Source organism: Ascaphus truei, chromosome 1 (assembly GCF_040206685.1).
Source record: "Ascaphus truei isolate aAscTru1 chromosome 1, aAscTru1.hap1, whole genome shotgun sequence".
Taxonomy (NCBI): Eukaryota; Metazoa; Chordata; class Amphibia; order Anura; family Ascaphidae; genus Ascaphus; species Ascaphus truei.
Genome location: NC_134483.1, coordinates 59,097,361 through 59,169,449, shown reverse-complemented (window position 1 = coordinate 59,169,449; position 72,089 = coordinate 59,097,361). Strand labels below are relative to the sequence as shown.

The following is a 72,089-nucleotide window of genomic DNA, read 5'->3' as shown; positions in this document are numbered from 1 at the left end:
ATACTGTAAATGTTTCCCCAAGATGGGAAAACAAAAATGTTTCCGTATAATTGCACTCATTCTGCTGAGTATAGAGAATATAAGGAAGAATCAGTGGTTTCCGAGTGTAATACTCAAGTAACCAAATGGAAACCACACTCCCAATGTACTCAAAAAAACAATAGCATTTTATTAACATATATACAAAAATTGGAGAAATATTTACAAGGTGTGTATAAAATCCCCTGTGGTGGGTATAGGGTCAAATTGGATGCAATCATTCCATGTTTACCTGGATAAATCAACCACCTACCGGATGTACAGTACAGTAGTGTGTTAGCAGTACTATAGAGATACAACCTAGCCAGTGATGATAATAACACATGGTTATTATATGCAGGATAGATGTATCAAGATATTTACTGTATGCATGAAATACACATAAATAGACCCTGTATTAGAGGATACATAGTACAATACCTGAGCAATTAGATATAAGTTGCTATATACAGTATATTGGTATAGTTAGAATCATCACAGATAGACATTTTTGAATCTATATCTCGGAGAAAGGCCTATCTATACATGTATTGAGATACAACACACAGATAGTGGTATGCAGATAGAGCCCAATACTGGGGAAACATTTACTGTATGTGTACAGTATCCCACCCTGGGAACATCCATCATTTAATGTCCAGTACTGTGTACACTGGCATCATGCCACACACAGTACACATACTGTACAGCGTCACACCCTCCTCATGCTGCTGCCATCATGTAACATACACTACAGTATATACTGTATAAGGTTGAGCCGCCTGTCACCTGTGCTGAAGCAGGGATAAGCCTGGGTGGCTCTTGCAGACTACAGTTGAGAACCTGTCATTAAAAGCCAGCGGGTCTGCGTTGTCTATCAAATTATATTTTTAAGACACAAAAACTCATGATTGCCAACTTAAGTTCCTGGGCGGTATTGCAGACAACGCCAAATTTCAATTTCTGTCTGCCTTCTGGCCACTGTTAACCCAGTTGAAATCGCGAAAAAATAACATAAAAAAATTGCTGAAATCACAGGAAAGGAACAGGCCTGGCTCAGTATGCCATGGCGAGCCGGAGAAACAAGCATGACATATCTGTACCAGCATAAGTACCTATATACATAATCTTAAACACCCACTGCTACCTTACCATCACTTTTAGACAGTGAAATAGGGATGGATATATATTCACATACAGTATGAGTGAAGGTTTAAGGTAGAGCACAATCAATAAAAACGTGTACACAACGGACTCTGTATCAACATGATGTTAGTCCCAACTTGATGTCTTCTCCTCTGTGGCACTCTCGTAGCTCACTTAAAAAAAAAAAAAGGCAGGACATACTGTAGTGGAGAGTGTAACGTGCAATATATTTAAAATTGATAGCATGTGGCAATCCCACTCAATCATTAAGGGCATATACACTGGCGACACAGTTTATTACACTGCGGCCAGATCCGCAAGCCGGGAGATTTCCCGGCTTGCTAGTGGCCGCCCCTCGGCGTGCCGCGCGTCATAGACGCGCGGTCACGCGTCTTCGGGAGCGTGCGCCCCCTGCACGCGCGTCCAGGGGCTCCCCGAGGGAGCCCTGGTGTCCCGCGATCGCGGGACAGCGGCAGGGGGTTCCGGGGGACCCGGCAGACCCGGCAGCGGTAGGGAGAGCACCCCGATCGGAGGGCGCTCTTCCGCTGCTTCGGCGCGCGCCCGTCACTCTCGGGCGCGCGCCAGGCTACTGCTGCGGCACAGAACGGGCAAATGCTCGAATAAACTGTGCCGCAGCAGTAGTGCAGATGCACAACAGGAATCGTGGTTGTAGCTGTCAGCAGTGGCATAGTCCAGACCTCGACCACCAGACTGTAGGTTTACTTTGACATTTAGGTGTCAGGGATAAGAAAATGGTAGGTGAGAAATTGCATTTAAGTTATTGTGTTTTGGGTATGAATACAGAACGTATTACGACTTTTCTCATTTCAGAATGTTCAAAATATTGATTATATCATTGTGGTTCTTGATAAAAGCTGCTGATTGTGTTTAGAACCGGGATTGTGATGTTTTGGATAAGACAGAACACTAACCATACACACAATCAAAGCAAAGTTTTCTCACTTGTCTCATAACACGTTGTAAAATATGGTATTTTTCTAGTATAGAAAGTACCGCGATCCAAATGAAGAACAGGTCTGGCCAAAAATATCTAATCTTTATTGAAGTGTCATAAAATCAAGGGATGCAACCCTTCTACGCGTTTCGTGCATAGCACTTTATCAAGAAGTGCTTCTACACGATATACAGAGCGTTTATGTAGCAATGGCCGCCAAATCTCGCGATATCTGTGACGTCACGTTTGTGTCATAACCAATCAAAAAACTCACTAGTCTCGCGCATGCGCATCGCGGCTCTGAACGGGGGAGTAACCAGCCCCACACAATCTCTCCACCACTGCAAGGGAACGCCCATCACCTTACATCACCCTAACCTAGTATAGAAAGTATATGATACTGTGGGGCTTAGTCTGTATCCGCCAAGGTGTTCTGATTGGGCCATTTACTGCCACAAAATATCTCTTTTGGAGCACCTAGATAATTTTGCCACAGATACCATACCTATTTCTGCCAGTTCTCCAATAGTTCTATGAACCCATCCTGGATTTTAGCAATCGCTGTTAGTTGCAGACTATAAACAAAAGCACTTAGGGCTAGATTGATTTGTCGATGGACCAACATCTATAATTTGTTGTTAATCATTGTATATTACTAAATATGTTCTCAAGCCTGGAACAGCATTGAAATGCAAAGTAAAAAATAAACCTATTACACATTAGCAAATCTTGCATGCTGAATATGGGACATTTGTGCATCCTTTCAAGTAGTGGTTACAATTTGACCATAAAGCAACATCAAATCTACTGAAAATACTCAAAACTCTTCTATTTCTGTTATAGAAACTATGGAGCTTATTCATTAAACTACAGGTGCGCCGACGAGTATTCTAAAACTTGCCTTGGAAAATCTGGGGCTATCACCAACAAGACCCAAGTACATGCTGGGTACATGCTGCAACATTTCAGTGACATTTCTGCAGAAAGACTAATGGCCCAATCGTATTAACACAGCAGGGGTCCCTGGCAGTCCCATTCAGTTTGATGTTAGTGCTCCAATTGGCACAATCCCAGTTTAACGAATATTCCCCTATGAGTAGTGCATAAGTGCGAAAGCACCATCTTAAATCCTTTCGTCTTAAATTCATATGATTTAAAGCAACTATTGCATATACTATATATGAATTTTTGAGAGATTTGGGAATCTTGAAGGCTTGTCTCATGAACTAAATAGCACCAATACATATCACTGATTTGTTCGTCTCTGAAGGATACAAATACTGTCAATATTTTAAGGTTGGAAGTAACACAGCCTTCCTTTCTAGTAATACATGCAGAAAGCAGATGTTTTTTTTTATTAACTATATTTTGGAGAGAAGCCTTTGAAATCAATTTTCTGAAATACTTGAAAACCTGCATTATTACACAGTGACCTTGAAAATACTAATTTAACCATTGTGCTACAGTACATTTATCATGCTGAATTCTGCGCACAGATTTCATTAGACGCACTACACCAGCACTATAAAATGAAATCACTTTGTTTAAAGGAACATTGCTTTCAATTTGATAAGTAAACACACTTGATTGATATTAAGTGCAATCATCTTAACTGGACCATTTCATTCAACTTTATCAGGAGCTGCAATTACATGCTAAATGGCAGGGCACAGAGTTGAAAAGAAAGAACACTGCTTAAGCTTTATAGAGGAGAACATAGCCTCATTGATTATATCCAGCATAAATGATTGACTAGTGTTTGTGGGTCTACTGAAATAAACACACTTCAAGCTGTTTATGATGTAACAAATGTAAGCATCGGACATATTTCAATTGGATACTTACATTTCTAGGGAAAGCTGTAGAAAACAGCAGGAAGGATTCAAATCATGTTTTGCCTGCTTGTTATTTATCCCCCCCCCCAGTGGCATTGTGTTGATTTCAACAAGTCAACAGTTATTGTTTAATGTACTTTAATTAGATATTGCAAATATGGCTATAAGTGTGAAACAGACTATATTTACCATAGTACGGTATATGATTGAACATTTTCGACCACTAACTTTTTCAACCATGATTTTCCTGACTAGCTTTAGTGGTTCTTCAGTAAAACGGAGTCTCCTATGACTACAGCGAGCCTCTGGACATGGACTGGATGTTTTATAACTCACTGGCTAAGTAGGGAAAGCCACCTACAAGTTGCCTCTTGGAAGTAATTTTGCCACGGATACCATAACTATTTCTGCCAGTTCTCTAATAGTAAGAGGCTATCTGTGAGCCCACCCTGGATTTTAGCATCTGCTGTAGTTTCCAGACTATAAAAAAAAAGCAGTTAGGGCTAGATTGTTTTGCAGATGGACCAACATCTATACTTTGTTGTCAATCATTGTATATTACTAAAGATGTTTATAATAAAGCAGGGAAATATACTGTTTAGTTACAATTTTCACACGTGTGATGTTTAATGAATCTTTTTGCTGATTAGTAGTTTATGATGGAATATTTTTTGCTAGTTAGTTTATTATGTTCGGCTGACAGAGGTTTAAACACACAGCACATTATACATTTCAACAGTAAGCAAATGAAGAAAATATGACATTTACTTAGCATCAGACATATTTTTCTGAAATGGCGCTGTAAGTTTTCAGCGTCTCACTGAGTGCACAGAACTGAAACTAATATGTAAATGCAACTTCTAAGAAGAGAATGTAATTACATAATTGACATACATGTGTTTTGGGGATGGACAAAAAAACTAAAGATAAATATGTGATGTGAGATATAGGTAGAGCATTCAGACATATACTGTAGGGGCCTTCATTAAAAAAATTGCTTTGCCGTTTAAGCCGCCAGTTTTTTTTAGCGTTGCTATCACAGTTTTCAGAAAGCCTCGATTACCTGTGATAGCAAAATTCCCAAAACTGGCGAGTAGCCGGCGGCGTGAGGATCGCATCTCTCTGCAAAGGGCTCACCCGGCGATTTGTTCCAGCTGCAGAGAGAGCTGCTCAGAGAGAGCCGCCTCTCCCTGCGCGTCTCGCCAGCGATCGCAGGCTTTTAATAACATTTTTAATACTAGTGTATGTGAGCAGGGGGTCTCCGGGGCAGAACCATGTTGATTTCAGGGCCAGGAAACCCCTGCTTCCTGAGATACAGGCCCCGTTATGGGGTGCCGTTATCTCATATGCATTTAAATGTCTCGAGTCACGTGACCAAGGGAAGAAAATGCATTGGAGATACCGGCACCGCCATAACGGGGCCTGTATCTCGGGAAGCAGGGGGTCCCCGGACCTGAAATCAATGTGGTTCTGCTCCGGAGACCCCCTGCTCACGTATGCTAGTATTAATTTTTTTTAGTAAAATAGCTTCATGCAATTCTCTACGAATGTACATGAAAACATCTTATTGTATATCACTCTGTTCAAATGTTCATGGATGTGGACTGTAATCCAATAACCCAATAAAAATCTTTGAAATAAAAAAAACAGCTTAATTACCTCAGCAGCTAGCCGCTAAGGCAATGAAAGGGTTAACCACCAGTGCCTGGTTTATTGTGGGTAGTGGGGGTTAGTGAAAGTGTTTTTTGGCCCAAAGTGGGTGTTTAGGCCTTGCAGGGGGGTTGCGGGTGGGGTTAACCCCTTCACAGTGGCCGTTATTCAAACAAATCTCGAAATGGATTTCGAGATTTGTCCGTGATCCTCACTAGTTTTGCTGGGGCAGACTATAATGGCCCATCGGATTAACACAGCGGGGTCCCTGCTGTGTGAGTCCTGCCGGGGTCTGCCTCTCTGTAATAGATGCGCAGTAAGAGATAGGCTGAATCAGTCACTCTAACTGCGCGCCTCTCACAGGCGATCGTGGGGGGGTTATTTCACTTTAAACATTACAGTAATGTACTGTAGCAGGGGGTCTCCAGAGCTGATCCGCATTGATTTCAAGTCTGCTGACCCCCTACTTCCCGAGATACTGGCCCCGTTATGGGATGCCGGTATCTCCTATGCATGGAAATGTCTCGCGTCACGTGATCGGGACATTTCCATGCATCAAGATACCGGCACCCCATAACAGGGTCTGTATCTCGGGAAGTAGGGGGTCCCCAGACCTGAAACCAATGTGGTTCTGCTCCGGAGACCCCCTGCTCACATACACTAGTCATATCATTTAAATTAAAATATGTAGTAAGCACCAATACACAACCCACTCAGTGCCCCCACATACTGTAAAACCAATATTTATTTTTATAGCCACAGGATTAATACCACAGGCCAGCAGGGGTCCCCAGGTGGTCCCCATGGGTGTCTGCAAGCCCCACAATGCACCCCGGGGGGTTTCGTGGTCTCCAGGTGGTCCCAGAGGGTGTCCATGGGCATCAACAGGGTCCACGGGTAGTCCCCACGGGTGTCTGGGAGTCCCCAGGTCATCCCCACGGGTGTCTGGGGGCCCTCAGATGGTTCCCATAGGTGTCTGGGGGCCATCGGTTGTCCCTGCAGGTCCCTAGGACCCCCACAGCTGCGGGGCCCCTGGTTCCTCCCCACAGGTATCCGTGGGTCCTCAGGTGTCCCCGTGGGTGTCCGAGGGTCCTCGGGTGGTCCCCATGGGTCCCCGCTGGCTTGCGGTACTATTCCTGTATTTAAAAAAAAAAAACACATGGCCTACATTTCAATAAATGTACCCCCCCCCCCCAACACATACAGTACAACAATGGGCAAAATAACTATTATCCAGATATGGATAATAGATTATTTGGCCATTATTAAACACAACATTAGCCATGCAGCATAAATAAAAACAATTCTACTTACCCCTGGCAATATGAAGGGCATCCTCGTCAGCATACTGCTGGTCTATGTCCTCCATTGCCAGAAAGCATACATACAGTAATAAATACAATCTAATGGCCCCTAACCCCTTTATCACTGTAGCGGTTAATAACCACTATAGTAATTAAGGAGTTAATCCACCCTGCCCGCTACCCACCCAGGAGGCCTAATCACCCACTCCGGACCCACTATACCCACCCTGTACCCATTGATTGTTATAGTAGTACATCATACCTATATAATATGGGCATGATAAGATACTATAGCAGTCAATGGTCACTCTAATACAAAAGCCTGAATCTCCAAAATACACAATAATAAAACCTATACAACAAGCACCTAAACCCCCAAACTGTAAAATTAAAAGCAATAAGCAATCAATCAATTACCTAAATAAATCTACTAGCCATCCAATCTATTAAATAAATAAAACAGCTAGCCACTCAATTAAATAAATTACACCACTAGCCAAAAGAATAAATGTAGTAGCTAAAAGCACTAACCAACACAACAATTAATTAATACAACCACTAGACAACACCAATTTAAACCATTAGCCAACAAAATACATCATTAAATGAAAATGCAAAACAATCCGAAAAAAAATAAATTCAAGCCATCACAATTCAAAACAATTTAATCTAAACAATAAAAATAAATAGAAAATATAACAGTCAAAAGAAGAAATGCATTTGCCAAAAAATGCATTGGCTATTACTGTATTCATCTGTACCCTAAACAGGCCCAGATTAATACATTAGCAGTCAATGGGCAATGAAAAACATAAAAAAATAAAAATCCAATCAAAAAACCTGTAAAAAAAAACAAACCAGTACATTCAATATTTATCTTACATTTAGGAGCGTTGGCCCTCCCGGGGAATCAGCAAGCTCTCGTCCAGTGACATCACGAAACATAATCCAACGCCATTCACGGTGAAGATCAGGAACAAGTAACCAAAATCTTCTTTCTTTAATCTTCCATCATCTTTTTCTTTCTTCATACAGTATGTGATTATTTCTTTAATTTCTTTATCTTCTGTCTTTATCTTCTTTCTTCATCTGCTAATCCAATAACCCCATGTTAAATCCACGATCTTGACCCGTCGGCTTCTTATTTATTTTTATTTATTTATAAAATGTTTTCACAGGAAGTAATACATTGAGAATTACCTCTCGTTTTCAAGTATATCCTGGGCATAAATTTAATATGACAAATAATACATGGATACAAATACAGTTACATAAGTGAACAAGGTATACATTATATACAAGACATTGCATGCACATGTAAGGATGTGGTAGGAACCTCATATGTGTGTTCAGTTGGTGTTTGACTCTGTTCAGTGAGAGGCCTGTGGAGTGTCTGCAACAGTGTGTCAGAGCAGAGTGAGACAGGCAGAGGCTGATGCAATAGCTGTGTGTCTGTGCAGATTAAGGCAGAGAGGCTCCGTGGACAAACTACAACTCCCATGAGCTCCTGGGCAGTCACCTGATGTAAAGAACCAATCAGAAGGCTAGGATGACGGGAGCAGGAAAGGGAAGCGTGGGGGAGAGACCACACTAGTCAGAGGAGATCTGGAAGGAGCTGAAGGAGGTAGTGTGAGTGCAGGGGGTCCGTGACCCGCCTGCATAGGCCAGCTATCCCCTCGGGCCCATAGGAGCATCCCCTGAGTCACAGTAGGCTGCTGTACTGCAGGGACGCCCTGTATTGGAAGTGATTGTCACCCTACTATACATTAGTCAGGGACAAAGCACAGAGTTGCGGCCGGTTGCAGTCATCTGGGATCAGACGGCTGGACACCGCGACATCTGGAGGTCAAGGGTCGGAGGCATCGGATCCTTTGTGAAGAGGTACCGGTCACCGCCGTGACCGGAAGGTATATTGTAACAACAAGTGCACCAACACCGGCCATCAGGTGCTGATCCCGCCTTAGGCTAAACTCTTTAGGGACACTAGCGAGTGGCTAGAGTGTACAGGACAATATTCCCTAGAGGTGTGGCCAAGCCACTATAGTATAAGGACCATAGCAGTTATAACGGTGTTAGGTATTGCTACCAAGACTAGCATTATAGTATAAGAACATGTTATGTGTGATGTTATATAGAGTATAAGGTATGATTGCGTAGTAAAACTTGGTTGCACGCACTGTGATGGTATGTTTCTTGCCCAGGGGAATCTTGCATAACGGGGATGTTGGGTAAGTGGAGGCGCTGCGCTAGAATAGTTACCCCAGGCTTCCAGCTAGCGGAGGCTCAGATCTCCTGGAGCCGCAGTTTGTGTACAGTGACCAGTAGTCCCTTTGGGAGGCGTCAGAAAAAGGGCTACACACAGTTATTGTATTGTATTGTATTGTATTGTATTGTATGTCTTTATTTATATAGCGCCATTAGTGTACATAGCGCTTCACAGTAGTAATACATGTTGTAATCAAATAAATAACAGATAATATAAATAACAGATCATGGGAATAAGTGCTTTAGACATAAAAGTAACATTTCGGAAGAGGAGTCCCTGCCCCGAGGAGCTTACAGTCTAATTGGTAGGTAGGGAGAACGTACAGAGACAGTAGGAGGGAGTTCTGGTAAGTGCGTCTGCAGGGGGCCAAGCATTATGTATCGTGTTTAGAATATCCACAGTGCTATTCATATGCTTCTTTAAGCAAGTGTGTCTTAAGGTGGGTCTTAAAGGTGGATAGAGAGGGTGCTAGTCGGGTACTGAGGGGAAGGGCATTCCAGAGGTGTGGGGCAGTCAGTGAAAAAGGTTTAAGGCGGGTGAGGGCTTTAGATACAAAGGGGGTAGAAAGAAGACATCCTTGAGAAGAACGCAAGAGTCTGGATGGTGCATACCGAGAAATTAGGGATGAGATGTAAGGAGGGGCAGAAGAATGTAAAGCTTTAAAAGTGAGGAGAAGAATGGAGTGTGAGATGCGGGATTTGATCGGAAGCCAGGAGAGGGATTTCATGAGGGGAGATGCTGAGACAGATCTAGGAAAGAGTAGAGTGATTCTGGCAGCAGCATTTAGGATAGATTGTAGGGGAGACAGGTGAGAGGCAGGAAGGCCGGACAGCAGGAGGTTACAGTAATCAAGACGGGAGAGAATGAGGGCCTGAGTCAGAGTTTTAGTAGTCGAAAAACAGAGGAAAGGGCGTATCTTAGTTATATTGCGGAGGAAAAAGCGACAAGTTTTAGAAATGTTTTGAATGTGAGGGGCGAATGTGAGAGAGGAGTCAAATGTGACCCCTAGGCAGCGTGCTTGGGCTACTGGGTGAATGATTGTAGTTCCAACAGTAATGTGGAAGGAGGTAGTAGGGCCAGGTTTGGGAGGAAGTATGAGGAGCTCTGTTTTAGCCATGTTGAGTTTAAGGCGTCGGAGGGCCATCCAGGATTATATAGCAGAGAGACATTCAGAAACTTTGGTTTGTACAGCAGGTGTAAGGTCGTGTGTTGAAAAGTATATTTGTGTGTCGTCAGCATAGAGGTGATAATTAAACCCAAAAGATGTTATTAGGTCACCTAGAGAGAGTGTGTACAGAGAAAAGAGAAGAGGTCCCAGGACAGAGCCCTGGGGTACCCCCACAGAGAGATCAATAGAGGAGGAGGAGGTGTTAGCAGAAGAGACACTAAAAGTACGATGGGAGAGGTAGGATGAGATCCAGGATAGAGCTTTGTTCCGAATACCTAGAGTATGGAGAATGTGGAGGAGAAGAGGGTGGTCCACGGTGTCAAATGCTGCAGAGAGGTCGAGTAATATGAGCAGAGTGTAATGACCTCTGTCTTTGGCAGCATGGAGGTCGTCAGTTATTTTAGTGAGGGCTGTTTCGGTGGAGTGAGCAGTGCGGAAGCCAGATTGTAGAGGGTCTAGGAGAGAATAGGTGTTGAGAAAATGGAGCAAGCGAGAGAATACAAGACGTTCAAGTAGTTTAGAGGCAAAAGGCAGGAGGGAGATAGGTCGATAGTTAGAAAGACAGGTAGGGTCAAGCTTGCTGTTTTTGAGTAATGGTATGACTGTTGCATGTTTGAAGGAGGATGGAAAGGTTCCAGAGCAGAGGGAGGAGTTAAAAATGTGTGTGAGCGTAGGGATTATAGTAGGAGCTAGAGGTTTTAGGAGATGGGAGGGAATGGGGTCAAGAGGGCAAGTGGTAGAGGGAGAAGAGGAGATCAACAGCGACACATCCTCCTCTGAGACAGTGGAAAAAGACTCAAGGAAGGCAGGAGGAGAGTTAGGAAGAGGTGTAGGATGGGGGGAAGAAACAGAGGGGATGTTCTGCCGTATGGATTCCACCTTTTCCTTAAAATAGTCAGCAAAGTCCTGAGCGGAGATGGAGGAAGGAGAGGCAGCTGAGGGTGGTTTGAGTAGAGTATCAAAGACAGAGAACAGTCGGCGTGGGTTAGACTTGTGTATGTTGATTAGTGCAGAAAAGTAGGCTTGTTTAGCTTGCGAGAGGGCAGAGTTGAAACAGGATAGCATAAATTTGTAGTGAAGGAAGTCTGCGAGAGTGTGAGACTTCCTCCAGAGGCGTTCAGAGGAACGAGTGGAGGAACGCAGCATGCGCGTGTGGGAATTTAGCCAGGGTCTAGGGTTAGAAGGGCGAGGGCGGCAGAGAGAAAGCGGGGCATGTAGATCAAGAGACGAGGACAAGACAGAGTTGTACTTTCTGACCAGGTTGTCAGGGTCTGTAGCAGAGCTGAGAGAGGAGAGGGAGGAGTGTAAAGTGGACTCAAAGTCAGGTAAGTGAATAGAGCGCAGGTTTCTGCAGAACCGGGGGGTAGATGGAGGTGGAGAAGGGGAGAAGCGAGATAAAGAGAATGAGACGAGATGATGGTCAGAGAGAGGAAAAGGGGAAATGGAGAAATCAGAGAGAGAGAAGTTTTTAGTGAAAACCAGGTCTAAGTAGTGGCCATCCTTGTGGGTGCTGGCTGCAGTCCACTGTTGAAGGCCAAAAGAAGAGGTAAGAGAAAGAAAGCGGGAAGCCCAAGAGAGAGAGGGGTCATCAATGTGGCAATTGAAGTCCCCAAGGAGAAGAACAGGGGAGTCTGAGGAGAGAAAGAAAGAGAGCCAGGATTCAAAGTGAGAGAGAAAGGCAGAAGGGGGATGAGTAGAGGTAGGTGGGCGATAGATGACCGCCACATGAACAAGGAGAGGAGAGAAGATCTGGACAGTGTGAGCCTCAAAGGAGGGAAAAGCAAGAGAGGGGGGAATAGGAAGGGTTCGGTAACGGCAGACAGAGGAGAGCAGGATATATAGCAGTTATAAATAATATATATTATAGACGTCTGTAACTGTTACATAAGCCTATAATATACATCTCCTCTAGCTGTGCATGCAATGTCTTGTATATAATGTATACCCTGCTCATTGATGTAACTGTATTTGTAACCATGTATGTATTTGTCATATTAACTATGCCCAGGACATACTTGAAAACGAAAGGTAATTCTCAATGTATTACTTCCTGGTAAAACATTTTATAAATAAATAAATAATGTGGGGAGAGCAACCCACATCAGCATGGGGGATACATGTGGAGTGTACTTATGTTAATTTAAAGGGTGAGGGATAATATGTACAGTATGTAAGAAGAGAGTGGCTGAGTGTGGGGGTTGTGGGTGGTGGGTGTTAGAAAAAAAAATAGCATCAGAAACGTTATACAGTATTACATTATTCCCTCCACTCACCTAATCGGGTGTGACGTGTCCCTTTCCTCTGTAACAGTTTTGTAAGAAAAGGTTTCATTACATGCATGTAATACACTAAAAACTGAAACATGCATTGTACAGGCCATTATCACCCTGTCATTACTCTACGTGTGGATTAGGGAATGTGCATTATACTTAATTCAAACACATTGTCACAAGCTTTACACTGTATTGCAAGCCCTTTTCACTGCTTAAAACATCACTGTTTCAACTGTAGATAGATATGTGGATTCTGGAAACTGATATGCAGAAAAATACACTTAGTGTATAGTGTCCCTTTTTAAATTTATTTTAAACAAGACATCTTACTGTAAGTTCTGCAACAAGGACCTTATGCAAAGAATCCTGAGAACACAAATTACAGAATCATGCAAATCTCAAATGACAGCTGGTTCATTAAGTGGTTCTGATGTAGAGTTTTGCTAGATTTGGAATTTTTGTAATTTATTTTGTTTATTTCAGTAAATTAAAACGGCTTTGGGAATGTCTTTCACCATGGTGTGCTACCTAGCCTATTAATATCATTATGCCAGAGTAAATTATAGCCATTTTAATTCAAGAATTAATTTTTCTTCATCCATTAGCCGTTTCAGAAGACACCTGAGTTTAATTAGAAGTGGGTTAACTATTAACCTGTAGCTTTAATTCTAAATAAAAGTGATTGTACAAGTGTTTATGTAAATACAGAATCTGGAGCATTTAGTGTAAACCAAACTCTGTATCAGAGTAGTAACACCAAATGTGGCATACAAACAGTATGTGAGTATACTTTGTGGGAGAACATCAATTTACTTCCCATTTCCTCTTGTTGATGGAATACAAAGGTCTCTCATCATTGCTCTCTCCGTGACGCTTTTTCCCCCTCAATAACCACTCATGATTCTGTCTCCTTTATTACTACAGCTAATGCAAACGTGAAAGCTTTCTCCATTTTCACTCACTCAGCATTCTTCTTACCTTCTCTATTACTCAGTACCACTTTCATACAAAGCTATAAACTATATAAAAAGAAAGGAGACATACAAGAAAATATTCTAACATGAACATATGGAAAATGTACAAAAAATGAATCATAGAATATCTCAAACAATATTTCTTATTTGCTCATGGAAAATTATATTCTTGTTCTTTCGCTTTTGACAGATGACAATAAAACTCCAGTAAATATTTCTGTTTTTTAATACAACAATTTCGGGACAGTGATGTACCGGACCTATAAATTCTAAGAGACAGAAAAATCTATTTACATCAAGATATAGTACGCTATTTCTCAACATACTGTATCCTTAGATTTACAGGGCACATAATGAAAAAGCCTACAAATAGTAGTAATAATAAAGAATAAATTTAAGAGGAAAACAAAGTGACTACAGCCTTTACTCGGAAAATGTACAGTATTAGGTAAAAAGCAATAAAACTGTGGATATTATTTATTTATAAAATATTTTACCAGGAAGTAATACATTGAGAGTTACCTCTCGTTTTCAAGTATGTCCTGGGCACAGAGTTAAGACAAATAATACATGGTTACAAATACAGTTACATAAATGAGCAGGGTATACATTATATACAAGACATTGCATGCACAGTTAAAGAAAATATATATTATGGGCGTATGAAACAGTTACAGACCAGATTAAAATGTGTGACAGCCTTAGATTTGAAAGAACTTAAACTGGTGGTGGATGTAAGAGTCTCTGGTAGGTTGTTCCAGTTTTAGGGTGCACGGTAAGAGAAGGAGGAGCGGCCGGATACTTTGTTGAGCCTTGGGACCATGAACAGTCTTTTGAAGTCTGATCTCAGGTGATAGGTGCTGCATGTGGTAGGGGTGAGGAGCTTGTTCAGGTAGCTGGGTAGCTTGCCCATAAAGAATTTGAAGACAAGACAGGAAAGGTGAACTTTGTGCCTAGACTCGAGTGATGACCAATCTAGTTCTTTGAGCATTTCGCAGTGATGTGTGTTATAGTTGCATTGGAGAACAAAATGACAATTTTGAATTGTAGAGGGTGTCAAGTTTGCCAAGGTGGGTTTGAGGTGCCGAGCCATATACTGTGGGGGCTATGCACTAAGCTCAATGGCTTTGCGTTCTGATTTGGCCAAAAAGCAGGTTCGTTAAAAAATGAAGCCGGGGACGCGATGCACTAAGGCCTTGAGGCCATTTTTTAACGTACCTGCTCAAAATAGCTCAAAACAGCCACAGGGTACGAGTTGCTTTTTTTCCCCCTTTCTGTACGCTAGCTGATAGAAAAAAAAAGCCGCCTGTAACATTTGCATGGAGATTTGCTATCTCCATGCAAGTCTGTTACAGGCGATCGTACACTAAATAAATACATTTTAATACTAGTGTACATGAGCAGGGGGTCTCCTGAGCTGAACCGCATTGGTTTCAGGTCCGAGGACCCCCTACTTCAGCCAATCAGAGCGTGGGAACTCCATCCCATCTCTGATTGGCTCTAGTAGACCATGTGACAGAGGCTTGGGGGAGAACGGATGTGATGTCTTTGAAAGCCTGTCACATGGTACTAGAGCCAATCAGAGTTGGGATGTATTTCCCATGCTCTGATTGGCTACCGTGCCATGTGAGACCGACCATGTTTCTTTTAATGACGTCATCTTAAAGGCAATTGAAGCAAAGCCATTTTGATTGGCTGTGCTTTCATTGCCTTTAAATGACGTCATCATTTTTTTTTCCATCGGCCAAATCACATGTTTTTCACGGCCCAATCAGGACCGTGGGAAACATTTGACCAAAATGTGACGTCATAGGCCTATAAAAGCCTATGTCGCCTCATTTTGAAGCTAGTCGCCGAGGAGGGAACATCTCCACTCCTAAGAAGAGAAGAAGGGCGTGGCCTAAGAAGAAGGAAGAAGACGGAAGAAGATGGAAGAAAATAGAAGAAGACCCCAGAAGACCCCAGAAGACCCCAAAGAAGACACAGACGTGGATTTGTTATGGTTTTTTATTTTATGGTTTACCTGTGGATTAGTTCTTGTGCTTCCGGGTCGCTTGGATTTTGGAGAGTGGACATCTAATGGTGAGTAAACAAAAGAAAAGTTTATTATTTTTACTTTTACAGGTTTTTATGATTTTTCATGCATGTCTTTTATTTTTTCACTCCCATTTAATGCCCGTGCATGAGACCTCTGGAGACCACCTGCGGTCTCCTCGGGTATCTCACGGGTATCAGGCTGGTGGTTCCACGGGTGACACCTGCGGGGATGAAGCGGTGGTCCCACATCTGTGGGGGCACCGCAGACCCGTAGGTGCGGGGATGAAGCGGTGGTCCCACATCCGTGGGGGCACCGCGGACCCGTAGTGAGCACTCGTGAGTTCCCCAGACCCCCGTGAGAACCACCCGAGGCCCCGCAGACACCTGTGGGTCTGACCCGGGGCTCCCAGACATCCGCGGGCCTACTGTGGGGACCCAATTGTGGCCCACGGTGACCCAAGGAGACCACCTGGGGGCCATGGCGCATGGCGGGACCCACCAACAGGCCTCCAGAACCTGTGTGAAACAAGTTGCTGGTACCCTGTAGGTCTGTCAGGTGCCCCGCCAGCCCGCCGGGGACTCGCGTGGGGCTGGGGTATGAACCCTGTATGTAAAAGAATAAATCATGTATTTATGGGGGGACACAGGGGGTGGGTTATGTATTTAATAAATAGAATGATGTTTAATGTGGGGCTGTGTATTGTTTTTATTGTGGGTACTGGGGGTGGGGGGAGGGGGTATTGGCCCCAAGGGTATGTGGGTAGGCCTCCCTTGTGGGTAGTGGGTGAGGGTGGTTAGGCTTCACGGGGTAGGGGGTTAGTGTGGGAGGGTATGTAGGCCTCCCGAGTGGTGGGTGAGGGTGGGTTAACACCTTAATGACTGTAGCGGTTAATAACCGGTATGGTGATTAAGGGGTTAGGGGACATTACATTGGCTATTGTAATTGTTGTGCATATTTTGCAGCACCGTAGGGGCATGGGCAGAATGAAGATGAGGATGAAGACGGCCTTCATCGTGGGTGTCTGTAAAAGGTAAGTGTAATATGTTTTGACTGTATTTATTGAATGTTATATGTATTTAAAATGGCCAAATGCATTATTATCCATATTTGGATAATAGTAATTTTGGCCATTACTGTATAGTATGTGTTAGGGGGTGTATTTAGTTAGAATTGTTGTTTTTTATTTTTGGAGGTGCAACATTGGTACCACAGGCCCGCGGGTATCCCGGGACTCCCGCGGGGACCCCCGGACTCCCACAGGGACCCCCGCACTCCAAAGGGGACTCCCGCTTGGTGAGCCGGGAACCCCCGGACCCCCACGGGGTCAGCTGGGGAAATCCGCGCGACCCCCGGGCTCCGTCGGGACCCCCGCGGGGTCAGCCGGGGACACCCGTCGGCCTGCTGTATGGGTTTTGCGCATGCAAAAATAAAAAGCCAGAATTTTTTCTAAGTCCAGATTTCTTTGCGTCTACTCTGACCTGACGTGTTCTAATCAATGGGACGTAGGGCGTCACAGCTGTGACGTCACTCGAGTGGCGACATCCTACTACTGGAATCACGAGCAGGCTTGTATCGATCAAAGCAGCATACATGGCGGCTTAAATGTCTCTCTGATAACTAGAATACTTGGTTATAAGATAGGTTATTCGTGTACCAACTGTTACAACTGCTACAGGTTGTGTTATTTCGCAGTGTTAACCATAGTCAATCGGTATAAGCGGTGGCTGTTATATTTTATCTAGGAGTATTGGCTACAATAGAGGACTATTATGTACTATATTGCTACAACTGCGATACATTGTGTTAGACTGCAGTGCGTTTGGTGAAAACCTGGATGCAATATTGCACATTTACTTACCATATGTGGCAGATGTGATATACTGCAACACACTGCACTATTAACCCGTTGTGAAGGCTAACTTGGCACAAACAGCGGATATAGGAATAAGGTTATTTTACTGTTGTGTTTTATATGACATACAGAGAGAGATAAAAACTTTTTGACCTATCAATTACCGATTCCACATATGAGTGATTTATACCATACTCATCGCTACTATGCTCCTAGAAACATAATTGCTGTATGACTACAGAGACCATGATAAATACTTAGATATACCATTACCCTATCAGGTCTGCTCTTTGATCGAACTATACAATATATGTACTTAACCTGACGGTTAGAGATATCATTACCAGCAGTGATTATTTTGGAAGTCATGATATGTTAATATACTTAATTGTCAATTATACTTACCCAATTTGACTTACACATATCAGCCACAATAGTATGGGGATTTTTAATAATGTATCTGTGTTTTTAATTATCTATGTAGAATTAAAAAAATGTTATTATCTTTGATATCCTCGGTGATTCTGGGAACTTGTCAGACTTGCAGCATATCATTGCAGGACGATTTGTGTCCACTAATATAATATGTATGACATCTGAGTGCTATACAGTATATAAGGGGATTCTTTTTGATCAATCTTTTGATCAACACTGGTACTAGTGTTCTAATCGACGCAACTTTCGCGTTTGCTAAGGTTGCGTTGTTTAGTGCATCCCGCTTATGGGCAGAATTTCACGCAAACAGGGCTGCGATCGTGCAAAGTTGGACTTACAAAAAATCCCCGAAAAAAGTCATTTTTAGACCGCAAAGTGCCTGTTTGCGTTGCTTAGTTCATCGGGTTGAACCAAAAAGCACGATCGAAGAGCACTTTGCAGTCTAAAAGTGACTTAACGGAGCTTAGTGCATAGCCCCCTATGTCTCCATAGTCAATAATTGGCATTAGCATCTGCAATGCAATACGCTTTCTGACCAGGAGACTTATGGAGGATTTGTTCCTGTAAAGTACCCCTAGTTTGGCATACAAGTAGGTCTTGGTTGTCAGGGTATCAATGTGCATCCCGAATGTTAAGTGGGAGTCAAACCATATGCCCAGGTATTTAAAACTAGTGACAGGGGTTAGGGTGGTGTTAGCGTTGGTTCTAATCTGGAGCTGAGTCGCTGGAAGCTTTAAAAATTTAGCCTTGGTCCCAAATACCATTGTTACAGTCTTGTCAGTGTTTAAAAACAGTTTGTTTTGGGAAATCCAGTTTTCGAGTCTCAAAAAGTCAGACTGAAGTATGTGTTGAAGGTCAGAGAGGCTATGGCTGTGTGCATATAGGATTGTGTCATCTGCATACATGTGTATTGAGGCTTCCTGACAAGCTGTGGGAAGATCATTGATGAACACTGAGAAGAGTAGGGGCCCCAGAACAGAGCCTTGCGGGACGTCACAGGTGATATTCAGGGGGTTAGAGTTAGAGCCAGAGATGGACACATGTTGGGATCTACCTGATAGGTAGGACTAAAACTAGTTTAAAGCATGCTTCCCTATTCCAGAGCTCTGGAGTTTGTTAAGCAGGATAGCATGATCAACAGTATCAAAAGCCTTTGCAAAATCTAAGAATACTGCACCAGTGAGTTGACCCCGTTCCATTCCACACTGGATTTCATTGCAAACTTTTAGCAGGGTAGTTATGGTAGAGTGTTTGGGGCGAAAGCCAGATTGGAATTGGCTAGGGAAATTTGTCTTGTTATAGTAATCGCTTAATTGGGAGTGGACACATTTTTCCATGACTTTGGATAGGATTGGGAGAAGGGAGATTGGCCTGTAGTTTGAGACAGTGTTTTTGTCCCCACTTTTGAAGATTGGGACAACTCTGGCAGCTTTCCAGGTCTTAGGGATATGGCCTGCAGACAGGATAGAGTTGACTATGGAAGCAATTGGTTTGGCAATTGCTGGGGCACCAAGTCTTAAGAACCTAGATTGTAGTAAGTCAGGTCCACATTGGCTGCTTAGTTTTAATTTGAGGAGCGCTTGTGTAATCTCCTCTTCGGATACTGGGCCAATCGGCTCCATAGTATAATACACATTGAATATTGCTACAGTATGTCAAGTGAAAGAATTTACAACCATCATTGCTCTCCAATTTGTATTCTCACTTTACGACCCAATGTACTTAAATTATTTAAAAATAACTTGGAAAAAGAAGGTATGGAGCTAGAGACAGAGTGGAAGACACAAATCCATACAGTATGCACAAACCTTTTCTGTTTACGGTTGCGGTTCATCGTAATTCAACATAAGACCACTGGGAAAACCATCCATTGTCTTGGGTTTATTTATTTATTTGTCAAATGTTTTACCAGGAAGTAATACATTGAGAGTTACCTTTTGTTTTGGAGTACTGCTGCGGCCGAGTTTATTCGAGCATTTGCCCGTTCTCGGCCGCAGCAGTTACCTGGCGCGCTCCGGAGGGTGCCGGGCGCACGCCGAAGCAGCGGAGGAGAGGCCCGCCGATCGCGGCTTCCCCCTCTCCTCTCCGGGTCCGCCGGGTCCCCCGGAACCCCCTGCCGCCGTCCCCCATATCGCGGGACACCAGGGCTCCCTCGGGGAGCCCTGGACGCGCGTGCAGGGGGTGCAGGCACCCGATGACGCGTGACCGCGCATCGGTGACGCGCGGCACGCCGAGGGGCTGCCACTTGCAAGCCGGGAAATCTCCCGGCTTGCGGAACTGGCCACACTTCAATAAAGTGTGTCGCCAGTGTATGTCCTGGGCATAGAGTTATGATGACAAATAATACATGGTACAAATACATAGTTACATAAGGGAACAGGTTATACATTATATACAAGACATTGCATGCACAGTTAAAGATAATATATATTATAGGCGTATGTACAGACCAGATTAAAATGTGTGACAGCTTTAGTTTTGAAAGAATTTAGACTGGTGGTGGCTGTGAGAGGTTTTGGGGTGCACGGTTAGAGAAGGAGGAGCGTCCGGATACTTTGCTGAACCTTGGGACCATGAACAGTGTTTTGGGGTTAGATCTCAGATGATAAGTGCTGCATGTGGTAGGGGTGAGGAACTTGTTCAGGTAGACGCCCCTGACGAAGCCGTTCCTGGCGAAATGCCACGTTGGGTGTCTTCGCAGACCGTCTCATTCATTACCTTTACTCCAGCATCCAGGTTTTTCAAGCCATCAGTGGTCAGAAGCCATTAGCAGTGAATTTTCCCATGGAGGATCCCGAGCTTACTTCTTCCAGCCGTCAGATGTCAGCAGCCGTTAGCAGTGAATTATTCCAAGGAGGATTCTGGGCTTAGAATCCAGTGGCCTAAGCCTCTAGCTGCTAATGCACTTTGGATGATTTAGTGCCAAAGATTTAAATCCTGTAGCCCTCAGGTCCCACACAGCTGTTTGCGGGCATCTTTGGGAATTCACTCTGCTATCTTACATGTCTCATGCATACTGTAGTTCTATGTACGTATTCATTCATTTACTATACTGGAAATGTTATATCTCTTGAGTGTATAGGCTACACATTGACATCAGTGTGTGCTTTTAACACTACCAGTGCTGTTGTTCCACCAGGGTTTACTTTATACTTCATGTTGCTGCTTGTGCTTTATACATGTTGTTACTTACATTTCTAATGAGGTATAGAATTTCTACAGCTTGCTGCACAGACATCTCCTTTTTTGGGAGAGGCACATTGTTTGCCCCCTCTGAAATCATTGGGATTACTGTGAGTATTGTTAGTACTGATAGTACCTTTCTTTGATACTATATTTGTCTATAGGCACCTTTTTCATTTTTGATATACAGTACATAGGAGCCTGTATAGTATTACTATATTGACATTAGTATGTAACTGAATTCAGTTGAAGAGGAGACGGTCCACTACATGTTTTTTTAGTGTTTTTATTATAGTATGTCTGGTTTGTATTTTTTTCAATTGCTTGTTTAATAAATACATATTTTTGTACCCACTCTGAGTGCCACATTTGGAGTTTCTGCGAGTCCTGTCTTTTGGGACGTGCTCTTTTCTCTTCATTGTTACAGTACACGGGTAGCTTGCCCAGAAAGTATTTAAGGGCAGGACAGGGAGATGTTCTTTGTGTCTCTGTGACCAATCTAGTTCTTTGAGCATTTCGCATTTATGTGTGTTGTAGTTGCATTGGAGGACTAAACGGCATATTGAATTGTAGAGGGTATCAAGTTTGCTAAGGTGGGTTTGGGGTGCAGAACCGTATACTATGTCTCCATACTCGATAATTGGCATTAGCATCTGCTGTGCGATACGCTTTCTGACCAGCAGACTTAGGGAGGATTTGTTCCTATAAAGTACACCTAGTTTGGAATAGGATTTGGATGTCAGGGTATCAATGTGCATCCCAAATGTTAAATGGGAGTCAAACCATATGCCCAAGTATTTAAAACTAATAACAGGCGTTAGGGTGGTATTAGCGTTTTAGGGGAGAGTGATGTTACGGGTTGTGGGTGGTAATGTTTTTTTTTTAATATGACCAATTGTTTATTTATTTTTTAGATATTTTCAATTTTATTCTATTTATATTTTTTGGCAATAAACAATTTTTGGAACATAATATTGTTTCAAGTGTTTACTTGAAAGTAATGAGTGTTTGTATTGTAATTTACCTTTGTGGGTGACTGGTAAAGGGAGAAAGAGGGAGATAAAGTAATATGGAGAATTAAGGGATGTACAGTACATACAGAGTTTAAGGCAAAAACGAATCATTGTGCAGTTAACAATATAACACCCAGTTTAGGGATTAAGCAAACAAAACCTGGGTTTTCTTCATTATTGCTTATTGCACACATCTTGCGTTGCATTCCGAGTTGCACACATCTTGCAGTACAGTCCCTTTGATTCACTGAAATCAGCAACCAGCGAAGGCGCTGTCTACAATGACACACCCAACACAAAAACAGAACAGCATGGCAGAGACAGCAGCCGTCCCACCCAAAGCTCAAGACATGCTTGTGGTACAGTACATCACTCCTATCCTGGCGACCGCCACAACAAATATGTCTACAAATCCAGCTTGGGCTTCCATGTATGCCACCTCTGGCTGGTAAATGTCCTCAGTAGGTTTAGTGTCAGTCTCAGACAGATAGGGGAAGAGAAAAGAAGAGAAGAGTAGAGGGGGGTATAAGAAGTTGTGCATTATAATTATGTTCCTTTCCATATTCTTTAGGCAGAGTCTGGAGTAGTGCATAGCACTTTTCTCAAGGAACATATCTTCATACATTGCAGTTTCAACCAAGTGCCAACCCTGAACGTAGTCGTAATGGACCCATTTTGTGGAGTATCGTGGGGGCCGCAATCTGTCCAATAATTTAATGTGGAAGATTAAGGTGTGTGATTTTAATAACTCTCAGTGGCCATGTACAGTAGTACCTGTAGGTTCATGTTTCTGTGATGTTTACAGGGTTTTGCCTATATTCACATTTGTAGATATTGTAGCAGCAGAGGAGGAATTGCAGTTGCGCTGGCAGAGGCTTCTGTAACCCCAAAACAGTAGAACTATTCAGGTAGTGGGCGATACAAAGTGCAATGAAACCTAATACAGAAAAACAATGCAGTACAATCATTTTAAATGCATATACTACATATATTCTACTGTGTAGTAAGTAATACAAGAATGTACTTCTTCCTCCAACAGGTTGATCAAGCTACTGTAGCTATGGGGTGAGTGTGTCGTGGGGTGAGTGTGTCATGGGTGGTGTAAGAGGGTGATGTGGGGGCAGTATGAGTTGTGGGCGGTTCAGGGTGTTGTGGGCAGAGTGGGCGGTGAGTTTCTGTGTCTCGTGGGTGGGTGAGTGAGTACCGTTGTGGGTGGTGGATGGGGTGGTTTTATTACAATTACTTATATTTATATTTGTAATTTATAATAAACAATTTTGGGGACATACGATTTTTTGAAGTGTTTACTTAAGTGATCACTGTAAAGTAATGTGTTTGTATTATTGTATTGTACATTTTCTCTAATAAAGCAAAGAACCAATACAAAATAATTTATTTAACAGTAAACACGAGTATAAATATAAATATATTTTGTCTGCTGAACAAAATAAGTATGAAAAAATAATTTATTTGGCAGTTAATACAATTACAACAATATGAAAACATTATATAAAAATAACAACATATAACCAAACATTTACACTTTAAAGCTACCCATATCAGCAGTTTGTTCCACTAATATTGATATCATTTATGGGATTAGCTAGTGTATACGATTCAGAATCTTGAAGTAATGAAGTTGCCCAAATCTGCAGGTTTTTTTTACTAATAGTCATACAGATGAAGTCTCCGGTTCCATCTTACCCTCCACGCGGCTACCACACGGGAAACCCCCTCACCCCCTGTGATGGTAGGGGGGTAACTAGGCTCCAAATAAAGGCTTAAGCCCATTTGGTTACCCTTGCTATGTAATAAGGGTTAAAGAAGAGTCAGCTCTTGGACTCAGTTGTATATGCATAACCTGAAATGTGCGGCAATAAAATATTGTATGTGTTTTTACCTTTCCAGGAGTGCCAGCAAGCAGAGATTGCTGTGGTATGAGTTTCAAGGAGGGGGTTGCGGAGAAAGTGTTGTCAGAATGTGCCTGGCTAGTAAGGGTCCAGAGTTGCTGGTTCCCCTAAAAATGTACCCAGGTATCAGGTCTAATTCCTGGATATATTAGGCACATGTCCCGGCAATATCTCCCATTGAAAACGCTTTCGCGACTCACCACTAGGGGTTTCCTGCTTCAGCGCAGACCAGAAAAGTAAAAGGGGCATAGGGATGTGTGGTGTCCCTGAAACAGTCAAGAGGTCCCTAGGTTAATGGGGACACCCAGTAAATGCCCAGGTCACCCAGAACCGGTATAGGGGGTTTGAGGTACTCCAATACTCTATAAGGGTGTGAGGGGGCTTGTAAAGTCCAGTCCTAAGTTATTTTATAGTGTGTGGGGAATATGGCTAGTAAGGAATAAAGTGCAGCTTCTTATTCTATTTCCCATAACCAAAAGACTTAGGATATTTTTAAAGTATATATTGTATTGAACAAGTGCGTTAAGTACATATAGGCTTGTGCACAGTAAAATGAGGCACAGGGATGAAAAGTGTTCCTGTAGCTGCGGGGATCCCTAGATAAAATAGGAGTACCCCAGTTAGTGCCAAGGTGTCCCAGAACCTGTATTGGGTTTGTGGGTCATGAAAGTCCCCCTGTAAAGTATATACATAGTATAGATATGGACTTTGATTGTTTCCATTGAATCTCTCGGTTTGCCGTTTTATCACCCATGCATATTTGTTCTCTATTCTGGGAGTAGATTCCGACACTTACCCTGCATTTAATCTGCCTCCTTCCCCTAGACCTATGTGTATCATGCAGCCTTTGGTAGAGCTTTTGGGGCCATGCTGTTACTTTATGTAGGAGGGTAATATCTTTTCCACCACTTTTATTATATATATGGGACATTATTTGGCTCTCTGCCTTTCAGTGTTTTTCTCTGCACTACTCATTAGGGTATCATTCAGTTCTCTGCAAGAGATTTTTTCTGCAGGCTCTTTATGTGCAGAACAGACGACAAAGAAGCCCAATGCTACATCCAGCATGACAGAAATACACAGTAAAATACTTATATATTCTCTTGAAAAGGGTCATTTAGTTTAACCCTTTGGCCAAAGCGTTGTAAGCTTGCGAGCCACGACAAGGCAGACCCAGTTTGCAAGGCCTAACACTAGCAGATAGAATACTAATATACCTCTATTAGGATTAAAAGTCTCATTTACCTCTATTAGGAGGGAGAAAGACCACCATTGGATCTGTATCCAGTAGAATGAAAGGACCTACTAACTTGGGAAGTGGGGAAGGGGCGGGCTTAAAACCTGGGAAGGAGGAGCCACTAACCTCCAACAGCTAAAACAGCTGAGAGTAGGTTAACAGAACACAAAACCCCTGCAAGCTCTTTTTGTGTTTTCTTTGTGCAGGTCAGAAGCTTGTAGGTTAAGTCATGTCTCCCATGTTTTGTGTTTTTTTGTGAAAGCAATAGGGTTTCAGTTACGTAGTCATTTTTGGTCCTGTTTAGTACATTAGCTTTCCTTGTCCACTTAAGTTGAGCTATATTTTACAGTATTCTGCTTAGTATAATTATTTTTACTTTAACTCCTTTTCATTTGCTTCTCTGACCGGCCGGTCATTACTCACAGTGGGATCCTTTGTGATCCCAATGTGGGTATTGGGATTTCCCATGTTCTGTGCACAGGTCAGTTTAGCATTTATATATTTTTTGCTTTTCATTTGTATTTCTTTTGTATTTACACATAAATAGAAGGTAAGAGAAGGACTCAGGCGGTGCACCTGCTCCCGAGAAGAAAAGTTGCAGACCGGGGCTCTCTACTGGTAAATAGCTATATTGGCACATAGCAGCCGAAAAAAACAACTCTTACGCGTCACTTTGAAACAACGCATTATGGAACATGTTAGAGCAATAAAACATAAAGACTTCAATTTTCCAGTCTCGAGACATTTTTCACAGTGTAGTAGAGGAGGACTGAATAATTTTTCTTTCATGGGAATTGAACAAATCAAACCATTAATAAGAGGAGGAGATAGATTGAGGTTACTTAACCAGAGAGAAATGTTGTGGATCTTTCTGTTGGATACACTTAGTCCATTCGGAATGAATGTAGACTGGGACCTCCAACATTTCTTATAAATCAATTATTAATATCAATGTTGTCTGGAATATATACATATATACATTTATGTTTTCTAATTTTCCCTTTCTTTTCCCTCCCCCCCTCTTTTCCTTTTCCCTTCCACACCCCTCTCTTTCTCCTTTCCCTCCCCTTCCCTCCCCTTTCCTTCCCTCCCTCTCCCCCTCCCCCCTCCCCCTTCTCCTTTCCCCTCCTTCCCCATTTAATAAATGTATTTTTTATATATTTATTAATTTGTTTAACATATATTTCCTTTGGGAATGAGTTAATAATTTTTCTTAAAAATAATTTTATATGTTTATAGAGTTTTTTTTTCCCCCACTTTTTTGTGGGAATGAGTTAAGAACTCTGATACTATTGATAGTGATAATTGATATTATATGTCATGTAATAAAACCATGTATTGTTCTTTGAATTGAGTAATATACTAGGGAGTAAGATAATGTTACCATCTGCATTGCTAAATTACAAAATCCTTTATGCCATTGTGAGTTTGTGATAAATAATTTCTGATTATGTATTTTCAGTATGTTTTTAACATTTATATTTGTGATGAATTTCTGTTAGATAATGTCAGCCGTAAAGTCTTTTATTAATTAATGTTTTAGAGCTATGGGAAGGTTAACTATGAAATGGGTATCTAGCAAATGGTTTTTGTTTGCTGTATATATGTTTACATTTAACAAAGTTACAATCTCCCATTTAGCTGTTTGTTCTATGTTTGTCCGTTCTTCCCAGTAGTGACGTATGTATCTCCTTAGCCCCCACCTTTGGAGGGGAGGAGTTTCAATCCAGAGTAGGCGGAATGAATTGAATATACGGCCCCTATTGGCTACACTACAGGGAAGTATGGGTATTTTAAGTTGTCTTGTTCACAAGTGTCTGTTCTCTTTGATAAAGCGTGGAGTGACGCGCGAAACGCGTAAGAGTTGTTTTTTTCGGCTGCTATGTGCCAATAAAGCTATTTACCAGTAGAGAGCCCCGGTCTGCAACTTTTCTTCTCGGGAGCAGATGCACCGCCTGAGTCCTTCTCTTACCTTCTATCCATGTTTATCCCGGTTGGAGCACGCTGACGTCCAGGAGCCCTTCCTCTCAAACAGTGAGTTTGTTTATTCATAAGTCTACCCCATGCTGGATTCGGCTGAAGTGGCGCCGCTAGGGAGTTTCATACTCCTATTTCTTCTTCAGTATTTACACATAATATAGTGGTGTCAGTTATTTTTGCTGTTTTTGATCTTCGCTTGTTTTTATGTTTTTTATACTTTTATACTCTCTCTGCTTTTCTTGCTATCATATCGTGATAAATAAACTTTTTTGTATTTTTCTATATTTTGATTAGAGTGCCTGTTTTGGGACTTTCTTTCTTTTTGTGTTTTGACATATTTCTGCCCATAGCACAGCCACATCACCTCATTTGGCATATTTTGTGGTTTATGATCTCTTTATTATATATTCTTTGATTTTTGATGTCATCTTCTCTGCATAATAAGAGTTACAAATCTGTAATCGTGTCACCGAGGGGCACGTTCTGAGATCACACGCTGTATGTTTAAGAAGTAATAAAGTACAGATATTCATTTGTAGCTCAAATTTAGGGTTAAAACGGTCATGTTTAGTCTTGTTGCTTCCACCATGAGCAAATGTATTAATGTATTAATGTAACTCATGTGTGTGTAAGTATTACAGAAGTGAAATTATGAATGTGTATCTACTGAGGCAAAGTTTTAAAATACCAGTTGGTAAAGATTTTTTTACTCTGTTGTAAAACTGTCAATCTCCCAGCAGATTTACGATTGGGGTCGGCTTATGTTGTTTCCATGAGGAAAGGGTGTATTTAAGTCTGGGAAAAGATTATGAAAGCAAAAGAAAAAGTATTCCCAGATAGGGATGCACTCAACCTCTTTGAATCAATAATTATTAAACTGGAAAGAGATTGAAGTCCACCTCCACTAATATGTACAAAATAATAATAATTAGAAGCAAAAGAATAATTAAAACCTAATAAACTTATAGCGCTTTAAGATAATTGTCTTAGAAAATATTTCCTTAATATGCTTATATGTCTTGTTACTCAGCTTCAAAGTAGAGATACCGAATCCAAAGTCTACTGGGTGCCTGTATATTGTAGGGTAAACCTATTGCCATAAAGAATGTAAACTAGTGCATATATATATATATATATATATATACAAATATTATTTACAAAGTGATAGTGAAGGTCCAATGCTCAATCCCTAGTGTGGAAAAGGGAGTTGTGGGTTTTTAACCCCTGAGCTGCATAGGAGATTTTAACCCTGCAGAAAAAACAAAAGGTCTGCAGGTAGAGTGAAAATAAAACGCATAGGATAATTATCCTTAAATATAAAAGTATATGTACAGGCATACCCCGCATTAACGTACGCAATGGGACTGGAGCATGTATGTAAAGCGAAAATGTATTTAAAGTGAAGCACTACCTTTTCCCACTTATCGATGCATGTATTGTACTGCAATCGTCATATACGTGCGTAACTGATGTAAATAACTCATTTGTAACAGGCTCTACAGTCTCCCCGCTTGCGCACAGCTTCGGTACAGGTAGGAGTCGGTATTGCTGTTCAGGACGTGCTTACTGGCGCATGCGTGAGCTGCCGTTTGCATATTGGGCGAGATGTACTTACTCGCGAGTGCACTTAAAGTGAGTGTACTTAAACCGGGGTATGCCTGTATAGCATCTGTGCTACTGTATATCTAATAGATATAGAATCTGTAGATCTAAATGATCATAATATACTTAACTTACTATTCCAAAGTAAGAAATCCAGTAGTATTACTCTGAGACAGATTACAGTGTGCAGTCTGTTTAAATAGTGTGTAATCCTGGCCTCTTTTAGTTAGAATGTAACAATACTGCCATCCATAACACTGTTACTACATTCACATGTTCCTACCTCCGACGACGGATGCCGGTTGGAACAAAATAACAGTTTGCGAGGGCATGTGATCATGGAAGTACACAGATCGCTCTCAGTGCATGCTACAGTGAGCCTGCTGCTACAAACGGACTGCTAATGGCCAATATAAACACAATACCGGCATACCCCGGTTTAAGGACACTCACTTTAAGTACACTCGCGAGTAAGGACATATCGCCCAGTAGGCAAAAGGCAGCTCGCGCATGCGCCTGTCAGCACGTCCTGAACAGCAATACCGGCTCCCTACCTGTACCGAAGCGGTGCGCAAGCGGGGAGACTATAGAGCCTGTTACAAATGCGTTATTTACATCAGTTATGCACGTGTATGATGATTGCAGTACAATACATGCATCGATAAGTGGAAAAAAGGGAGTGCTTCACTTTAAGTACATTTTCACTTTACATACATGCTCTGGACCCATTGTGTACGTTAATGCGGGGCATGCCTGTATACAATTACACCCAACGCAATAAATATATTTTAAAACCAGTACAGGTGTGTGTGTGTGTGTGTGTGTGTGTGTGTGTGTGTGTGTGTGTGTGTGTGTGTGTGTGTGTGTGTGTGTGTGTGTGTGTGTGTGTGTGTGTGTGTGTGTGTGTGTGTGTGTGTGTGTGTGTGTGTGTGTGTGTGTGTGACAATAGAAAGAAGAATGATCCAAATGATTAACATGATATATTCTTTCTTTTGATTAAATCTTACCTCAAAAAAAATGTCATATGGCACGTATTTTTCTCATGAAATTGTAGTTGCTTCATAGAATTTAAAAGTGAGCAGTAAAACAAAATGATTCAGAATATTGTACTGCTGAGCAAAACATTAAAATCGGTATACATAAAAAAAACTCCAGTATTTCTTTTTTTAGGAGCTTAGTAAGAAAAAAACACAATCAAGTTCTATGCTTTTGAAATATTCTGTGCAAATGGCTGATCTAAGTATTAAGAAAAATGCATCACTCAAAATGTTATCTTATCTTAGAGCTTTACACTGTGACAAGGTTGGCAGAGTTGAAGATTATTGTTTCCATGGTAAATAAGTGATATTGTGTTCTTCACACTGAGATGTGCTGTTACCTACCTGTTTCATCCAACAACATCTAAGACTAAAAATACCCTGATAGAGAAAACCTTTAAGTTCTCATGTTCCTGCCACATAAAAAGTGTGTTTTTCACAGTAGAGAAAAATAAACTATTAGTTTTACTTAATTTAGTTTAAAAGGGTTTCTGCCACAGTGACCAGCCTGAGTGAACATGAAAGCAAACTTTGATATTAGAACAATGACCCAGGAATAACCATAATTAAAATCGTACGTAGGTTCAACGCATAGGAAATCAACTCTCCTGTTAACAAATCTTTAAGAAGTTTTTAAATTGTCTGAATGTGCAAATCAAATGGACATTAAAACGGGACACAAATAAAATGGGAAACCTCCAACATCAAAAGTTACTGAGATGAGGATTGAATACAATGTTAAACGAGAGGGAGGTGTGATCTGACAATCTTATTGGTTCTATTTTGGTTCCAAAACTTGAAAACAGAATTGTTTTCAGTGAAGACATATTTCAACACCCCTTGATCCCGTACAGAACGTTTCCTGTTTGATTGAAGATAAGGTGCCAGTAGCCTTGCTAACCACTAAATATTTGAACTTTCAGGGTGCATTTGACCCGAAGTATGCTGAAACTTTAACTACGCATTGGGAATATGCCTCTCCCATTGACCTGATACCAGGTGCTACTATTCCCTTCGGTTGTATTTACCAAAGTATTGCACCAATAAATTAATCAAAGCCTGGAAAAGAGGGTTATTACTCCATCTAAGTCCACCACAAGGGTACCCCTATTTTCTGTACTTATAAAAGAGGGAACCTTGAGACTGTGTATAGACTACCTGAACGTTATCACCATCAAGAACAGATACCCACTTCCGCTAATTGTGGAATTGCTAGAACAAATAAAGGACACCACGGCTTTCACTAAATTGGATATTCGCGGCGCCTATAACTTAGTTCGCATACGGGCTGGTAATGAATGTAAAATGGCCTTCCAAACACACTTTGAACACTTCGAATATTGGGTTATGCCCTTTAGTCTTTGCAATGCTCCTGCCACCTTTCAGCATTTCGTAAATTATACCTATCAGGACATTTTAGATCCGCTCCTTGCAGTTTATCTTGATAAAATTCTTATCTTCTCTAGTGACACATAACTACACAAAAGCCACGTCAAGTAGGTATTGAGCCACCTGCAATGTTTTCATTTGTACGCCACGCTTGAAAATTGCTTGTTTGATAAGTCCCAAATAGAATTGATGGGGCTATGTGATCTCAGCCTCCAGAATAGCCATGGATAAACGAAAGATCCAGGCCATACGGGAGTGGAAATAATTTACAGGTGTGAAATCTCTGCAGAGAAATTTGGGTTTAGGTTAGGATCCGAACAGCATTCCTTGAAAGGAGAAATCTTCTGGAACATGAGGTGGAAGTATGGACTGATCATAACAGCTTAACACATTTTGTAGACTGCTGGCTTTACCAATCAACGTCTGGCTCACTCGGCCATATACTTTTCCTGTTTACGATTCAATGTAACTTTCCAACCAGGAAAGAACAATTGAAAAGCAGATGATCTTTCATGTACAGATCCACCTACAAAATTACTGATATCTTCTGAATTAGTTCTACCTTCTACATATGTACTGGCCGCAGTCCAAGTATGCAAAAAAATTTTTGACCGTCTGAGACGGCTACTGAAAAGGACAGCTTTGCTAAAAAGAGTTCAACGTAGCTGACCCTCATACTTTCAGGATTTGGAGAATGTGTCTGTGGTTTATGAATATACTTTATATGCCCACCATCGCATTACGCCTGCAAGTCCTTCTCTGGTACCATGACCTACAGTACCAACTGCTGGTCACAAGAGGTTCATAAAGACTGTCGAATTGCTCCGAAGACGTTTCTGGTGGCTGCTCTGCACTGGGCTCGATATCACTGAGCTGGAACTCGGCACAGCTAGTGAGATCTACTGCTCGGCAAGAAGGCTCCCACCTCCATCGATCCTGGAGAAAAAAACATTTACTACCATGCTTAACAGAATGACAAACATGTGAGTGTAAATTCTGCCATTTATTATGATTGTGCTTTATAAATCTTATGATGTGCACCATCTGTCTCCTTTTTCCTCTTTTCAGAAATCTACTACTTGGGGAAGAGGAGACTTACCTTGTACTATTGCTGTGAGAAGCTGCCAGTGGAGAAAGGAAGTTGACACACAGTTTTATTGTATCTTTTCTCTTCCGTGCCATTGTAGGAGACAAGTGCAGAGGTACAACCAGGGAGACATTTTGGGGGAAAATAAACCATGGCTTTTATTCAGCTCATAGCTTCAAACAATACATCTTTAAGTAAGCACACAAATAAACAAACAAACACTGTATCCCACTGTAACTCCATTTCCAGTCCCTATCTGCAGGGCTGGGAGGATGCGCCTCTTTCCAACCTGTGACCCCAAAGTCAAAAAAGGTATCTGTGAACAGGTTCTTTATGTCAGTCTCTGGGTCTGGGTTGGTGTCCGTTGGGGTGCCACCCTCTGGCGGGTTCCAGGATCTGCTTGTCCTGAAATAGAGGGTCTGGTTCCCTTGGAATCTCTTGGGGCAACACAGTCCCTCTGTGTTCAAGGGCCCTATGCAGTTTTTGCAACACACATTTAAAGCTGCTTGATGAGCCAGGTGGAGACTGTCTAATTGACTCTTGCTACAATTAACCAGATCCCTGCTAGACTCATCAGCTACAGGCAGGTTCTATGTGTGCTGCCTTTTTAAACCGGGGAAAGGCCCTGTCACATACCTCCCCTGTTTGTGGGTAGCTTGGGCTAGCCATGGCTGAGCCCATAATTCCACTGAGATGTGCCTGTGACTCGAAATGAGTATGGTTGGAGGGAGAGAAACCTCAGTCATTCTGGGACTGGAGCCCTTTCTTCAGGTGCCCTTCACACCTCCTAGTATTTTTGGGGTTCGACTTTGGGCCACCATTTGACACTCCTGATTTGAACCAGTGATGGTTGCCACCTTTCTAGCACTTCATGTCCCTGTAATGTGCCTGTAGTTGAAGAGGACACCCATTACGCAGTCTTTGTGTCTGGTGAAGATAAGCAGTGTCTCTTCTCATATGTGCTTGTATTCAGTGTGCTTTAGTAACACATGGAGGACTTTTTCCAAGCACAGTCTTTCCATGATGTGCTTAGCTTCCTCACCTCTGAGGAGAACTCCTGGCTCAAGCTCCTTTTTCCACTTTACCAAGTCTTCTTCCCTGAGACTAGGGTGACCACCTGTGTCTGGTTCAGTATCAATGATTGCAGGTGGTTCAACCTGGGGAGAGTTTTTATCCATTCTGATTGACCCCCATGGCATCTCTTTTTGCTAGTTGGTAGACATATCGTCTTGACGTATTACTTTTTCTATGTTGAGCAATTCTTCAATGCGCGGAGAAATCCCAAGTGATGTCTGGCGGGGTATCTCGGCTATAATAGCACCGTTTTAATGATCTTTCATTATCAGGGGCCCGGTCAACAGCTTTCTCATCCCTCATGAGCTTATCCGCAACAAGGAAAGGATTGACAGATGTATATGAGTGTAAGAACTCATCAGTAGAGAGGTAATTTGCATTCGGTTCAGGATACTTAAATTCCAATACATCAATTTGGTTGTAGTTCTTCTCACACCTAACCGTTATCCGTTGCCTCTCTTTTTTGTAGTTGGCAAACCTATAGTCGTGTGCCTTTTCCCTTGCAAAGAAGAGTAGACAACTAGGGTTGCATCTTTAGGGCCATTATCACAAACACTGTTCTGTCTCATTAAAGCCAAATAATGCATCCTTACAGCAGCTATTTTCATCATGAGGAATCTGGATTGGGCCATGAGGGAATGGTAGCATGGCTGGATTTTTATTGCTCTTCTCAGTCGTAATTCTGTTCTTGAATTTGGTAGCAAACTGATTGCAGACGGTATCGCGGGTGTGCTTATAGCAATACACAGCTTGCTTGGTTGTGACGTAGGACATATATCTGAATTGAAGCTTACAAGCAGTTTCCTTCATTTTCCTGTATCATCTTTGCTGCACACACTTCCTAACATTTGATTGGAGTAAAATTACACATTGCTTCAAATGTTCATAATTCTTTGTCGTTGCATTCTCAATTACGACTGGAGAAGGCAAGCTGCTTTATTCTGGTGAAACAGCTGACAAGCTTCCGTTCCTCTGTAGGCAGCCTGTATGATGAGTGCTGCAGAGCGTTTGCACAGATACCTTTCTCTCTACAACATTCCTTGTATAAGAGCTCTGTAATATTTCTGGAGGGTTAGAAGGCTTCTCTTCCTTCTTTCATTCAGATTCTGCTCTGATCTGAGAGAGTTCCAACTGAAGACATAGGGATGTGCTCTTTTCCCGTTGAAAGGTGCCCTCTGCTTCTTTCAGTGCTAACTGCACTTGCAACTGTCGAAGAAACCCACTATTAGGAGTTTCGAAACGCGTTGGAGGTTTTTTGGCATCGCAGGGACACCGTAGCAGTGAGATCCAGGTGGTGACGTCAACAGAGGAGCCGATCGACCAGACTCTGGCAGCAAGCAGACTCCGAGTATAGAAGGCGATCCTCCCCCAGTGACGGGCTTATTTCACCCCACGGCGAGCGGTATACCTGGCGAAAAAGACCCTAAAACAAATGTGCATGTCCTAGTTACCTTTGGTGAGTAGGATTTCAATTTTTATCAAGGCGAAGCAAGTTTCATCTTCCAAGTGAACAAGCACATGAAAGTTTTTTTTATATTGCATTACAATGTTTGGTTCAATTGTTTTATAATTAATTGTTTTATATTAAATTGCTCTCTTTACAATTTTGTCCCTGGGTAATGCACTATTGCAGTGTTTTCTGTACATCTTGTCTTCCTTTCTTGAGGTATTAGCTTAAGAGAAGAACTTTATCCACAACCATATTCCTATCCTTGCCTCAGCGCCACGGGAGGTTCTCCTTCCACACTGCAACTGTTCTTGTTGGATTTGTTTTTTCATCTTTTTGTTTAAAATGAAGCTTATCATTTCCTTCACTCGGAAGGACTTCCAGCCAGAGTGTACCCCTATAAATAGTCTCTATCAAGGAGTCTTGGTATGCTCCCATGCAACAGGCCGCACTTCTCCTTCAAGCAATGTCCTGCAGCATATCTCCCACTCTTGCTACTGTGGAAGGGTCCCTATCTGAGGCCTTTCCCTACAGTGTGCAACGTTCACAATATCTACTGGGGCTCAGGGATCTATCTGGGACCTTGGGGGGTATCTGGCCTAATCCAAAGGAGCACTGCTCCATGGACCCTACCTGTACCCTCTCTGTCCAAATTCTAACTGACCTCTGCACTCCCTGCGAGTGAATATCTATCTCTTCCCCTTCGAGGGGAAACAGACATCTCATTGGCTCCCTGGCATCAGGTGGTACGCAGCCCATAAGCACTATGGGGCTTGTAGTCCCCACGGAGCCTTCACTACTTTGGGGCTGCATGCGCATGGTGTTCTGCGCATGCGCGACTCGTAATGGCCGCCGACTGCGCTCTGCACATACGCAAACCTCTGGGAGTGCGCACGCAACTAACCATGGCAGCGCACTGCAAAGGGGGCCGCCAGCGAGCCCGTTGCCCCCTGCACCTTCCACAACATCCCCCGCAAAAGCAGAGGTAAGGGAGGGGAAACGGGGGGACCGGGTTACCACAGTCTCTTAAGGTATGGCTGTAGGGCTTCTGCGGAGACCGACTCAGGGACATGATTCGTAACTCTGCCTTTGCTCCCTGTTCTCTAGATCATCTATACCATCCCTCATGGCTCTTATCTCTTCATTGAGACACAGGACCTCATTGTCAGTATTTACATGATGTTGTAAAGAAATGTCCATTTTATTTTCAAGCTCCGTAGTTCTTTTAGCCAATAAAGAAACTTCTGCTTTAAATTCCTTTACTGCTCTATCCAGCGCTGACTGAAAGCCCACTTGCATTTCTTTCAACATGTTCTGGAGGTCCTGTTTGGTAATTACTGTGTCTCCCTCGACCATTCTCTGCTCTCTGTCACAAACAGCTCTCCCCACTGCCCCTTTTCCTGCTGTAGCCCTCTCCGCTGAATTTCTCAGGGTGGCCTTTCTATCAAACATGTCCCCCTCAGATCCTGCAGCTTGCCTCTCACCTTCCCTGGTTGTTACAGCCGTGCGCTCCCGTGTGCTCAGCTCGGCGGCACAATCTTTAATCCACATTCTCCCTACTGCCGTTGGCTGTCCATGACTGTAGTGGGAGAGATCAGGGATCCCCGGCTTCGGCGTTTTTTCCGTTACCAACCCCTCTGGTTCTCACGGGGCTGATCGAAGTGGTGATCAGCGGTTATTGCTAAATCTATCGGCGGAGTCCACGGAGCTTCCCTAGCTCGCGTACATCTACAATGACGTTGCGTGCGCCCAAGCTGCCTTTTCAAATATTATTATTGTAGCAGCGTACTCTCCCTTGCCTCCTCTCTGGCAGTGGTCCCATCACGTGGGATGGTTTTGTGGCTGTGTTGGCCATGTTGTGGTTGGTGCAGCCGCACATATATGGACTGTGTGTAAGGCAGCGGCCATCTTGCGGTTGGTGCTGCTGGAAGAGGAGGTCCTGTCATTCAGGAATTCCTTTGCGGACTGGAGATAGTGTGGCCAGTACTGATGGAGCCGGCAAAGGGAGAGGTAGTGTCCAGGGAGCTAGTCAAGCCCCCTGGACTAGGCCAGACCCGTTCCCCATAGGCCCAGGTACTTTCCCCTACACAGTAGGAGATGTATTGTAGGGCTGGCCATAGTAAGGGACTTGTCCCTCAGTATACCGACGACTCAGTGAAGCAGACGGAACCGCAGTGGAGGATTCCCCCAGCCTGGTGGAATCGCACGCGCTGTGCTACCAGGCGTAAGGTGAGAAGGGTATTGTGTTTGAGGCCCTGCATTATGGGACCACGTTTGCTGCCTTTCTCCCCAGGTGTACTCGCTTAGCCAGGAAGGTACCACTACGTGCACCAACACCCCACTGGGAGGGTAGCGCTGCCCTCACATATATGTGTGGGACTGTTTGGATGGATCATTGGATTTTAGGTGCCATGGGCACCCTCAGTACTTGGGGGGACGGTTATTGTGATTGTGTATACTGTATTTCTGAGACTATGGGACCATAGTAAATAGGTTATATATACTTTGTTGGGATTGTGGTTATTGGAGGTATACCATATAGGTATACCGGTTCCCGTGAGGGGCTATCCCGCCAACGCAGGGATCCTCATGGGTGGAGGTGCTGCACCAGCCACCCCAAGCTCCACAAGCGCGGAGGCGTAGACCTCTTGTACAGGTTGTACCAATATACCAGTAACACGCATATCTCCCTGAGGAGGAGGGAAGGGGTGTTACATTTGGAGGCACTGATTAGATTCAGACCTAGGGTGCCCAACACATAACGTATATTTATAAAATTTAAATTTATGCAACAAAATGTTGCTACCGACCAGAATAGAGGTCCAGCAGTGGGCCCTGGCAGGGCCGGAACCTCCCTACCACGTGGTGGCCATTGGCCACGTGCCTAAATTGACTCTCTCTTATGACATATGCCTGGCCTTAATGCAACATCCAGGGTTTGCTAAAATCTGGGCGGTGGTGTGAATATCTGATCCCGATTCCGCCTGTGACACGGTGTTAATAGCCAGCGGTATAGACCTGGATTCAAAAAGGGAGCCCAAGGGTGTGCACCTCCATGGAGCCCCGGATGGGGGGTGCCCCCTAATATATCTGGAGGCAGAGATTAAGAGAGTAGGATAGTTATGGGGGGCAGCTGGGAAAACGGGAGACGAACCGGGGTCACCACCGACTAGCCCCCTCCGCAGAGGGTTAGTCCTGAGCCCTAGCTGTGAGGATTCGCCATCCTGGCGGTCACAGACCATCTCCTCACCTCAATAACCCTCCCGCGAAGGACACCCAGGATGCGCTTTCTCGTGGCCCTGTTACGCACGTGCGCACGGTCTGACATTCCGCCCGCCGCTCTGGCGCACGATGGGTGCATTCGTCCAGCCTCCCCGCTGACATGCGTTCCAAGCTCTGCCCCCGCTCTGATGATGGAGAGGACCTGCGTGGGAGTGACGCGCGTTCTAGGCTCCGCCCCCTGAGCTCCGTGATGCGCGCAAGTCGGCACGTGATCGGTTCCACCCCCATCCCTGATCAGGCTGCATCATAGGGCACACCTGTGTGCACCAGCAGCCTATTGGATTAAACTTCCTGGTTCCGCCCTGGCTGGCTCTTGGAGGGCCTTCCTTTATATACTCTTATTGCTGAGCATAGTCTAGTGTGATGCTGTGACTTGCTGCATTCCTGTTCCTTGACCTTGCCTTGCCTTGCTGTGTCTGTTTACCTCTTGTTGCCTGACCCTACTTATCTCCTTGGACACCGCACATCTCCTCTCCTGATCCGGCTACGAATGACCATTCTCCTGTCTCCAGTCCTGACCTTGGCTAAGTACTCCAACGATCCAATACTCTCCTATCCTGAACCTGGCTACGTACCCCGACGATCCGCTACTCTCCAATCCCGAACTTGGCTACGCACCCTGAAGATCCGCAACCTCACATCTATAATCCTGACCTGGCTTGCACGACCACTCTACATCCTAGGTGTACCCGCGTGGCTGTGGGTCGGCATTAATCAATTCCCTACCTCAGCACCGCGGTCACGCTTCGTTTGTGGTGAGCTATGCGTCACACTAGGGTAGCCCCGTATCAGAAACCCTGTTATCTGATGTACTGCAACGGTTGCTGACACCCTAAACACATCCTGCCACGCCCATCACTACCACTATCTAAAGACCTTCTCTGGGGTGCTGCCCACACCGCTAGTTGAGGAAAAATTTGGGGAGTGGAAGGATCACACCCTGCAGGTCCCAGGGGAGTGGTCCTGCTCTGAGGCTGTGAAGCGACAGCGAGTAGTAGAATGCTTGCGCCCCCTTGCGGCCAATTTCATTCGACTGCATCGTGAACAATATACGGAGGCTGATGCCCGAGACCTGGTTATGGGCTTAGGTACTGCCTACGGTTCTAAAGTCGATGCTGTGGAATTCATGGCCAAATATTATGACCTTAAGCAAAATGACGGGCAAGATATGTCCGCGTTCTTCCAGCGCTTGCAGTTAACACTATGGACACTAGTATCAAAGGGGGTTATTGAATTGTCAACGCTAGATAGCCACCGCCTCACACAGTTGCTGCAGGGATCCTTATCCATGCATCCCATTGCCATTATGCTCCGATGTACTCTCTCCACAGAGCATCCTCCTATGTTTGATGAACGGATGAACTGTGTGCAGGACCAGCAAGTATCCCTGCAGTTCCATAGGCCTAAAAAGAACCGGGAGTCTTAACGCTCAGAAGATACCGTCAGCTCTATTCGGGGAACCCGCGGAGGTAACGACTCCGAAGCCCTCACAGTCGACCCCCCGACCGCCAATGTGGGTGGCCCACGACCTGGTCCTGTTATTCCGTGGAACCCCCGCTGTTATGAGTGCAGGGAGGAGAGACACATGATGAGGGAGTACCCTCAGAAGGTAACCACCAAAGCAGCCGTGCTAACCTTTGCAACCCACCCTAAAGTACAGTCGCCCCACGGGAGGAAGAGCCCGATACCTGCCAGCCCCAAGAAAGAAGCCCGAAACAACCTCTCAAGCCATATTGGCCCCACATCGTTGGTTTGAGTCTTGATTGAAGGGATCTACGTGTCTTCCCTACTGGATGCCAGGTCACAGGTAACCATCGTATACAGGTCATCGACAATCTATGACAATCATCTGCAATATCATCCATTGGGATCAGCTGAAACCATGACTCTGTGGGGACTCAGCAATCAGGATTACCCGATAGATGGAGTAATTAAGGTACGGATGAATATACCTCAACTTAATACTAACCTAACGCACCCTATGGAGATGGAAGCCCTGGTGTGTCCCGAACCCTGGGAACATCCAAATTCACCTATTATATTGGGCACCAATGCCAATATAGTGCGATCACTAGTCCGGGCAATCCTCAAAGAAGTGGGGCAAATGCCTTTGTCCTCCATGAAGATTCACGCTGTGTTAATGGAAGAATGCCACCAAATTTCTGACAAAGAGCGGCACAGGCGATTCTTGAAACGAGAGAAGGGAGTGACCGAGATTCTGCCAGGAGGAGTAAAGCATATACTAGCCGAAGCCAGCTACCCTAGCGATAATGGAAGTGGCTGGTAGTTTGCGCTTGAGTCAGCACCTGAGGAGGACCAGAAGAGGGGCTGAAAGATGGTAGCAGAGGTAAAGAAATAGAAGTCTGTGTTTCCCTCCTGGTTTGCTGTGTCCATTCAAAACATCTCCCTACATATATCCTGTGATGGATGTGAAACCCTGGGACCACGAATAGTACCGGATAGTAACCTTGCACAACAGTTTGACTTCGGAGACTCCCCCCTACCGGCCGAATGGAAGAAGCGTCTGCAAGAAAAGCAGAGGGAACGGGAAGAAGTTTTCTCAACCCTGGAAATGGATGTGGGATGTACTAAAAATGTTAAACATACTATCAGACTGAGCGATACTACCCCCTTCCGTGAACGATCACGGCGAATAGCTCCGCGGGATGTGGACGATGTCTGCAATATTCTACAAGAAATGAAAGGCGCTGGTATTATAATTGAATCCCGCATTCCCTACGCCTCACCCATCATGGTGGTACGGAAGAAGAATGGTTCCGTACGGCTGTGTGTGGACTTTCCTAACACTAAACCACCAGACTACCCCCGACCAGTACACCTTACCACGAATCGAAGAGATCTTACAGTATAAATCCATTTAGCCTCAACCCCATTTTATATCATTTGGACTTTGTTTTTGCATTATGTCCTTGCACTTTCCTGGCCCAACTCACCGAGAAAGATACAGATAGTCTGGTAGTCTGGCCAGTGACCACATCTAGCTCTCTTCCCATCAGGAGTATCTCTCGTCCTTCTTCACACAGTCTGGAATTCTACCAGTCTGCCACCGGGATGTTATTCCCTTCAGAGAACTTTCTATGGAGGTTGATTGCCTTATCAGCCTATTCTATTGATTCTGTTCTTATTAATTATAATACAGTGGGGTGGGGGTGGGGGGGTTAATACATCTTTTTTTTTTTTTTTTTTTTTTTATGGCCAAAAGCTCTGTTAACCACATTTAGCTAATAGGTCTTTCGAACATTAGTCAAGAAGGGGGAGGGGTGTAATTTGGTAGTGACATGCATCAAAGGCATTAATGTAATCTCTAACATACGGTTCTGTTATAACTGATATTGCAGAAGCCTATGGAAGAAAGATCAGTAATGTGATAACAATGCAGGAATTAATGCGTTAACGGTAACGTTAATTCCCTCATCGTGTCAAGTACAAAAATATTGCACCTGGTAAATTATTACCACACTCTTGATGATTTAGGTCATAAGATTGCAGTAATAAAGCGTGTGTGTGTGTGTGTGTGTGTGTGTGTGTGTGTGTGTGTGTGTGTGTGTGTGTGTGTGTGTGTGTGTGTGTGTGTGTGTGTGTGTGTGTGTGTGTGTGTGTGTGTGTGTGTGTGTGTATACAGCTTCTTGGGGGAGGGAACCTCTGTGTTGTCTAAAATGTGAAAACCTGTATAGTAAACAGAATCGCAAGAGACCAACACCTTAAAATAGATCAAATTTTAATGACAATATATGAATAAAATATAAAGCAAAAAAGGGATAAATTGCACTTAATGGTGAGTGTTTGAAAGTACAGCTTCTCTGGATTTGAATCCTGCTGCTGATCTTGGATTGCAATGAGCTCTGCTGGCTTTATTGTTTCCCCTGGTGACATGATAACAAAATAGATGTTCCAACATGAATTGGAAGTCTCTTGATTATGGTAAATATATTTAATAAAGACATTGTACATTGCAATGTCACAAAAAAATTAAATGTCATTTTAACACTTAGAGTGACCACTGACAACAAACAAAATTGGTAGGTATTTGACTATTATTAGAAGTGGCACCTGAAAATAAATATTACAAGGAAAAGGGAAGTAATGCATTTCGCAGGACATCTTTTATCCAGATTAAATTATATTTAATAACTTCATATCCCATCAAGAAGACCATTTAAAAAGTTGGCAGGGCTGGAATCCCATGTATGTGACAGGCTAGCAGGTGGAGATCGATGGTCAGGCAGAGGTCAGGGCTGGTAGCGATGGTCAGGAAACAGGCAGAGGTCAGGGCTGGTAGCGATGGTCAAGAAACAGGCAGAGGTATGGGCTGGTAGCGATGGTCAGGAAACAGGCAGAGGTCAGGGCTGGTAGCGATGGTCAGGAAACAGGCAGAGGTCCTGGCTGGTAGCGATGGTCAGGAAACAGGCAGAGGTCAGGGCTGTGTAGTGATGGTCAGGAAACAGGCAGAGGTCCTGGCTGGTAGCGATGGTCAGGAAACAGGCAGAGGTCAGGGCTGTGTAGTGATGGTCAGGAAACAGGCCAAGAGAGGTCAGGGCTGGTAGCGATTGTCAAGAAACAGGCCAAGAGAGGTCAGGGCTGGTAGTGATGGTCAGGAAACAGGCAGAGTTCAGGGCTGGTAGCGATGGTCAGGAAACAGGCAGAGGTCAGGACTGGTAGCGATGGTCAGGAAACAGGCAGCATCCTCCTACGTTTGATGAACTGATGCACCGTGTGCAGGACAAGGAAGTATCTCTGTGGTTCCATAGGCCTAAAAAGAACCGGGAGTCCAAACGCTCTGAAGATACCGGCATCTCTATTCTGGGAACCCCGGTACAGAGGGACCCTGTCAGGGCTGGTAGAGATGGTCAGGAAACAGGCAGAGGTCAGGACTGGTATCGATGGTCAGGAAACAGGCCTCTGGTAGCGATGGTCAGGAAACAGGCAGAGGTCAGGGCTGGTAGTGATGGTCAGGAAACATGCAGAGGTCAGGGCTGGAGAGGTGCAAGCGTAGTAAGGTTCAAAGCGGTCTGGCAACAGGAAGGAACAGGCTGAGGCAGCGAGCTTGTCTACAGGGAAAAAAAACAATAAACACTTAATAGGAACAGGAAAGCGAGGTTTAAATAGGTCTGGCTGCTGATAAGGGACAGGTGCTGGTGACGAAGTAAGCAGCAGCCTTGAGACAGTTCTCTGCAGAGATCAACAGTCCCAGTGTCATACCACAGCACAGTGAGAAATGTGCAGTGTGCAGTGCAGTGAACGTGACCAGGGTTCAAGACCCACCAGGGACTCTCCTTGCATTCTTTAAGCTGTGGCCCACACAAGTGTGTTTTGTCTCTCCGCTCCAGCAAAAGTCTGATTTCACCTTCTGTATATGAGGGAGACAAGTTTCCTTGACATGGCATTATGGGCTATCAGCAAACTTGGAGCTTAATGTATATCCTGTGAATATGCAATTTTGAGAGTTTGTTTTATTTGCATATAACATGGAATTGCACAGCCGGAACAAAATTGCATTAAAATAATTTGTTTGACAGTTTGGACAGACAAAAAGAGCTTAATGAATGTGGTAAATGTAAATCCGTTTAATAACAGCTATTGTCACCTGAAAATGCCATGCTCACAGCTTCATTAAAAGGCCTCTGAGTCAGTGGGAAGAAAAACAAGAAATCAAATTCTATTTCTCCCTATGCCTTTATTTTGCTTTTCCGTAGCGTTAGAAACGTAATTAACAAGCTGCTTATATTAGCTGTAGGCATTTGCAGCATGCACACTTTTTTTCAGATTCATTCACGGATCCTAGGTCAATATTAAACTGATAGCATTATAAATTATTTTTAATTTTGGAGTTACTGTACATTACTGACACAAATGTCAGATTAGCAGCATGCAATGCCATGCAGCCCACATCATTTAACTACGAACCAAACAGAGACAATAAATTGGACTCAGAAATAAAATTAATAATGTATTCATTTAGAAACAATATATCAAGAAGGAATACAATATATTGATTGAGGTATTTAAAACATGTACACTATACTTCCAAACCAAACAGCACAAAAGTTTAATTACATAAAAATATTGGGAAAGTAGGCTACAGTATAAATGGCATAGTCAGAAATAAAGAATACATTACTATTTTCAATCAGAATTGTTGAAGGCAAATAACAAAATGCAAAACCCCAGTAAAATATAACTCTACATTGCTAATATCTTGTCATTTCCTACTGTTATACTGTATGAGTGTGACATGTTTTGAATTTCAAATTGGCCATCTGGTTAATATTATAAATATCCAATTATACTACTAATTGCAGTGTGTAAAATGTATTTTTAATTGTCTACACAATTTATTTTGTTAATCATTTGCAAATAGAGTTTTGTTCATAATGTTCCTTGTTACAGCTGTAAGCATATCAGTTAACTATATCCACGTAACATTGTATTATATTCCGAGTACAAAATAAAATGGAAACATGGGTCAATACGTGAAAAGCTTACATCATTAACAAAACAAAACAGTTTCCATTGGAAAATCATATACTCGGTCCCACTGGACTATCTACTAAATTAGTTGAAAAAGCTTGATGTGGTTTTCCTTGTACAATAATTGTGATAATAAATGCATGTACTGGCAGTGATGAAATGTTCTGACAACAAACTATAGAGTTTATGATCCAAATTCAGGTTCATCTGATGGTAATCATTTTTATTTTCAAGTTATGTGATGTGAATATGGTTACTGTGTGATATGTGCCATATCACCTAATTCTCATTACAGTCCCTTGGAATTAACATTTTTATAGCAATATGTAAAAGAAGGTTAGGGGGAAATATTTTGACTTACCCCATTGTCATTTTTTACAGTAGGAGGGCCCCTAACTTGAAAAATAAACTAGCTCCCAGCACCTTTAAGACTCTAAAAAATCCAAGGCAAAGTTGGCTAAAACAGCCAAAAGGCTTTAATGGTTGCACTATGTGCAAAGTTTGTACTTTTTCTCCAGATATAGGTTTTATTTTAAATCTAAGCACCCAGGTGTGAGTTTTCAAATATTTGCAAGAAAATATGTCATGCGCTTCGGTTAGTAGCAAAAAGCACCTAAGGTGTCAATATCGTCATGGGGGGCTATGAGAGGGAGCTATAACGGGCCACGAGAGTGACCGGAGTATCTGAGCAAGGCAATGACCCTTACCTAAAACTCAGCTCCTGGTCTGGGTCCCGCTCCTCTCTGTAAACCGCTCCTGCGTGCAGCTATCAATGTAGATACAAGAGAAGGGAGAAATTCCGGCGCTACTGCGCATGACAGACTCCACAGGTTCCCGGATGGATTCAACAAACTTTATTGGCAACGACAACACACTGGGGCTACACCACGATCTCCTCCTCTACGCGTTTCACCCTCTTACTAGGGCTTCGTCTTGGAGTGTTGTCGTTGCCCGGAATCCATCCGGGAACCTGTGGAGTCTGTCATGCGCAGTAGCGCCGGAATTTCGCCCTTCTCTTGTGAGTTTTCAAATAGCCTAATACAGTACATAAATTGCAAAACGGACCATGTTGTCTACCTCTGGGAATGTCCCCGTGGGTTGCAATATGTGGGTAGGACCACATGACATTTTAATGTATGGATCTTGGAGCATTTGGACATTAGAAAAAGTTCCTTACACATAATATTTCCTGATGTTGAGTCTACATCACCAATCCAACCCACAAGGACTGACTTTGAAGGGTATAGAATATGTAGACCCTTCCTGGAGAGGGAGCAATAGAATTCTGGTCCTAGCAAGAAGGGAGACTTTCTGGATTCATAGACGTCATAGACTTCAGCTCTGAGGGGACATAGCTTTTTCAGTTTGATTTTTTTTTTGTCCGACTTTACTGTGGGATTTCACTCAAGGACTTTCTGGGTTTTGTCACCATGTCTCTTTATATATAGATATTATCTAGCATGTTTTTGTATAGCGCTGCTAGTTTTTTACGTAGCACTTTACAGAGACATTTTTCAGGCCCTATGGAGCTTACAGAAAATAGAAAATCCCGTCTGTATAGCTCCAAGACAGACAACCCACTGCCAAAAAAAAGCCTAATGTGACAATGAAGGAGACTAATGGAGTATGAAGGGCAGAGAGAGTTGGAGAGATACTGCTAGCAAGTCTGTATATAGTGAAACCAGTTACTGTGTAGTTGTGAGGACTCGGGGGTCACGTCGGTCGCAGCGTGACCTCCCCTCACCTCTGTCCACTCCCGCGGCTGTGCAGCTCCCTCCTCGCCCGGCCTCCCTGCTGAGGGGACTTCCCCGTCCTCCCCGTCGGGCTGCTGCTGCCCCGCGCAGGGCTGGTGCTCGGCTGCCTGCCGTTGCTTCTGCGCGCGCATCCCCTGCTGTTACGGAACACATTCCAGCTAATTTATTCACTGCTCTTGCAGTGAAGCCACACCTCCCTCCTACACGCTGGTTACTAGTTAACCCTAAACCTTATCACCTGGCAGCCTATTATGGAAATCAATCCTGGACTGCTCCTAGGGCTCCTCCAGGCCTGCCTCCATTAACCATTGGTCTGCCACAGTACTTAATGCCTTTTCTGCCTCTCTCACATCGCTCGACATAGTCTCTGCTACAGACATCTATTCTGGCTCTCCTTTTGTCTTTGTGCATTCAGATTATGACCCGCTTGGCGGACGAACTTACCTGGCTCTGGATCCCGGCTCCCTCTTGACCCTGCAGCTTCTTCCATCCCTCGACCTCAGCTTGGACCTCGACCTTCCGGATCTCTCTCTCCCCGACTTTTGGCTAACGGCAAACACTTCGCTTCTTCAGTACCGGTACCGGCAAGTATTGCTACACCTGTTCACACCTGGCCTGGCAACGCCAAAACACCACACTCCGGACACGCTCCTTCTGCTGCGGGTGCGTGCACATATACGTCCCCACCTCAGTATAAGGGACGAGTCTGGTCTGCGGGCAGCACCGGCGTAACATTATGTCGAGCCCACAAGACGCAGACCAGACTGACATGGCCTCCATGATGACGGCCATGTATCAACAAGTCCAGGCCCTAACTGACCAAATGGCTCTCCTCACTCAACAGGTACAGGACGTTTCTTTTCAGGCACCACCTGGGACCGCACCGCCACTGTCGCCAGAACCGGGTACTGCCGTGACTTCCGGCCCGAAGATCCCAGCACCTAAACCGTATGTAGGGGATCCACACGCCTGTCGCGGTTTTCTCAATCAGTGCGAGATCCAGTTTGAGATGGCTCCACAGCAGTACTCCACTGGTCGCAAGAAAGTGGCATATGTGTACAGCCTGCTTACAGGGAAAGCACTGGCATGGGCCTCCCCAATTTGGGAACTCCGTCCCAATATCACCCGTGATTACGCAGCCTTTAGACGAGACTTTCGACAGGTCTTCGATACCCCCACACGCCAAGAAACTGCCTCCGACTCTTTGCTTGAACTTTCCCAGAGACGTCGTTCCGTGGCCCAGTACGCCTTGGAGTTCAGGAGCATAGCAGCTGAGACACGATGGGGCCAGGAGGCTTTAGTCTCAGTCTTCTGGCGAGGCTTAACAGATTCCGTCAAGGACGAGCTCGCCTCCCAACCCAGGCCAGGGCTTCTGGAGGAACTCATCTCCCAGGCCAAACGAGTGGATCAGCGCCTTCAGGTATGTCACCTCCAACGCCAGCTTCCCCGATTTACACCCTTCCGTGCTCCTTTTCCGAGATTCTCTCCAACCACAGGACCTGCCATCACCCCACTACCTGCTTTGGAGGCTCCGGAGCCGATGCAACTTGGAGTCCAGCGTTCCCGGACACCAATACAGCAAGCTAGCCAAGTCGATGGACTATGTTATCACTGCGGATCCTCCGAGCATCTGATCCGTGAATGTCCACTACGCCCGGGAAACGACCAAACCCAGTGAGTACGAAGGGGCTCTCCCTGGGTGCTAAATCTCCTTGTCCCCTTTCCAGGAAGGAACTTCCCAAGAAATTGACCATTCCTGTCACTCTCTCGGGTCCTACCTTCCGTACCTCCACTGCGGCATTTATCGATTCCGGCGCGGGAGGAAATTTCATGGACCAAGCCTTCTCTGAAAAGAACCAGATTCCACTCGTTAGGAAGAAGTCTCCCGTTGCCTTGGTCGGGATTGACGAGCGTCCGCTCACCCCGGCATATATTTCCTTGGAGACTTGCCCCATCAACCTTTCCTCTCATTCACACAAGGAGACCTTGGCCTTTGATGTAATCCATGCCCCTGAAACTCCGATCACTCTCGGTTTACCCTGGTTACAGAAGCACAATCCTCTCATCAACTGGACATCCCAAGATCCTATTGCTTGGAGGTCGAGGTCGGAGGAGCCGTTTCCACCAGCCGTACTTCCGCCTCGACTGCTGGCGAATGCATCCAACCCTAGGGGAGGATTGCCCGCTCAGTATGCTGCTTTTCTGGATGTCTTCTGCAAAACCCAATCCGAACTACTACCTCCTCACAGATCTTACGATTGTCCTATAGACTTGGTACCTGGATACACATTGCCCAAATCCAAATCCTACCCTCTCTCTCTTCCTGAGCCCTGAACGAATATATCCATGAGAACCTAAAACGGAGCTTTATTCGGCACTCCAATTCACCCGCAGGAGCTGGATTCTTCTTCGTCAAGAAAAAGGACGGTACTCTCAGACCGTGTATTGATTACCGGGGACTGAACCGCATCATGGTGAAGAACCGTTACCCACTTCCTCTCATTTCTGAATTATTCAACAGATTTCAAGGTGGTAACATGTTCTCCAAGCTTGACCTTCGCAGGGCGTATAATCTCATTCGCATCCGGGAGGGCGACGAATGGAAGACTGCCTTCAACACCTGTATCGGCCACTACGAGTATCTCGTGATGCCTTTCGGATTATGCAACGTTCCGACGGTTTTTCAGGACTTTATCAATGACGTATTTCGGGATGTCCTTAATCAGTTTGTAATTGTTTATTTGGATGACATCCTTATCTTTTCCAAGAATCTACAGGACCATATTGTGACGATAGCTTCCACAGGCTTATTAATATTACACAAAAAATAATTGTGTTTGAACTGAACGAGGCTTAAGATATAATAAATTGTATTTATTCCTTAGAATAAAGGTGAACACAACAGATAATGCAGTAACAAACAAGAAGTACACTTACATTGGGGTTGGGGAATGAGAAGTATGATGTAGCATTTCTCTCAGCAGTCAGGAAATCATTCAGGTGATGTCAGATAACCATATCAGCAAACGAAAACGAATGAAGACTTTGCATGAAGACCAAAAATGAAGACAAAGGATAGATGGGAAACAGCAGGTTATAAACCCTTTGTCCCTCTATCTGTAACATTAAGACCCTGGGATTGGTTTGCAATTATCTCCAGCCAATCTTTGATGGGGGAACACATTTTAGGACAGGCCCCCCTGCTAGCTGGCACATGTGCAGTAGAACTCTGGGGTCTCCTTTCTGAGGCCCCACATGTGCAAATGGAATGCCAGGCCAGCTACCCCTCCGGATCTTGGACAAGATAACCTGTGTTGGACAGTGATAAGTGGGACACTTAAAAACTGCTATGGAATGCGCCTCCCCCATACTCACAGACAGGGAGGGTAATAAAACCTTTTGAACAAAACTTAAGTTCTAGCCATTGGGACTCTAGGGCCATCTGTCATCCTGATAGCTTCAGAGACATTCCTTTGCTTTGTCCATACCTGGAGACACAGTATTAATGGACTATTAACCCTTGTGCTCCCGGATGGATTCTAGTGTGTGGGTGCAGAAACTGAGGTACAATAACAGAGGGGCAACAGGAAAATACACATTTACAGGTTATAACAGGGGTGAAATCACATTTCTGGACCTCAGTCCAGTTAACCCCTCGTCTCCCTGGTGGGGTCAGGGGTGGCCAAATGGGATGCAACCCCTTTAATACCGGGCCACCCCCTTTCTCCCTCTACACCTCCCCTTCTTAAGGCGTGTCCTGTGGCCCACTGCCCCTAACGGGAAGGGGGGCACTGCTGGCACCATTAATGAATTCAGCCTCAGAGGGATAGTCCTGGCGTGAAAGTCCATCAGCATTGCTGTTTTCACTGCCCTTTTTGTGCTGAATGGTAAATTCAAATTCTTGCAACGCCAAGCTCCATCTCAGCAGTTTGGCATTTTCCCCTGATACCCTCTGTAGCCAACTCAGGGGGTTGTGGTCTGTAATGACCGTGAAAGCCCTCCCATAGACATAGGGCTGGAGCTTTTTGAGTGCCCACACAATGGCCAGGCACTCCTTTTCAATGGTGGCATATGCCACCTCCCTGGGGAGCAGTTTGCGACTGAGATACACCACAGGGTGCTCTTTGCCGTCGTCCCCCACCTGGCTCAACACAGCCCCCACACCAAAGTCTGAGGCATCAGTCTGAATAAGAAAACGCTTGGTATAGTCTGGGGTAGCCAGGATGGGGGCCTCAGCAAGCGCAGTTTTCAGGGCCTGGAAAGCAGTTTCACAGGCAGGAGACCAGGTAATAAGCACAGGCAGTTGCTTCTTAGTCAGATCAGTCAGGGGTTTGGCCACGGCGCTGTACTGTGAGACAAATTTCCTATAGTACCCTGCGGTGCCCAAAAATGCCATGACCTGTTTCTTGGTTTTTGGAACAGGCCACTGAACTATGGCTTCTACCTTGGCTGGCTCTGGTTTGAGATGCCCTCCACCCACCCTGTGCCCTAAGTACAGGACTTCTGCCATCCCTACCATACACTTAGTGGGTTTTAAGGTAAGCCCAGCCTCCCTGATCCTATCCAGCACCGCAGCTACATGTCCTATGTGGGATTCCCAGGAATTACTAAAGACAGCAATGTCATCTAAGTAAGCCCTGGCATAGCTCTGCATCCCTTCCAGTAACCTATTGACCAGGCGTTGGAAGGTAGCCGGGGCATTCTTCATCCCAAATGGCATCACCAAAAACTCATAGAGGCCACTTGGAGTGATGAATGCTGACTTCTCCCTAGCCTCCAGGGTCAGGGGAATCTGCCAATAGCCTTTGCTCAGATCCATGGTGGTCAGATACTTTGCCCCCGTGAGTTCATCTAGTAACTCATCCATGCGGGGCATGGGGTAAGCATCTGACACCGTCCCAGCGTTGAGCAACCGGTAGTCCACACAAAACCTGGTGGTTTTGTCCTTCTTAGGCACTAGGACTACTGGACTTGCCCAAGGGCTCTGGGACGGAGTAATTACCCCTAGGGTCAGCATCTCCTCAATCTCTCTCTCCATACTTGTCTTGACCTCTGCTGACACTCTATAGAGGCTGCAGGTCCCCTGTGTGTACTGGGTGTTTGGTGAGATGTGTGGTCCCTGGCATGTCAGTGAAGAGGGCGCTATACTGAGCTAGCATGTCCCTGGCTTCTCCCTTCTGCCTAGCACTCAACTGTGCCCCGATCTCTACCTGCTCAACAGTGTTTCCTTGCTTTGCCTCCCCTAGGAGATCAGGCAGAGCATTGCTCGCCAGATCCTCCAGCAGTGGGCTACAAATGGCCATTACTGCTCCCATACTCGGTGCTCTGTATTCCTTTAACATATTAATGTGATATGTCTTGTGCCTCTCAGGCACTACCTGTACAACATAGTTGCACTCATTCACCTTTCGGATAACCGGGTACGGTCCCGACCAGGCAGCCATCAGCTTGTTCTCCCGAGTGAGTTTGAGAACAAGCACCTGCTGTCCTGGGATGAATTCTCTGCTACGGGCCTGCTGGTCATACCATTGCTTCTGCTTGGTCTGAGCAGCACTGAGGTGGTCCTGGGCCACCCCCATAAGCATCTCTAACCGGTCTCTGAGATCTACTACATACTGGATCACTGAAGCATCAGTAGCAGTAGTCTCCCCCTCCCATCCCTCACGGAAGAGGTCCAGAGGTCCACGTACCCTGCTGCCATATAGTAGCTCGAAGGGGGAGAAGCCTGTAGATTCTTGCGGTACCTCTCGGTACGCAAACAGCAAGTGCTGCAGGTGAATCTCCCAGTCTTTCCCCTCCGCCTCTATAAAGGTCCGAAGCATCTGCTTCAGGGTACCATTAAACCTCTCACATAATCCGTTCGTTTGGGGATGGTAAGGGGTAGTGCGCCGGTGCTGTACACCGCAAGCATCCCAGAGACAATGTAACAGTTCACTCATGAACTGCGACCCCTGATCAGTTAGGATCTCACTAGGGAAATCTACCCTAGCAAAAATGTTCAGCAAAGCTGCTGCCACTGTCTTGGCACTTATGGTGCCCAGCGCTACCGCCTCAGGGTACCGGGTGGCAAAATCCACCACCGTGAGGATGTAGCGCTTCCCTGACCTGCTAGGAATCATGAGGGGTCCTATCAGGTCCATCGCTACCTTCTGGAAGGGTTCCCCTATTATCGGTAGGGGTTTCAGGGGTGCCTTCACACGGTCGCCCGCCTTACCCACTCGCTGGCAGGCATCACAGGAGCGGCAGAAATCAGCCGCATCCCTGGATGCCCCCGGCCAGAAGTAACGCTGCAATAACCGGGCTCGCGTCCTGGTGACCCCCTGATGTCCCGCTAACGGAATAGAGTGAGCTACCCGTAACAATTGCTGTCGGTACCCCTGGGGCACTACTAGCTGTCGCTTACCGGTCAATCCCTTCTCTATCCCCGGGTTCCCTTCTTCTCTGTATAGGAGTCCTTTATGCCATAGGCAGCGCTCAGTGCCCTCCCCTGCCTGAGATTCGGACGCCCGAAGTCTCACGTTGGCCAGGGTAGGGTCTGCCTTCACTGCCTCCCTAAACTGGGCTCCTAAATCTGGCCACCCCCCAATCATGGGAAGGGGACAAGGTAAGGGGAAACAGTAAGTCAGCCTGTGGTTGCAACTGATCCTGGCTACCTCCCCGGGCTCCTCTGTGCCCTCCGCTAACGTTGGTCCCAAAGGCTGGGGGACTGGGGTGGCCACCGCCGGCATTGCCACGGTCTGGCTCCGGGTAACCGCCACCACGGCAGCGGGCTGGGGCACATGGTCGTAGGTGCAGGTCATCGGTCCCAGGTCGTTGCCCAAAAGAATTTCAGCATCCAAACCTGGTAAAACCCCCACCTCCCGCACACCCTTGCCCACCCCCCAATCCAAAAAGATGCGGGCCACCTGCAGGAAACGTGGCTCTCCGTCAGCCACAGTGATCTGCATCCCAGGGCCTGGGAGCAATTCCTCTGGCCGGACCATATCAGGTCGGACCAGGGTCACTGCAGCTCCTGAATCAAGCAAGCCGACTGCTGGCCGGTCTCCGACTGTGACCGGGGTGAGATGCTTGCTCCGGCCGTCCGTCTGCTGCAGGTCTGCGCTGTGCTGTCCGCCGCTCCTGGCTGTAGGCACCGATGAAACCGGGGTAGGGGTGACATGGGACGTCTCGCTGGGAGTTGTTTCCATGACCGGTCCTGGTTCTTTGGTGGAAGCCACCCGCACGCGGGCTACCGGCTTCGCAGCTGGGGTGCGTTGCCCTCGATAGGGTCCATTGGAACGCAGGGGTTCCGGGCAATCTGGTCTGATGTGACCAGTGCTGTTGCAATTGTAGCACCGGCGCTCATGCCGGAGCTCTCCCGCCTTCTGTGACCCGCTGCCCGCAGGCGGCTTTTGGGCCCACTGGGGGGTACTCACAGCTTTCTTGGCCGGCGCCGTTGGGGTTACCACTTGGGCTGGTACCTTGGCGGTCATCTGGGACCGGCTGACCACATAGTCATCGGCCATCCTCGCCGCCTCGGTGTAGGTCTTGGGCTTTTTATCATACACAAAAGCCCTCACCGCCGGCGGGCACTGCTGCATGAGCTGCTCCTGAAAGATGAGGTCCAGCAGGCGTTGGTAAGTCTTGGCCTCAGAGCCCTCCACCCAGTGTAACCCGTACAAAGCCATGTGGGTCACATAAGTGACATAGGTCTCCTGAGGGTGCCTCTCCTCCAGCCGGAACTTACCCCGGTAAGCTTCAGGGGTAAAACCGTGCTGAAACAGCAAAAGTTCTTTCAGGTGGTCATAGTCATCAGCAAACTCATCTGGAAGCGCCATCAAGGTCTGCTTAGCCAAGCCGGAGAGTAGCGGGTCCAGGCGTGCAACCCTATGCTGGGGAAGCACCCCGTACCGCCGGCACTGCGTTTCAAAGTTCCTTAGAAACATGTCAATCTGATCAGTGCCCTCCACATACTTGGTGAGACTGTGCTTGTCCAGTTGGAGTCCATCTTTGGGGGGGTCGGACCGGGGGGCAATAAGCAGGTCTGTTCACTGCCATAGAGATAAACTGTAGCCGCTCCTCCGGTGTCCCTCGGTCTCCCCACGCTGTTATCAGTGCCAGCATTTCAGGGGTAAACGGGCTGGTAGCCGCAGCTATCAGTGCCCCTCCTGCTGCACTTGTCCTGGGAGGTGCACTTGGTCCCTCCCCGGGATCCTGCCGGCCCGGCACTGGGTTCAGTCCCTGATCTCCGGGCGGCTGTAAAAGGGCAAGCTGAGCTACTTCCAGGACCTCTGGATGCTCAGCTTCATATGCGGTGACTGCAACAACCATGTCCTCGACCTCCTGGTCCACATATTCCAGTCCATAGGCACGGCACTTGTCTTTTAGCTGATTTCTAGTTCTCAGGTAATAGAGGTTCTCCGCTTCACTCATGGCTCTGAGTTCTGGGTCGCAGCAGTGAGGTGGTGTGACAACTTGCGTTACTTGTTGCACTACTGTGTGTTCAATATCTTTAGTCCCAGGAACTTGCAATTACCATCAAGTTCCCACTGGATCACAGTACCCCACAGAATACTGTAATCCAGGTCCAGTTCAGTCCCGCCAGCTGCCACCAGTTTTATTAATACGCCTGTGACGATAGCTTCCACAGGCTTATTAATATTACACAAAAAATAATTGGGTTTGAACTGAACGAGGCTTAAGATATAATAAATTGTATTTATTCCTTAGAATAAAGGTGAACACAACAGATAATGCAGTAACAAACAAGAAGTACACTTACATTGGGGTTGGGGAATGAGAAGTATGATGTAGCATTTCTCTCAGCAGTCAGGAAATCATTCAGGTGATGTCAGATAACCATATCAGCAAACGAAAACGAATGAAGACTTTGCATGAAGACCAAAAATGAAGACAAAGGATAGATGGGAAACAGCAGGTTATAAACCCTTTGTCCCTCTATCTGTAACATTAAGACCCTGGGATTGGTTTGCAATTATCTCCAGCCAATCTTTGATGGGGGAACACATTTTAGGACAGGCCCCCCTGCTAGCTGGCACATGTGCAGTAGAACTCTGGGGTCTCCTTTCTGAGGCCCCACATGTGCAAATGGAATGCCAGGCCAGCTACCCCTCCTGATCTTGGACAAGATAACCTGTGTTGGACAGTGATAAGTGGGACACTTAAAAACTGCTATGGAATGCGCCTCCCCCATACTCACAGACAGGGAGGGTAATAAAACCTTTTGAACAAAACTTAAGTTCTAGCCATTGGGACTCTAGGGCCATCTGTCATCCTGATAGCTTCAGAGACATTCCTTTGCTTTGTCCATACCTGGAGATACAGTATTAACGGACTATTAACCCTTGTGCTCCTGGATGGATTCTAGTGTGTGGGTGCAGAAACTGAGGTACAATAACAGAGGGGCAACAGGAAAATACACATTTACAGGTTATAACAGGGGTGAAATCACATTTCTGGACCTCAGTCCAGTTAACCCCTCGTCTCCCTGGTGGGGTCAGGGGTGGCCAAATGGGGTGCAACCCCTTTAATACCGGGCCACCCCCTTTCTCCCTCTACACATATCATCCATACCAAGTTTTTACTCTCCCGTCTCCGATAGAACCGTTTGTTTGCCAAAGTGGAGAAATGTCTCTTTCACCAGTCTACCACCTCTTTTCTGGGATATATTATTTCCAACAAGGGATTGGCCATGGATCCTGAGAAACTTAAAGCCGTAATTGATTGGCCGCAACCTAACTCCCTCAAGTCTATTCAGCGGTTCCTAGGCTTTTCAAATTATTACCGGAAGTTTATTCGTAACTTCTCCACAATCATCGCCCTGATCACAGCACTGACTCAAAAAGGAGCTGATCCTTCGTCTTGGTCTCCTAAGGCAGTCATAGCTTTTGAAACACTAAAACAAGCTTTTGTCTCAGCTCCCATTCTTCGACCCCTGGACACCAATTTTTCTTTCACCCTAGAGGTAGACGCTTCAGACTGCGGGCCCGGCGCTGTCCTATCCCAAAAGTTTTCTCCCCAGGATAAACTTCACCCTTGCGGTTTTTTCTCGAAGAAGTTTTCCCCAGCTGAGAGGAACTATGACGTAGGCAATAGAGAACTTTTGGCCGTCAAGTTGGCACTTCAGGAATGGAGACATCTGTTGGAGGGGTCAAAAGAGCCATTCACTATTCTCACGGACCACAAAAATCTTTTATACATTGAGAATGCCCGTCGCTTAGGCCCCCGCCAAGCCCGCTGCTCGTTATTTTTCTCCAGGTTTAATTTTATTTTGTCTTACATTCCCGGCACTAAAAACGTCAAGGCGGATGCTCTCTCTAGACAATATTCTTCTGATGAGAGACCAGAGAAAACTTCAGAGTCTATCCTTCCCAAACAAAAAATCCTCGCGGTCGCTACATTCAAAAATCTTGAGAGGATCATCAAGTCTCAAAGCCACCTTCCTAGCGATCTTGAGATCCCGAAGGATACCTTATACGTGGAGGCCAAGTTTATTCCGGAGATTCTGGAATGGGGACATGCTTCCCGTTCGGCAGGACACCCAGGCTACAAGAAGACTTTGGATCTCATCCGTCGTACCTTTTGGTGGCCCAATATGGCCAAATCTATTCTTGAGTTTACCCGGGCCTGTCCGGTATGTGCACGCAACAAGATTCATCGCCAGAGACCCCAGGGTCTTCTTTTGCCCTTATCCATCCCGGAACGCCCCTGGTCCCACATATCCATGGATTTTATTGTCGAATTGCCTAGGTCGAATGGCATGAACACTATTCTAGTAGTCGTGGATCGGTTTTCCAAGATGGCACACTTTATTCCTCTCAAAGGATTACCCTCCTCACCCGCCCTAGCCGATATTTTCTCCAAATAAATTTTCCGGATCCATGGCATACCCACGTCCATCGTATCGGATCGTGGCTCTCAATTAGTTTCCAGATTCTGGAGGTCCTTCACAAGAAGACTGGGCATTGCTTCCTTCTTCTCTTCGGGTTATCACCCTCAGTCTAATGGACAGACCGAGAGGGTCAATCAATCTCTCGAGAAGTATTTAAGGTGCTTCGTCTCTGACTCCCAGGATGACTGGACGGAATTGCTTTCCTGTGCTGAGTATGCCTTTTAATTCCACCAGGAATGAATCCACTGGGGAGACACCTTTCTTTATTAATTATGGCTATCACCCGGCTTGCCTACCTATTTCCAAGATCTCCTCTGGAGTTCCAGCTGTGGATGAACACATCTCCCTCCTACAGGACTCTTGGGCCAGAATTCAATCTGCACTTCAAAGGGCCTCCCTGTCTTCTAAAGTCCAGGCTGACCGCCGTCGCCGACCTGCACCCAACTACAAACCAGGGGACAAGGTTTGGTTGTCTATTAGAAATATCCGCCTCAAAACCCCTTCCCCCAAATTGGCTCATAGGTTTCTGGGGCCATTTCCTATCATGGAGCAGGTCAACCCGGTGGCTTTCCGTCTTCAACTACCCCCAAGCATGCGAATTCCTAATGTTTTCCATACATCACTTCTCAAACCGTTCATCTCTAGCCCTCTGTTCCCGGACCACACTCTTAAACCAGATCCTGTGATCATACAGGGCAACGAAGAGTACGAGGTCCAGACCATACTAGATTCCCGTCTCTCCAGAGGGAAAGTCCATTTCTTGGTTCATTGGAAGGGTTTCGGACCCGAGGAGAGGTCTTGGGTACCTCTTAGTGACATCCAGGCACCAGGACTTCTTAAACGCTTCCGGAAAAAGTTTCCATCCAAGCCATGGAAGGATCGTCCTGAGGCCGACCCTGAAGGGGGGGTACTGTGAGGACTCGGGGGTCACATCGGTCGCAGCGTGACCTCCCCTCACCTCTGTCCACTCCCGCGGCTGTGCGGCTCCCTCCTCGCCTGGCCTCCCTGCTGAGGGGACTTCCCCGTCCTCCCCGTCGGGCTGCTGCTGCCCCGCGCAGGGCTGGTGCTCGGCTGCCTGCCGTTGCTTCTGCGCGCGCATCCCCTGCTGTTACGGAACACATTCCAGCACCAGCTAATTTATTCACTGCTCTTGCAGTGAAGCCACACCTCCCTCCCACACGCTAGTTACTAGTTAACCCTAAACCTTATCACCTGGCAGCCTATTATGGAAACCAATCCTGGACTGCTCCTAGGGCTCCTCCAGGCCTGCCTCCATTAACCATTGGTCAGCCACAGTACTTAATGCCTGTTCTGCCTCTCTCACATCGCTCGACATAGTCTCTGCTACAGACGTCTATTCTGGCTCTCCCTTTGTCTTTGTGCATTCAGGTTACGACCCGGCTTGGCGGACGAACTTACTTGGCTCTGGATCCCGGCTCCCTCTTGACCCTGCAGCTTCTTCCATCCCTCGACCTCAGCTTGGACCTCGACCTTCCGGATCTCTCTCTCCCCGACTTTTGGCTAACGGCAAACACTTCGCTTCTTCAGTACCGGTACCGGCAAGTATTGCTACACCTGTTCACACCTGGCCTGGCAACGCCAAAACACCACACTCCGGACACGCTCCTTCTGCTGTGGGTGCATGCACATATACGTCCCCACCTCAGTATAAGGGACGAGTCTGGTCTGCGGGCAGCACCGGCGTAACAATAGTGCACAGTAGATGATTTCTGCCGTCCTCCGTTGCTCTCTCTCTCTCGACGTCCGGTATACCAAAAGGAAATGGTGAGGTCACTCCACGGCGCGGGCATGATCCGAGATGCAGTAGAAACAAAGTTGAAGATCGTTGCAGCAGCCACTCCAAGGACTAGGACTCACCAGGGGGAGATTAAAAACTGATGAACTTTATTAAACTACATAAAAAAGGACACTCAGGACAAACAAAAATAGGGGAAACTCCTACCATGCGTTTCGGGCATAGACTGCCCTTTCTCAAGGAGTATTGATACTCCTTGATAAAGTGTATGTTTACACGAAACGCGTAGGAGGGTGTTAACCTCCACTATTAGAGGGATTAAATAAAGAAGATTTTTACTATTCATTTGCTTGGGACCCACTTTTGCAGTGCGCTGGTTTTCTCTCTTCTTCCTATTTGCTTCCAGAGACCAGCATCTCTCTACCAGGCTGCACGCCTCCATAGGACAAGGAAAAGGGGATTTTGTGAGTATTATTCATTATTGAATACTTATTGTGAGTCCAGAAACCATCTCAATGAGGGCTTGATCTAGGTTATTTTAGCCATTTTTCTTGCCCTTCAGGGATTATTGGTTCTCTTGGGGACTTTACTTCTATTTCTCTCACATACCCTTATGTCCCATACTGTTCATTTGTTTATTACAATCATACAAGGGATCAAACGTTGAGCGCCTTTATCACTTCAATTTGTTATTCAGGCGAGGAGAGCCCTGCTTGTGCAGCCAACGCAACACAGACAAACAATTTCTTCAAAGTGCAGGTCTCCTCAAAGACAGAGATCCAAAGTAGAGCTCTACTCACAAGTTCATAATGAAGTTCTCCATTTAATGTGACAGCCAAGAACAGTGGAATAACAATGTTTCTGGTCCCATATAGACCTTTCACCTGATGGCACTTTGAAGAAATTGTTGATCTATTAGACATGACATCTCTTCATGGAAACCTCCACACGCAACACGTATCTCCCCTTGCACATCTAAATCCACTCTCAGCTAATTTTCCTCCGTGATATAGGATGACGTCTCCACACTCCTCTCATCTCGCCAAACATCCCGCCCCCTTGATCTTATTCCCTAACATCTCCTCGGCACCCTCTCTGGCACACTAAGCCCCACCCTAACTCACCTTTTAAACCTCTCTCTCACCTCTGGAACATTCCCATCTTCTTTCAAACATGCACTCATCAAGCCCATTCTGAAGAAAGGATGTGGGTGACCGGTGCTTCAAAGATTAATTGCCTCCCATAGATGTTTGATTCTCCACTAGGACCACTCCGCTATATAATGAACGTACTAATAGTACAGCATCCCTTGTAGGGATTTTAAGGGACTAGTACCTAGTGCCCACTGGGACACATGTAAAGTACAAAGATTGTCCCAAATAAAACTGGCACAATAGCAGAAGGAAACAGGAATGACTCACAGTTTGATTCCAAGGTCCTTCAGTGTGATCCTGTTGCGGTTTCCACATGGCGTGCTGATCCGCCCAGCAGGATGAACAGGAAGATTGGAATAAAAGGCAGCGCACTGCCAAAAAACAGGAGGAGGCTCACAAATAAAATTGAGATTATTTATTCAATAAATGGATCATAACTGACCCCTGGAGCAGCAGCAAAAAACACACCTACACGTTTCAGGCCGTGTGACCTTTATCAAGGTCTGAAACGCGTAGATGTGTTTTTTTGCTGCTGCCCAGGGGTCAGTCATGATCCATTTATTGAATAAATAATCTCAATTTTATTTGTGAGCCTCCTCCTGTTTTTTGGCAGTGCGCTGCCTTTTTCCCCCCAATCTTCTTATTCTGAAGAAACCCTCACTTGACTCATCCTCCTCTAACTACTGCCCTATCTCTCTTCTCCCCCTTGCTTCCAAGCTACTGGAGCGACTTGTATCTCACAAGACTCTACTCTACCCGCCTGACTCACTTTCTCTCATCCAACTCCCTGCTTGACTATTTGCAATCTGGTTTCCATTGTATACACTCCACCGAGACAGCACTAACACAATTGACCAATGACCTTCTGCACATACAGCTATACCTAAGAGTCATTTATCCATACTAATTCTCCTGGATCTCTCTACTGCCTTCGACACTGTTGATCACCCCCTTCTCCTAAACATAATCCCCTCTATTGGTCTCCGTGATGCAGCCTTCTACTGGCTCACACTCTACCTTTCCAACTGCTTCTTCAGTGTTTTATTCTCTGGTGTCTGCTTCTCTTCCCTCCCTCTTTCTGTTGGAGTACCACAAGGCTCTGTCCTTGGCCCTCTGCTATTCTCACTCTACACCTTCTCTTGGTAAACTAATACAATCTTTTGGCTTTTAGAATTATCTTAATGCGATGACACATACTGCTGCGGCCAAGTTTATTCGAGCATTTGCCCGTTCTTGGCCGCAGCAGTAGCCTGGCGCGCGCCCGAGAGTGACGGGCGCGCGCCGAAGCAGCGGAAGAGCGCCCTCCGATCGGGGCGCTCTCTCTACCGCTGCCGGGTCCGCCGGGTCCCCCGGAACCCCCTGCCGCTGTCCCGCGATCGCGGGACACCAGGGCTCCCTCGGGGAGCCCCTGGACGTGCGTGCAGGGGGCGCACGCTCCCGAAGACGCGTGACCGCGCGTCTATGACGCGCGGCACGCCGAGGGGCGGCCACTAGCAAGCCGGGAAATCTCCCGGCTTGCGGTACCGGCCACACTTTAATAAAGTGTGTCGGTAGTGTACATCTATCTGTCCTGCCCTGATCTCTCCCCCTTTCTCCAATGGTATCTCTACAATTTCTTCTTTGATTTCTCACCACTACCTGAAGCTTACATGTCCAAAACCGAATTAACAATCTTTCTCCCTTCCACTGCCACCACTACACCAATATTCTCCCTCACTGTCAATAATACCCCAATCTCTTCAACACCTCAAGCTCGATTTTAGGGGTCATCTTTGACTCTGATCTCTTCTTCATTCCTCACATTCAGTCCATCACGAAGTCCTGGCGTTTCCACCTTCGAAATATCACCAAGATATGCCCTTTCCTCACTTATTATACAACTAAAATCCTAATTCACTCCCTCATGTCCCGCTTCGATTACTGCAACCTTCTCTTAGTTGGCATCCCCCTTGCCCGCCTCTCAACTCCAATCCTTCCAAAATTCTGCTGCTAGACTCATCTACCTCACTCACCACTCCACTACACATATAAGAGAGGGGGGGGGGGTGTCGTTGAGACCTTTGTAAGTCATTACTAAGGTTTTAAATGTAATTCTAGTGTAAGACCCAGAGGAACACCTCTCCCCAAGAGGGTTCCCCCCAGGCCACAACTCACCCAGCGCCCTCCGGCTCCTGCTCCACAGGATCTCCGCCGCAAGCGGGCCTCTCTTTCCCCAGCTCCCGCGGCTGCCACTAGAAGCGTGCATGCGCGCGCACGTTCGCGCACCTTTATCTCCTCCCGCGAGAGGGACTCCCGGCCCCAGCTCAGGCCGCGCGCACCTCACCCGCACGGGGCACACGCCTGATGCGCGTGCACCGCTCACAAGCCGCGCGTCAAGCAAATCAGCTGGGTCAGTATTTCCACCTATCCCTGTCTCCCATGGGATCGCGCCTCCGTTCCTCCCCCTCTTCCCATTGGTCTCTCTCCTTACATATACCCTGCTCAGCCATTTCTTCGTTGGCTGAGCATAGTTTTGTATGACCAGTGTTAACCACGGTCGTGCCTGCCTTAGCTCCTGTCTCTTTGTCTTTTCTAGTGATCTTTTGTGTACCGAACCGGCTTGGCTGTGGATCCGCTCTGGACTTCGACTTTTGGCTAGTATCCTGACCTCCTGAACTCTCCGACCTCTTACCTCGGCTTACGGATTCTGATCTACTTCCCGGCTCTGGACCCCAGGCTCTCGGTACCAACTATCCTTCTGGAACCTCCCTTCTCGTCCGGCGAGTATCTTACTTTATCTTATACTCCCGTACGGTTCCAGACGCCTATTTTCCACTTTCCAGGCGTGTCCCCGTAGCTGTGGGTGCAGGTGTTACTCTTCTCACCTCAGTTTCGGGGTCCCTCCTTGTCCGTGGTAAGCACAGCGTGACATAGAGTTTATTGGAAAAAGGTGTAGGTATCTACACCGGCTTCCTATAAGCTCTAGAATTACATTTAAAACCTTAGTAATGACTTACAAATGTCTCAACTACACCACCTCCCCCCCTTATATCTCAGCCTTCACCCCCAAATACACACCTAAACTAAACGCCTCCTATGTTCTGCCCACGACATCCGCCTGCCCTACCACCTCATTACCTCCTCTCACTCCCACCCTCAAATACTTATGCTGCCCCCTGTCTCTGGAAATCCCTACCACTTACCATGAGAACTGACACTTGAACAAGTGACCACCAGGGGTCATTATAAGCCCTAACAATTGCACTCAAAGTTACACTGTACAAATAAGCACAGGGTAAGGGATGGAAAACTGTATAATTACTAGAACCAAAAGAGGGTCACACTAACTTTGAGTGCAATTGTTAGGGCTTATAGTGACCCCTGGTGGTCACTTGTTCAAGTGTCAGTTATTACAGTATATTATTTCCCTATGCACCAAGTTTTTTATTTTCTTTACTACTAGGTGAGCGACTAGTCACTATGTTTATGCCACTTACCATGAGACTCCCCCCCAGCTTTCAGATGTTTAAAAACTCCCTAAAACTCACCTTTACAAGGAAGCCTACTCACCCTTACATCCACATCCAATTTCCCTCCAAACCCATTGGGTCTAGCTGTGTGGGTGGACCAATCTTCACCCTATGTAAAATCCCCTCCCCCCAAACCTAATGGCTTTAGCTGTCAAGCTGGGCTATATTCTAACATGAGCCATACCTTATCCTACATTGAGCAGCCGTTTTACTTTCTTGTAAACATGGTCCTTCATTCTCTCTAGACTGTAAGCTCTCAAGAGCAGGGCCCTCATTACATCTGTTTCTGCATGTCTATCCTCACCTATACGTAACTGTTTTTATTATACATTGCTCTGTACCCCATTGTACCGTGCTGCAGAATATGTTGGCGCTTCCCAAATAAACGATAATAATAATAAGGTTGTGAGTACAGAAGTCTTCTGGCAAGACTAGGATATGTCACACATAGTGACCCAATCAGTGAAGATACTGTATAACCACTCCTTGAAAAGCAACTGCAGCTCTTTATATTAACAGTATATTGTGACGATCCCTTGCAAGTGTTGATAAAATATTGTTTAAATGAATATATTAATGGAATGGATTGGGGGGGGGGGTCTCTGGAGATGAAATTATTAGCAGTATTCAGAAACCATTTTGTCTGTATTGTCATGTCTCTGTCTTGTGTCTCATGCTGTGTTCCTGAAATCATTCCTGTGAGAAAGAATGTGTCTGTTGCGAGTGTATCAGTTTGGCTACCAGAAGACTCAAAGCCAAGCGGCTTATGGTTCAATGCCCAGAACTATACTGATACAAATAAGAATAAGACGTATTCTATTGTTGCACAGAAGTATAGCGATAAGATGTACCCTGACGTACTTTGTTGTTGTCGTTTTGTTGTACCCTGACATATTTTGTTGTTGTACTAAGTTGTTTTTAAGCAGTTGTTACTAATGTTTAGTGACCGTTAAATTGGTAGGCTTAGAATAGGGAATAGCCTGCGTAATCACCGAATGTATGCATCCCGTCATCATAATTTGCCTATTAATCAATGTTTGATTATGAATATGAAAGTGTATATAAAGTCTGCTTGGGACCTCCCCTAGCAGAGTCTATGATTTGATTTTCGCTTATATCATATTCTATAAGGCAATAAACTACTCATTATCCAAGTATCTGTGTTTGCTCTTATCTTTGTGCATTTGCAACAACGACGCAAGGAAAGTTTAATGCTCCCAAAAATGTATATACTTTATTAGAGCACTCATGACTAGAGTAGGTCCCATAGGTCACATCCAACAGAATAAAGACAACCGACAACATACAGTATTGAAGGAATAAGGTTACAGCTTGTAATAGTAATACCAAAAATATTATGCCATAGCCCAGACTGGCTCGTACCATGTTGAAAGACCCCAGTATTTGCTGTGGTCATGACCAGGGGCTGGCTGGCCAGGGGCACAAGGGGGAAATTGCCTCCTGGGCCGGTCCTATTTCCAGTTGTTCCCAAAGCCGACAGCATGCCGGGCCACGCCTCAGTCTGCAACAGGAGCTAAAAGACAGAGCTGGGGGTGGAGCTAAAGGGATTGGGAGGAACAGATAATCAGACTAAGCAGGACTTGTAGAGGGGTGGCCACCGGAGCTTGGGGGCAGAGCTAACAGGGCACCTTACCTGGCTGTGGAGTGGAGTGGTGGAGGTCCTGTCTGTACAGTAGTTGTCACTTACTTCCAGGTCGGACTGCTGGGGTGGGCTCGGCCCCCTGCTGTCCTCTGTAGCAGCGGGTCAGCAAGACACACTTCATTCTCTGCTCCTGCTGCCCTATCTTCTGCCACCATCACCCCCTGCCTCCGCCACCCCCCAAAATGTGTGACCCTAGACAACCGCCTACTTTTCCTAGGCCTAGCACCGGGCCCTGATTACAAAGACACATAAATTGTGAGTGTTCATTTATGAGACCTTCCAAAGTATCTGGAATTGTTTACAGACATACTACACTATGGGGCCTATTCACAAAGCAGTGATAAAATCAGTGCTTTGCGTCCGCCTATGGGGCATATGCACTAAGCTCCGATAAGCCACTTATCGAGGCCTTTTCGACAAAAAAGTCTACTGATATTCAGTACGCCCAGATAAATCAGCGATAAAAGCCCTGTTCCGCAATTTTTTTCCGAGAAAAAAAAAAATGCCAAACGAGCAGCGAGAAGCCACTTATCGGCAGGTTTTCAAACTTGTGCAATTCTAGTAGCCCCGATTAGCTTATCAAGGGTAATCGCGGCTCTAGAATAGAGATTTTCTCTCAAAATCCTCCCGCCAGGAAAAGTTGTCAGGCAGCTGGTGAGAAGCTGCCAAAAAGCAGCGGGAGGGGACTTCCAAAAACATGCCTTTTTCCTGCATCGGATTGATGCTGGGAGTCTCCGGAGCTGATACCAATTAATATAAGCACCGGAGACCCCCGGCTTGAATCCCATGCAATGAAAATGCATTTTTTAGCTAACCGCTAAGGCAATGAAGGGGTTAAGGAACAACAGCAGCTTTATTGGGGGCAGAGGGGATGAGTGAAGCGGGTACTTGGCCCTTCACTCACCCCCTCTGCCCCTAATAAACATTACAATATGTACTAATCATCAATACAAAACCTACCCACCCCCTGTGCCCCCACATAAAAGCATTTTTTTTATTTTTTTTTATATGAGAAATAATTGTGTGGTGCTCCAGAAAAAATCAGGCACAATTGCTTAATTAGCTTCTTAAATCCTCTGGTGGAATCAAATTATATTCAATACACCCCCATATAAACATCATAGCCCACAGGGTGACGAAATGAAATTGGCGAGAAGCTTGCTAGTTCAGAATAGCGTGATTTTCTCAAAAATGCAAGTTGGTGCTGTTTTTGAGCCCCCGCTCAGTGTGTTTGAGCCACAGCGCTACCACTCAGGGAGATGCACTTCCTGAACGAGTTTGGCAGGTCATCTGAGCTTTCTGGATAGCAACCTTGCCGAATCGTTCGGTAACTGCTCAAAATCCTCTGAGTTAGTTATCGAAGTTTAGTTTAGTATAGGCCCCTAAGTCTCACATTATTCAAATGTATTCTCCAGTTTTTGCTGGAATATATTTTCCTTTCAGCAGGAAAATAACATATATATATATATATATAAAAAAAAATACAAACCATGTGGTAAATTATATTCTGGATATCAAAGTAATTTTACCCCTTGAGAAATCATTTTCTTGTAATCATCTGTATTTTTACTTTTCTTGTCAATGTGTTTGATTTTGCCGGCTGTGCGATGAGCTGATAAATTGTCTCCTAATAGGAGCTCATTACATTTAAGGCAGAATGTACTAACCTCACTGGAAATCTATATCTAGTCATATATAATGCTTCAATGGCTCTCAATGCTTCATCATTTCAGATACAGAAATATAACTATATTTAGATAAAGGGTTTATGAAGAAGTGAAAAGACTCTTGTGTACTGTCGGTTGCGACTTCTTGCAGCAGCCGCCTTTTGTAACACAGTAAGGCCTAGCTCCACAAAGCTCCGTTAAGCCCCGTAACATGACTTTAACCTAACCTCACGTTAAGACTAATGGCGTATCTTCGAAGGACAATAGCATATCGTTAAGCCATGATTTCTCCCATAAAGAGCATATCGGTAACTACCGTATATCGGACGTTAGTGATAACGACATGCAAATGAGGTGTTTTCATACCACTGCATATCCACAGACGTCTGTTAAGGTTAATATGGGGACATAAAGGGACGTTAGTTAAATCATAGTTAAACTTGGTAGTAGTCCCCTTCAGACCCAGTGTTACTCCTTAAAATAACATATGTTGTTCATTTATTTCTGTCTGTTAGTGCTAGTGATACTGTATATGCAAAATAGGTGTTCCCCCTTACATTGCATATCCACTAAAGGATGTTCAGGTTCACACAGGGATTTGGCCTAAGTCTCTCTCTCGCCCCTTAATTCAGGATGTGGATGGGTGGAACCCTACCTCTAGACATTGCAAGAGCTACTGTATGTTATTGGAAAGCAAGGCAGGCTTACTTAACCTGACATTAAGCCTGTCCTAATGAGTTAAACTATAAATACCTTGTTGGATATGCATTAAAATAATGTCCATTAATAATTTAGGTAACCTGACGTTATTTGCCATGATTTAACAGAGCTTAGTGGATCTGGTCCAGAGTTATTTCCCTTTCCTCTTGGTCATCTTGATTTAGGGTCCTATTTTAGGGTTGGAATTGGAATAACGGAAATACTAGCATAACGTCACTTTATTGGCAGATAATACAACTTTATGCTCCAATGCCTATGCAAATGAAATGTAATTCAGGCATTATTTTTTATATATAATTTAGGAGCACCATATTAACTCAGGAAACATAACGACCATTCATGTTTCAGGTAACATCACATGATGGTCCCTGACTTAACAAGCTTTGTACAGTAGATCTAGGCTTATGTTGTTTTCTTATATTATTGATAAACATGTTAATTAGACTCGGTTTTGTAACTTAGTTGAACTCATTGACTAATACAAATCTGTCAAGGTGTCATTTAAAGGCTAGAATACTGTTGTATCTCTGAGCACAATAGTGCTAAACGTTAGTGCATATTAGCTGAATTTCACCGTCTGGCGTTATATAGAGTTGCCTACAAACAATCTCAGCTTTGAGCTGAAACTATTCATTAAACTGCGGTAATAGCTTTTCGTGTGAAAATTTTCAATTTTCCCATGGAAATGTATCTTGCCTAAGTCGTTACATGTGCAAACCGTGTTTCTTGCTGTGCAATTTAATGAGATATGCAAATGTGACCAAACACCACTTGAGATTAGAGGGGAAAAGACTAATGTACTGTAGGATAACTGATTAAACAATACATACTGTCGGAAGGGAGTGACACCTTTGAAATATGCAAACCATTGAAATCATTTTGACATCTTCTTTTATTTGCACATATGTCAGGATCCACTCTCTCCCAGGTAGGTGTCGTTGTCTCACCACATGGAGAATAGTTCATTTGTTTATGGCAATATAGTAAGTAACCAAAAATGGGAGAATCACCGCTCAAACCAAATATCTTGCGCGTGTAACTGTGCCAAACAGGGGTGCATATGGGAGGAATGACACTTAGATACAATGTCTGATCGAAGATCAGAATAGATCCCAAAAAGTTGCACTCAAGTTGAGTGCAATTTTTTGGGATCTATTCTGATCTTCTTCGTCAGACATTGTATCTATATATACTGTAGTAAGTAAGTAAGTGGGCACACTCCTGAATTGGTCTCTGTCTACAAGCCCAAATTATCCAAGGGAAGAATTTGTGTGATTTTACATTGACAATGCAATATTAGGCTGCGGCCCTGCTAGCGCTGAGCGCGCTGGCGCTCAAAGCATGCAAGCCGGGTGTCCTGTATCTGCTCGCGCGACAGCGGGGGGGTGGAGGCATTTGAGTGAGCAGGAAAGTTAAAAAAATGTATTTACATACCCGCGGGCGCATTGCGTGAGCAGGGACTTGAATATATATATATGCAAGTCACCTCGCCAAGCACCGCCCGCTCAGCGCCAGCGGGCACTCAGCCTTAGAGTTTATGAATTATTTTCATGTAGACTACTGAATGTGAAATGATAGTGCTGCATTTGCTTGTTCTGGCATTATTATTATTATATATTTTTTTGATTCTGAATTAAAAAATTAATTTATACTGAAAATAGTCTGTATCAAAAAGTTAAACTGAAAATTACTCACTGCATCCTTCAATCCATTGCAAAAATATCCTGTGTAATTGAAATATTGCTAGAGGTTAACACATAACAAATGGATTTCTCAATGCGTGTACTATATTCATTGGAAAAAATAAACCTCAGGTACAACATTGCATAAAGAAACAACGTTCCATCTTGTCTATTACTCCGCAAGGGACTACATGTCCAAGGAGCCTTAGGGGCTTGCAGAGAAGATGCAGTTAGGCGCGAAGAAAGCCGCGCTCTGTCGTAGTAGAGACACCAACGGGGAAGGTAGTGTCCGGGTGCCAGTGTCTCTCGGACTAGGCCAGATCTGCCCCGAAGGCCCCAGCCCTCTAGCTTGTGCATTATAGGGAAGGCCCCTAGATAGGGACGCTTCCTTTGTGTGGAAATAGTACGAGTGTTGTGGCACCGTCGGATGGACACCACACGGTGCCACAATACTCGTACTACGGTCTGGGACCAGACCACAAGCCCTTATAGACTTTAGGGTCCATCTGGAGCTCCCTCAAGAGGTGGTATGGCTCCGGAATGGAGAGCGGAGATTTGGCTGACCCCGTGTCATGAGCTCACATTGCGGTCCCTGCTGAATCTGGATCGTCAATGTATCCTGGTCTGGGCTGAGAACAGGAGAGGTACCACGTGCACCAACAATATCACACAGGGGTAGTGTTACTCCACACACACTTTGAGTGGGCTTCGCTTTGTGGACACCAGGGTGGTCAGGTGCCCAGGGCACCCTCAGTACTTTGGGGTGTGAAAGCTGTAAAAATGTTACAACAAATATTCAGTTATCAAATGATTTTATTCAGTGTGCACGCAGCGGAGACAGCTTCAAAACAAAAGCTCTCCCCAGATAATACGGTATGAGATACATTTATAACCTAAAAACTAAAGCTCCCACCCTTTTATGGGGGGGCTTGCGCATCACTAAATATTACATCATTTTGTAACACATAACAATACTAAAACTGATGTAAGTTTGTAATACATAACAAACTGAATAAATGTACGTCAGCTAAAAATCATTATGGGGTTAAATGTAATGTTTTCTGTTCTGTCACCTGACATATAAAAGTATGAGAAAAAGTTCCACTGTAAGAATCTGAACTTATCTTAGACCGCTAACGAGGCTTCTCGTTATTTTCTGGCCTGTTTACACTTTCATTTGTGGCTGATTGGACTAGAAAGATAAACAAACATCACCTAGGAGCGAAAAACATTCCATTCTCTGGTTCACACGTTTGTTCACACAGACTTACAAACACAAGACAAAATGGTGGACAAAAGTAGTCAAACAAAATGGCTGCTTAGATCCTAGTGCTGTTTACGTCAGATCCCCCTTAATGTCCTTTTTTCTCAACTTTGTCAGGGGGAATCTCACTGGGGTGTGGACATTGGGCATATACCGTGTGGGTACTGTGTTACTGGGCATTGTTACTATTAGTAAACTGTTATACTATACCTGCGTGGGCGTATTTCTCACAACTGTATTGGTTCCTGTGAGGGGTTATCCTGCAGAGCTAGGATCCCTCCCAGGTGGAGGTGCTGTACCGAGGAGAACAAGAGCTCACTCCAAGCTCCCAGCGGCGGAGGCAGAGGCTAGGCCTTCTGTGAGCCACAGGTAAAGGCAGCACACATAGTTCCCATTGTCATAGGGAAAGGGGGCTACATATAAGTTGGTATGTCTGAACAAGTGTGAAGTTAATTTACTCTGCATATTGCTTACAAAGTATTTCACCTATTATAATAATAGCATGTTCTTGTATAACGCTGCTAGTTTTACGTAGCGCTTTACAGAGACATTTTGCAGGCACAGGACCCTGCCCCGTGGAGCTTACAATCTATATTTTTGGTGCCTGGGGCACAGAGCGATAAAGTTACTTGCCCAAGGTCACAAGGAGCCAACACCAGGAATTGAACCAGGTTCCCCTGCTTCAAACTCAGTGTTAGTGTCTTTACTCACTGAGCCACTCCTTCTCCCATGAGCCACTCCTTCTCCCATAACTCCTCTTGCTATCTGCAAAAAAAGTTGTTACATTGGTCTCTTGGTGTGCTGTACCATGAATGCTTCTTTAAAATGAAAATATGTGGACATGCTGGGGGCCATCCACTTAAGGCAGTGTCGGAATTATCTGTGTCTTATATGTCTATGGTAGACATCTGTTTTGCTAGCCTATACTATTCTTTTTGGTACTATTTGTTCTTTATAGTATGCTACAAAACACAACTGTTGTCTGTAGTATATTAGTCTAAAAGAACATTGTAGTTATTTTTTCACATTGAATTGCTTTTTTATTATAAGTGCCTTGGTTCATAAAATTGTGTTCTAGATTCTCCACATAAAAGGCTTCAGTGCTGTATTGATAATGTAAGAATTGCTATTACACTCAGCATTGTAGCTATTTTACAGAATGTCCACAGATGTAACGTCATCACTGCATTGTCAAGCATGCGTTTATGTTCTGTAACTTACTGTATTAAACCACTTTGAAATTACAAATAATTATCAACACATTTTTGGCATTTATATTGTTCTTTTTCAGAAGCAGATTTTTAAATGTTTTCAATCTTTTTGTTCCTAGTACTTGCTTTTAAATTGAAGCACTTATTTGTGAACTTTGTAGAATGTACCATTGT

The 72,089-nt window shown here is 44.9% G+C and overlaps 1 long non-coding RNA gene across 5 annotated transcripts; it reads right to left on the bottom strand.

Moving 5' to 3' along the window:
- Nucleotides 1–41,881: 41,881 nt before the first annotated feature.
- LOC142488354 (uncharacterized) lies at nt 41,882–58,378 on the bottom strand. Of its 5 annotated transcripts, none has more exons than XR_012799399.1 (3): nt 58,248–58,378; nt 45,822–45,985; nt 41,882–43,224 (listed from the first exon to the last, which is right to left on the bottom strand). It is a non-coding gene; the product is annotated as an uncharacterized LOC142488354 (long non-coding RNA). The 5 variants fall into 5 exon arrangements; XR_012799398.1 differs by lacking the exon at nt 58,248–58,378 and adding an exon at nt 46,389–46,519; XR_012799396.1 differs by lacking the exon at nt 45,822–45,985.
- Nucleotides 58,379–72,089: the final 13,711 nt, after the last annotated feature.